The sequence below is a fragment of the Phoenix dactylifera genome, chromosome 4, assembly GCF_009389715.1.
Source record: "Phoenix dactylifera cultivar Barhee BC4 chromosome 4, palm_55x_up_171113_PBpolish2nd_filt_p, whole genome shotgun sequence".
Taxonomy (NCBI): domain Eukaryota; kingdom Viridiplantae; phylum Streptophyta; class Magnoliopsida; order Arecales; family Arecaceae; genus Phoenix; species Phoenix dactylifera.
Window position 1 is genome coordinate 11,247,579 of NC_052395.1, and position 61,267 is coordinate 11,308,845.

Genomic DNA, 61,267 nt, shown 5'->3' on the forward strand with positions numbered 1-61,267 from the left:
CTCTTTCATCGCCCAACATGACGCCCCTCAAGTGAGGCATCCAACATGCTTTGGCCGCCAAGAAGAACTCCATTCCTAAGATCAAATCAAAGTCATCCAAAAGCACAACCATTAGGGAACATGCACCTTTCCAAGACCCTAACTCAAGGGTGGTCTCTGCCACTCCTTTGACTAGCATTGCCCCCGAGTTCACGGCCTTGATTTTGCTTGGACAGTCAGCCACCTTCAACCGTATGAATTCAACTTGCCGCTGCGACATGAAGTTGTTCGTCGCACCGGTATCCAACATTGCCCGTACCTTTACTCCATTGATCCTCACCATAGTGTATATCAGTCCGGAGTATAGTGGGGGTATCTTTTCATATGTGAGGGCACTCACAACTTGCAATGGATTCACCCTTGGCGTGTCATCTTCCCTTCCTTGCTCTGCAGAATCCTGCACGGGCAGCGCATTGATTGACTTCTTCTTTGGACAATTCCTTGCAAGATGGGCTCACCGCATATGAAACAGCACCATGGAGCCTTGCCCTTTTCTTGCTGCGGTTTCTTGCTTGGACCTGCAACAATATCCTTCTTCTTGCCGCCAAAGCCTTTGTTCTTCCTCGGCCACACCTTGGCTGCTTTGGCATCCGGCGCCTTGGATTTTTCCTTTTGTCCATTGCTCGGATGAGGTGCTTGAAAGTCCACCGGCGCCTCTGCAGCCACCATTGCCGAGGGGATGTCGCGCACCCCTTGGCGTCGAAGCTCGGTTTGAGCTCACGGTTGCATGCCACTCAAGAAGTTGAACAACTTGTCTTCCTCGGACATATTGGTGATGTCAAGCATAAGGGAGTTGAAGTCTTTGACGTATTCTCTCGTCGTGCCTATCATCCGAAGTTTCTTGAGGTTCTCCCTTGCAATCCAAGAAGTGTTGCAAGGCAAGAATTGAACCCTCAACTCCTTCTTCAAGGCCTCCCAAGAACCCACGTGCGGACGCCCCGCACCCAAGTCATCGGCCACCCTCGTTCGCCACCAAAGTTTGGCATCCGAATTGAGGTACATTGTGGCCATATCCACTTGATCTCTCTCAGGCACCTTCATAGCCTTGAAGCAGTTTTCAAGATCCCATATGAAGTTAGCTTCTTGGCATTTCTTGAACCGCCAAAGGCCATAGGCTCCGGGACCTTCACTCTCCCTCCTTGGTCCGGGTTGGAGGATGTCGAAGGAGCATTGATCACAGCCCGCTTCAACAGCAAGACCTTCTCCTCCAAAGCACGCATCCGATCCGTCAAAGAAGTCACCAAATCGGTTTGCTCCGCCCATTGGTGCTCAGCCCATGCGCCCACATCTTGGACCAAATCTCCAAGGGAGGTTTCCAATGAAACCAGCCTTTCTTGATGCTCGGTGTAGATGGAGATCAGATCTGGAATCTCCTCTTCACCCGGGTTGCCTACTAGCTCCTCTAGCTGCACCTCTCCGTCAAGGTCATAGCTCTAAGATGCACCAAGAAAGCTCCAAGAACAGCAAGAACGCCGCTCTGATACCACTAGTTACACCCTTGTGAGGTCGGAATAGGGATACCAAACTTTTTTGAGTTTCCTCTCTCACAGTGTGCAGAAACTAAGGTTCCCTCTCCTCTCAAAACCTTAGTTCAGCCTCTTAGCATGCATTCGGTGCACATCAGCCCGCTCGCTAACTCCTTTCAGCCCCTTAGACACTAGGCCAAATCACACACTCACTCTTTTCTATGAAGTGCATGAGGATAAAGGGAAAGAAGGCTTGTATTCCACTCAAACACAAGTGTAGCTCTCACAAGCCGAGAGCCTAGCTTAGTCCTCCACAAGACCCAAGCCCCTCCAAAACCCTTCGGCCAACCCCAATTGGCCCGGCCTAATCCCTTGGCCAATGGAAAGCACTCAGCCCCTCTCGCCCAAGTAGACTTCCCTTGGAAACTCACAAGCCTCACCCGGCTAACTCTAGGCTCCCAACTTAGCTCACTCCCCCATTCACTCCCTTGTGTCCGCCAGCCTCAACCTAAGCCCCCTTTATAGGCTTGGACTTGAATCGGTTACAAGTAGATACAAGGTAGTTGGGTTCAACCGCCTAACCACCATAACAACCTCAACTACTTCGGTTAGTTGGTTGCAACCCCCAAACTAACTTAACAAACTACTTAACCACTTCTTGGTCTTCTTGATTCAACCCATGTGCTGCCCGCCAAGTCACCCAAACAGGTTTCCCACATCAGCCCAGCACATGGAGATCCTATCCGCCACTTGTCCAGACCAGCCAGCAGCACCTTGTCCCGCAGTCTGGCTATGTGTCATGCGGTCTGGCTGCAGTCCAGCCCGCTGTCGCCTAGCCAGCCCGGCTGACGTGCCCAAACGCCACACCGCGCGCGCCCTGCGCGCCCAACCTGCGCGCGCCTGCGCCTGGCCGGCGCGCCCCACGTGCACCTGCTGTAGCCACGGCGAACGGATCGGCCGCGCGCGCGCCTGCACACAGCCTGCTGCTTGTCTCGAGCGAGGTTATGTGCGCCTAACCTCGCCGTGTCTGGCCCGGCCGCGCGCCCGCCTGCACACGGTCTGACTGAGGGCCAATCTCATTGTGTTCCGGGCAGAGCTTGGCTTAACCGCGTGCACACCTACGCGCGGCCTGCGCCCAGGTCGGCCCATCGTACGCGTGCCTACGCGTGGCTCTACCAGCACACGCATTTCCCACGCGCGCCCGAGCAGCGCTCGGCCTGTACGTGGCCGATGTCGCATTTGCCTGCATGCTTGCCGAGCGCGCGTCTGCGCCCGGCTCGCCCTACGCGCGCTTGGCCATACCACCGCGCCGTGTGCGCCCGCGCTCGGTCGCTCCAGTGTGCGCGCACCCCACACGCGCCTGGCCTGGGCTTGGCCAGACCGCTGTGCGCCTGATCATGCACTGATGTCACTAAGTTCGGCCCGGCCGTGCGCCTCCTGCGCATGGGCCAAGTGTCTGGCCTCGGCATGGCCAGACCTCGGCAGGCGCTTGGCCTGTGGCCAAGGCCAGCGCCCGCGCCTGCTGTTGGCGCACTTGCACATAGACTTTCCTGCGCCTGACCCTGCCTCACGCCTCCTGCGCACGGCCAGTGCGTGGCTGAGCGTCGATGCGCGCGCCCCACGCGTGCTAGGCCTAATGGCATGACAACTTGTGTCATGCTTCGAACCCAGCACTTGAGTTCGAAACCCGGCACAACCGCATGCTCCTTACGACAAAACCCTAAAAAATATGCAAGATCTAAAAATTTAATACAACCACAATATACGTTATCAACAATGATATCAATTCATACCAAATAACAAAGTTGGTCTAATTACAAAATTTGATCATTCAACCAGTATTAATGATGCTCTATTTGATCATTCAACCAAATAACACGTTATTACAAGATTAGTCCAAACCATATTTTATCGGTCTGATTTATTCTTGTTAAATCAATTATCATATATACAATAAATTTCTCTCAAATTCAAGGTATCTTTGTTCATATAATTCTGTTCTCAATGTCTGATACGTATAATAACCACATAAATATATATTTATACCGAAAATCATATAAAAGCATATTGTCACATGGCAAAATGATACAAATCTCCTAATGCAATTCCAGTGCTATAAACAAATAAATATATATATATACATATATGGTAATTTAAGTATAGGAATTCTTACCTCTATTGAAGACTGACTAACACAATGATCACTGATGCGCTCCACGGTCTACGAGCTAGGGTGCAGAGTATCATGATCAAAACCTTCTTGTGCAGATTACTCTCCCTCTACAAAACCTTCTCATATTGTCATCGCACCTATTCTACTGGATATACTTAGAGAAATACATGATTGTTAAGCATAGTGTCCATTAACCCTATTCTTTTTTAATGTAAAGATGGGTTGCCCCAACAATCGTTCAAACTTAGTGTTTATTATCTAACACATAGTACCATCACAATTTTATAATATGGTCAGGAGTAGAGGTGGGCATTGGGCCAGACCGCCCATGGCCCGGCACGAAGCGGGCCGTGCCAGGCACGGCCTGCTTGCTACAGTAACGGGCCGTGCTAGACACGGCTCATAAAAGGGGGCCGAGCTGGGTTAAGAATTTCTGGCCCGCGGGCCGAGCCCGGCATGGCCCATAAAGGTCTGGGCTGGCTCGATTCGTGGGCCAAGCACGGCATGGCCCGCGGGCCAGCCCGAAACGACCCATAAGGGTTATATTATTTTTTCCTCAAAATACCCCTCAAATTAGCCGTTTTATGGCTGTTGGAAAGGGCAAAATGGGTAAAAAGCCACAAATAACCGTTATGAGCCAAAAAAAAATAGGCGTTATGGGCCATCCATAACGGTTATTTTTTTTGGACAGACGGGCCGTGTCAGGCACGGCCTGTGCCGGGCCCAGCATGGCCCGTCACCCCACGGGCCTAGGGTCGTGCCGGGCTTAGCCTTTAGGTTAAGTGGACCGTGCCAGGCATGGCTCGTTTAGTAACAAGCTAGGCCAGGTATGGCCTATTTGGTCTGTGGCCCTGTGGGCCTAAGTCGGGCCGGGCCCGACACGGCGCAATGCCCATCTCCAGTCAGGAGAGAATTGTTTTAGAAATGGTTGGCGTTAAATTGTTGATTCTGTGCACTGTGAGAGTGTTTCGTTGGAATCGCAGATATGCCAAATATTTTTTTGGGGAGAGGTCCCCACTTTCGTTAGCCCTGGCAAGTTTGAAAAGAAGGAAATTTTATGGCTAGTGACCTGTTACTTTTCTGGTCTTCATCTTTTTCCTAGTCAAATGGGGATTATGGGATCACAGCGTGCATGGGCCCTCACTTTGTTTATGCCCTGGGGAAAAAAAATTAATGCAAACGGATTTTTCTTTTGGACACTGAACATGCTTTCAGTTAATTGGAGAGGTGGCAATCAAAATATATTTATTTTTTGATCGCATACAAGAAAGGTTTTCTGAATTTTGAAATCTTTGGTATAGGATGAGGCTATAGACGATGGAGATGATCATCTAACAAGGCATACAAGTGTCTATTTAGTAAGTTTTGTTAGAACCTTTTTCTACTTTTCTTAATCACGGGCCTTCTTGAATAAGGAACACTTAAGTAACTATTTTTATAGCCTATTCCATTACTTTCGTAATTTGGAATGTATGCCACAATTATGCGTATCCTGTATCTATCCATTTGTGGTTGAACTAGTCCACCGCTGAGCTGTGAATTTGGTCTAACCAATAATTTTACCTGTGAAAGAGACCTACAAAGTCTTGGCCATGACCTCCTTCCCTGGGCAAAAGTCATAATGCTAATCGGTGGACTCATTTGCATATCCATCACAAAATTATCCAAGCTGTCAATACCCTATCATTTAGGTTTCATGCCTCCGTCAATCGGATGGATTATGATAGTTACTTAACATGGTCATTGCAATATATTATGGAGCGCGTAACTTTTGCGAAGAGCAGTCAAACTCCCGGGTTACAAGAATTTTGCTCAAGAACAACATCATATGGGACGAGCACTATAGAATATCATATGGGACGGAACTCCTACTTTACCATGTATTCTCTTGCACTCATGTTAAAGGAAAAACCTAAAAGTTAAATAGGGATGAGACTCCTAACGAAATCTATCAATTCTGTAACTTAGTAATAATAATTGCACCAAGAGAGATCGTCTACGAAAAGAGACCATCCATATCTTTTTTCTTTTTTATTAAGCCTCTCCATTTATCCTCTTTCTTATCGAGCTATCTATCCCATTCGTGAGGTCTTTTTTTCTTGATTTTCTTTCTTCTCCCCCTAAATCCCTATCTCTTTTCTAAGATCTTTGTACTTCAGAATTTATGAAATCTAAAAAATGACATATATATAATTTCTTACGTTAGACAATGCAAGAAAATAATGTACTGGTATTGATGAACACTAAATTTTGAAAATTATGTATCGATTTACCTAAAGGTGTGTATTGGCTTGTTAGATAACTAATTTGTTGGTGTGTCACCTGGTCATGTAGTGTGTATTAGTAAAAAATAGGTTTGAAACTATATATCGATTTATTTGAAGAGATATATTGGATCTGTTGCTGGAAATTGGACCCGGGGGCCACCGCGAAGCCGGGGAAGGAGGAGCTCCGCTGCTGCAGGGGGCGGACGGCGGTGCGCCGGCTGGCTGCGTCCTCCGCCGGGGGGCGTGGGAGCGTCCGAAGAGGGGTGGTGCGTCCAGTCCTGTCCTGTCCTGCAAAAAAGCCGGTGGCCGGGCTCCCCGGCGCCGGCCCTCCGATGCCTAAGTCAGAGGGGGTAAGTATGTGGAGAGAGCAGGGAAGAGAGTATGTGGAGAAGACAGGGAGAGCTTCGGATTTTTCCTCCCGTTTTTTGGTCCCCCTTTCCTCTTCCCCCCAGGTTCCCTTTTATAGGAGGATTCGGTTACCTGGGAGGTGACAGTAGGTTTGTCCCGTTCTGTAATAATTGGGCACGATTTGGCCCATTAATGGCGTGATGGAGAACGGGACCGGATCAGACCGGAATCAGGAAGTTGTCACGGTCGATCGGACCTGTTGAAGTGGTTGAACCGCCGGCCGTGGTGGGCCTGGGGTCCGTGGATGGTAAGTGCATTTATTACCGAATGAACCGGCGGTCAGGGAGAGCCATACGCTCTGATGGTTCAGTGATCCGGAGATCGTCTTGGGCCGTGTTCATTAAATGACTGAGTGCATCGGAGACTTGAGGGAGCCTCGTGCATTAATGGCAGGTCGTGCTGAATACCTGCGGAGATCTTGTGCCTTGATGGCTTGAAAATAGCGGCAGGTTATAGTGGAGTTGTCAGGTCCCTTAGAGGGTCCAGCGAGAGTTGAATTATTTGGTAAAGGCATCGGCTCGGCAAGGGTGCCGAGCCGAGCTGGTCGCCCAGTGGGGCACCCTGTGGCGGGGTTGCTTGAGTACTCCTGGTCGGCGCCTTCTGGGCGAGCACCTCCTAGCCGAGCGCCTCTACTTGGCGCTGTCTCTGGTCAGCGCTTTCTACTTGAGCGCTTCTTTGGTCGGCGCCCGCTGGTCGGCTCTTTCTAGCCGAGCATCCCTACTTGGTTATTTCGGTTGGGCGCCTCTTGGCGCTTTCTCTGGTCGGCACTCTTTGGCCGAGCGCCTTTCCGGTCGGCGCTCCCTAGCCGAGCACCTCCGTGGTGATGACTTGGGGTTTTTCCCCCAACAGGATCAATGCTGGGTGTATATTAAATAAGCTTGCAGTGTGTATCAGAAAGTCAATTAGTGTGTATCACCGTCTATATAATGTATACTAGTGAATATGATGTTCTGAAAACTGTATATCAATTTGCTTGGAGGAATGTATTGGATTTTAGATGACTAATTTACTGAGTGTATCATCATCTGTCCATATATTGTGTACTGATGAATGCATATTTTAGAAATTGTATATCGATTTACCTATATATGTGTATTGGCTTACTATAAGACTAATTTGCTTGGTATGTATTATTTGACCATATAGTATTTACTGATAAAATGTATATTTTAGAAACTATAAAGAAAGAGAATGTGACACACGATTTTTTTTCCTTTTTTGATTTTTTGAATTACGAGACTCGACACTCCGTTAGTAAAACAAATTTCTGACTTTTTGATTTTCTTTAAGATGAGCACTATCGAAAACATGGCAAAATTGAAAGCTCGCTACGTAATTTTTTTTTTTATTGCCTACCCCATATGATTTTTGTTCTTTGTTCAATATAAATTCATGGTATAGTTAAAATAATATGCATTTCTCAAAAATAGATAAAAAATATTTAATGTTTATATTAATCTATATGCTCTCTCATAATTATTCTAAAAGAATGTATTTCAAACCATATATGAATGAAATATAGTAGGGACCGGAAATGTTTGCTAAACTAAATATGAGTCAACCAAAGGGTTTTACACAAACGTGTCAATTTTTCTAACCATATGCATCATAACATCAAAGATTTATATAGGAATTTAGAAAATGCTAAATTAATGGTGTACGACACTTGGGCAACACATGTGATAAAAATAATGAATGGCTATGATCACATAAAAGAAAATATTGTTGGTTATGAGTCGTGCATGATAAATGTACTTCCACTTATAAGCTAGTGCCCGGTGTTGCCCCTATAGTAAAAAAAAATTCCAAACTACGAGAACACTTCCCTCCCTTTCGCTCTAAATGATTTAAAATAAAAACTACGAGTGCTTTTTTAATAAATAAAAGAGTAGATATATGATATGACAAGAAGATTGAAGACTGATTTGATTGTCAGGATTAACGCATAAATAAAAAAAATAAATCGAAAAACTTTTTATTTAGGGAAGAAAGTCCTCACTAAAATATTTTATTAATATATTAAAAACATGCATATAATATACTAGATGCAAATATGTAGAATATGACCCTAATTCTAATCTGAGTATCAAACTCGATATAAAACTATACTCAAAATATAATCTTTTAAAAAAAATCTAGTGTTATTATTTTATAAATATAGGAACATAACTAAAATTTGATATTGTTTTTAATAAAAAAATTTAAAAAATATTTGCTGACAAAAAATTTTATTTATTTATTTTGGCTAATGAACGGCCAAAAAATTATACTTAACTTGATTGCTAAGCAGAGATCATGGAACTGCAAAAAGAGGCAGCTTTACAAAAAGAACAAACGAGGCATTTTTATTTTGGAACTGTTGATGTGGCATCATTATCAACCACTGATTGGATAATCTTGAGTCACCCATTGAATTTGCTAAAAATGGAAAAATATGCCACACTTATATATGTAATAATACCTGCAATTTCGTCAATAGCAAAGTGTTTCGAGGAAAAAAAATCAATTGAGAAGTGCAAATTCGCAAAGTCAAACAGACGATCTATCGATGTATTGGAGGACAGCTGGGTGATCGAGCAGCCGATGGGTCGGATGCCTACCATGGTGGATTCGGCGAGATTAGCAGGTTGGAGGGTGAGCAATCTACTAGACTCAGAGGGGGGTGGCTGGAGGGAGGAGCTGATTCGTGAGACTTTTGGAGAGCAGTTGGCGGAGTTGGTTTTGATTTTGTCAGTTTCCATTGGGGGGGAGTCTGACAGGCTAGTATGGACGCCGACAGGACGGTCGCGTGTGCGAGCGAGAGATCTTCTCGGCCTATTTAGTTCGGAGCCAGATCGGCAGATTGAGGGTGGTTGGATATGGAGGTTGCGGATTCATCCCTGAGTGGCGCTCTTCATTTGGAAGGTGGCATGGGGCTGTCTCCCGACTAGGAGTTTGTTAGTTCAACGTGGTATGCGGATCTCTCAGTGTTGTGAGGTTTGTGCAGATATTGAGGAGATCATCGAGCATGTTCTTGTGCAGTGCCCTAGAGCCCGAGAGATATGGAGGAGGTCATCGGTCCCACTTCCTGACACGGTGGCTTCGGTGGATGACCTGATCTGCCTGTTGAGAGATTCCACGCGGGGCCCTCGGTCTTTGGAGGCAGGGATTCTGATGGCTTACTTGTCCTACTACATTTGGTTGGACAGGAACGTCGGTCTGTTTGAGGGGAGGAGGATGTCACCGAGGATGGTGGTGGATAGAGCAGTGATATATGCGAGGGAGGTTTTGATGGCTGCCGATGTGTTTTCTTTTGGGATAGCTAGGGATACCTGGGGTACTCGTCATGCTGTTTCAGCATCCCGATTTGCCTTTATTTCTTGGGTACCCCCACCCCTTGGTTATATCAAAGTTAACTTCGACGGCAGTAGGTCAGTGGATGGTATGACTGGAGGGGTTGGTTTTGTGATCAAGGACCATCTTGGTAGGATGATAGCTGCAGGAGGTCGGCATACGCCTGGACTTACGGTAGTGGAGGCTGAGCTGAGGGCAGCCTGGGAGGGTATATCTTATGCGAGGCTGGTACTTGGTGCCGAGCGGGTGTACCTCGAGGGAGACTCCTCCATGGTGATTGATTGGATCCGAGGGGCGGATAGGTTTGGCGATGGTCATCCCCTTATCCGGGGGATTCGCAAGATGGCTCAGATGTTGGGTGGCTTTCGGGCAGCACACGCGTTTAGGGAGGCGAACAGTGCAGCAGACTGGGTCGCCTCCTATGTCGCCCGTCATTCCGGAGATTTTATTTGGACGTCTGCTTCAGATGTTCCCTATCCTTTGTCTTTTTTACTTTTCCGTGATTTGGCAGGATGTACTCACATTCAAGTTATATGATATGAGTAGCCGTTTTCACCAAAAAAAAAAAAGTCAAACGAGATTGTATGATGGATTTTTGACTTATAAAGCAGTAAAAGGTGCTTTTTATGCTATCATGCGCAGAAGCATGCAAGGCTGCAACATTTAAACCGTTAGAAATTAGAAGTCATCCAATGTGGACACCACTTATAGTGAAATTAGAAGTCATCCAATGAAGGCGAAGTACGGTGACCCAACATTTCAGGACGCCATGTGAATTGGATGAAGAGCATCTTTCATATGGCAGGAGATTTGGGTGCGTGCCTCGAGGGTCTTACCAGCGATCAGATAGGAGATCGAAAGTCGGACAGTCATGATTCTGGAGGATAGGTGGTTAGCTGAGGGCACACTGTAGGGTTGGCCCACCATAGCTGACCATAGTTGGCTGGAGAGCTGGAGGGTATGTGAGCTCTTCGTAAGAGGGGAACGGAGGTGGGATGAGGATCTCGTTGGACGCATGTTCGAGGAGCAGCTGGCCGACCGGGTTTTTGTAGTGCCCATCCTAAAGGGGGCGACAGCTGACAGGAGAGCGTGGAATATGACTAGGTCACCGATGGTGAGGGCCCTAGACCTTGAGGCCGGTTTCAGGGCCCGAGACTCGACAGTTGAAGAGTAGATGGATCTGGAGATTGCCCATTCATCCTCGAGTTGCCCTATTCATCTGGAAGGTGGCCTGAGATGCTTGCACACCAAAGTTGTGTTGGGGAGGCGGGGTGTGAGGGTTCCTGCAGCTTGTGTGATGTGCCCGGAGGTAGAGGAGACCATTTTCCACACCCTTATCGACTGTCCGCGGGCCAGACATATATGGTGTTATGCTTCGGGCCAACCGGGTCAGTGGCAGAGGTGGTCGTTTATCAAGGAGTTTCTGTGATTCTTAAAGGTCTTGGCACGGGGATCTATGTTTGAAGAGAGGAAGACTCGTGCTGCGTATCTGGCCTACCAGTGTTGGCTGGATAGGAATGCCCGAGTATTCGAGGGCGTTAGCCCTCACCCGAGGGTGACAGCAGCTAGAGCCCTTATGCAGGCGGCTGAGATAACCGGCGTTATATAGGCATCAGCTGAGTTGGCTAGGGATATCTTGGGCTCCTATTCTGCTCACGCAGCATCCAGGACAATACTCGTTTTCTGGGTGCCCCCATCTCCTAGTTTCCTCAAGGTGAACTTCGATGACAGTGTGGATGATGAGGGAAGATGTAGCGGTGTAGGGTTTTCCATCCGAGATCACGACGCCAGATTAGTTGCAGCAGGGGGCCGGCGGACTTTTAACACGTCAGTGGCATGTGCCAAGCTTAGAGCAGTGTGGGAGGGCATCTACTATGCAAGGCGGACTCTGGGTGTGGCTTGTGTTATTCTTGAGGGCGATTTAGCCATAGTGGTTGAGTGGATCAAAAAACTGGGACGCATAGATGAGGACCGACCGTTGATCCATAAGATTCACAGGTTGATGAAGGAGTGCATCTCCCACCAGGTTTCATATATGTTCAGGGAGGCCAATAGGATGGCTGACTGGGTGGCCTCCTATGCGGCCTACCACTCTGGTGGTTTTGTCTGGGTGGGCAATGGGTCTATGCCAGAGTTATTACGTAGGGTTCTATTTTCTAATTTTATTGCCCGTATTCACATCCGTAGTATGTAAGCCGCCGTTGCACCAAAAAAAATAAATAGTAATAATAATAATAATAATAAATAAAAAGTGCAAAGCGTCCCTCAAAAGTGCTGAGGTTTTCCTGATCCCTTTCTCACACGCACTTGTTGACCATTATTGTCCCATTCCTCCCATACATCAACTTCTACATACTGATGATTTCTTGATTGACATTATTGACCTACCAAGGACCCAAAGGGCATTCTGGATCCCTCTCATGGGGGTGGAAATTTTGATCTCTAGAAAGTGTAAACTTTCTATTTTATATAGTCATAAAAATACTTTTTAGATTATAATCTACTCCACTGAATCTCTCTATCCTCTTTTCACACAACAGACCTTTCATTTTCTCTTTTAATGTTACCCTAACCCGAGGATCATCTAACAATAATTATACCAGTGATTACTTGCCTCTCCCTCAGTAGTAACCTTTCCAAATCAAAGAAATTTTTACATATATTTATTGTTCCGGGTCTCTTCCAAATCAAGAGACATTAGTCAAAAATTAGTTGGCTGATGTCAAAGTCTTGGACGTTGGACCGGTTCCTCCAATTTTTTTTTTTTTTTTTTTTTTTTTTTTGTGTTGGTGTTCTATATGACCGACATAAGATTCGAGTTCCCAGATGCTATAGAGATTGAGTCAGCACTGTGTCTTTTTTTTTTCCCTTGTAAACTTGTAATAATTCTGCTAAAAGAGTATTCTATCCTCTTTTTAAATAAAGTTAGTTATATACTTGACATAAATACCGATAAACTTTTTCACACAGGCGTAAATTGGGACGTGCGAGTGCCGATCCAAACTGTCTGCACAAACAAATCGATAAAGTAAATAAACAAATGAATATATATAAATTAAATAATCTCAGTAGCTCCGCAAGGCGGAGATGCCTGTTTTCGGCTTTCCGCGCTGTGATGGTCGCGGCGGATCAAAAGCGGCATCTACTGCGGTGGAAAATCTCTGGCAGCATCGAGATTTCGGAGGAGGAAAGAGGGCATTTGTAGATCTGCATTACCCCGACTGGAATCATGCGTCTTGTTTCGAGGATGCGAAGCCCCACACGCTTGTCTTTGTCGAGGGGCCCGAAGACCTGCCGTCTCTTCTTCTCCAATTCCCTGCTTTCCCACTACGCAGTCTCTCTCTCTCTCTCTCTCTCTCTCTCTCTCTCTCTCTCTCTCTCCATCCGCATCTTTCTTCCTCTGGGTCGCTTTCTGATCAGTGAAGAGAAGCTATAGAAGCGGCAAAATCGGATTTTTTTTTTCGCCCCCCGTTTCTTCTTCTCAGTGTTCCTCTTTGGAGATTGGAGAGTTCTCGTATGGGTCTCTGATTTTTTCGGCGGAGGCGGCCATGGGCAATTGCTTGGTCTCGCCGTCGTCGCGAGTGGAGAACGCTCACATCACTCAGCACGCTTCCTGTGAGTGTTTCTTCTGAGCTTTTGATAGGTTTTGTTGCTTAAAGGTTTCATCTTGCTGCGGTTCCTGTTTGGGTTTCGGATTGGGTTCGGGTTTTTTTCCTTTTGTTCCTTTCGGGGTTTCTTTAGTTCTGGGTGTTTGGTGGTGGTAGTAAGTTTAAAGCTTTGGTTAAGTGAAAAGCTATGGTTTCTATATGATTGCTTACTAGTTTTGATTGCAGCTAGCCCACTATAGAAACTGAGGCGCAGCTCAAAGTTTGTGCCATTTGGTCTTGGATTCTTTTGGTTCTGGTGCCGCGTTTAATCTATACTAGATCTTGGATGTAATATCATAGTAATAAAACAAAGTTTTGTGTTGAGTATAAATAGAAAGGGACTTGAATTCTCTTTTAAGAGCTGTAAGGGTTGGCCAGTATTAGGGGATGTGTCATTTGTGGTGGGAATTTGGAATCTATTAGCCGCATCTTGTTACACTGCCGTTTCGCTAGGACTATTTGGAGCTCTCTGCAGTCATGCTTGAATTTTAATGGCAGACCTGCTTCTTTGATCTCCTGCTAGACAGTATGGAGGAGAAGAAGGATCCATAAAGGTTTCAGGAAGGTATGGGATCAGGTAGTTTTAGCGGTGTGTTGGTAGCAGCCCTTGAAAGAAAAAAATGAGCGAGCCTTCGTTCAGAAGAAATCCTCCATTAAAGCAATCATGGCAGAAGCCGTTCAGCAGTTCCTAAGCCAGAAAATTGTTTGCTCTGAAAAAAACAAGAGACGGCCACAAGACTTCTTAGCCTACTTTGTAGGCAATTCTCCTTGTATATTCTCTTCTAATTATCAATAAATTTAAGTGGGGATGGCCATTCTTCCCTCTTCCCTCAAAAATAATAATTAAAAAAAGAGCTGAACATGGATCTTTGCCTGTTAGAAACTCTGGTTTTCTTGATTTCTTGTCTTTTTAACTACTGTTGATGTCCTGTCTAGCCCTCCATTTAAGATCATAACTATGATCTTTGTTGGCTTTATGTACTGACAACTACCTTCAATTCTCAACCTTAGCTTTTCTTGCGTAGAAACTTTTCGTAGCTTAAGCTTGCGATAAATGCCAATTGTTTGTTGTTACTTGTGATGAGTCATTTATGCTTTCAAGAGGAATGGGCTCTGTCCATCTGCTTTCTGGAGGTGGTCATGGAATGCTGTCTATAATGATTTGTCCTTGGGTCGAAATATCTTTTTTCCTCCTTATGTCATTTGATTTGGAATTTTAGGTTTTACATGCTCTTTGTTTGAATGGTTTGTTCTAGGGTTCGCCGAACTGCTTCGAGAGTCGTACCAACTAGCAACCGGTTCGTATGGTATCGATACATACTGAACCAAACCATGGTATAACAAAGCTAGGGGGAGGTAGAGGGAGAGAGAAAGGGAGGGGGCGAGAGAGAGGCCGAGGCCTTCGGACTCACCTAGGAGAGAGATCGGATATGGAGAGAGAGAGAGAGAGGTCACCATCATCATCATCATCGGACATGGAAGGGACGCTGCAGGACACATCAGGATCCGAAGGAGGAGGGCTTCGAGGGAGAGAGACTAGAAGAGGCGAGAAGGGAGAGAGAGAGGAGAGGTGAGGGCTTCTCGAGGGCTTCGAGTCATCTGACAGCCCTGGATTTGATGATGGGGACCAAGAGAAAAACAAAGAGAGGACTCACCTGGCTATGGCATCGTTGTCATTGAAGGTGGATGAGATATTGTCTGATGGTGACAAAGGCTGGAGGAGGCAGTAGGGGGAGAGAGGGGAGGCGAGAATTCGAGGGCATCAAGAGAGCTAAGGTTTTAATTGTCTTGATTCGACCAGTTGAACCGGGCTAATAATCGATTGGTCTGGTCCGGTATGCCCCGAACCAGCCAGTTCGGCACAATCTGCCGAGCCCTAGTTTGCTATATTTTTAATGATTGCTATCTGCACGTATTAAGCTTATAACCTCAAATGATTACTATTTACTTTTGACGTATTATATTTCATCATTAAATCGGACTCCTTGTGGGGTTTGATAGTTTTTTGAGTATTAATATACAAGGTCTCTTGTTGTCTTTTTGTAGGCAAGTATCAGTGTAGAAAATTTATTTATTGCATATTTTGGCATATTTAACTTATTATGTCAATTCCACATTGCTCAGATGAATCTCTAATGCTTATCGTGATGTTTATTATGGTGTTTATTTAGGGGTTTTAGTTTGCACAACATGATGGTTAAAATTCAATTTGTATGTTGGCAAAGTAGCAGTTTATTTTTTGATGTGTTTTGGTGTATTTTAGTGCTGCAACAGGTTTCCAATTAAAGATATAATTCTTATATGTAAGAAGAAGATCGAAGAGGACATTTTTTTAAGGTTTTTTTCATTGCTGGAATGTGAGACTGGGATTCTGAACTGTAATTTTGGTTCTTGATAAAGTGACTAGGTTTATATGCCCTAACTATTAGAGCATAAGAGCGAGAAAATATATTTGTTTCTGACAAGTGAGTCCTGGCCCACGATCAAGCGATATAGTTAGAAGATATGAATAGTGCTATAGGAAAAAAAGAAAAGGATTGACAAAGTTTGTCAAATATTAGAAGGACCTTATTTTCTTTTTAAAGAAAGTCATTATGTTGCCCTCTTCAAGCGCATGGTTTCAGACAGAACTACTCCCTTGTGCACACGGCAGAGATCGTAAAATCAGGAACATCAAGGCTAAGAAGCAATAGCTTGTGCAGGCATTCAATTTAAGAACTGGTAAACACAGCAGAAAAAGCCGATGGGCTAGAGAACACTTTGGAAGGTACCAAAAGCTGAGTATTGATCCTTCTCTTTTGTTGAGTACTAAATGGAGAGAGTAAACAATTAGTAGGGGTGGCAATTTTATGTCCCAACCAACAACTGATCTGCTTTAAGCAGGTTCAGGTTTGGCATAAATGGGTTGGGGTGATAAATGGATTGGCCCGACCTAACTCATTTACTAAATTGGTCGGGTTTAGTTTTAGAATTCTGATCCATTTTGACCCATTTAATAGTTGGGTTGAGTCATGGCCCGACTTGTTAAATTTTATTTAACATGTTTAACCCGTTTAATACTTGTTTAACATGTTTTGGACTTGTTTGACACTCATTTAATTTGATTTGACCCATTTATTAAACTAGTTACATGGGATGGGTCAGGTTAATAAAAATGTCAAGTTTGGGTTGATATATTTGACCCATTTAATAAATAGGTTAGGTTTAGGTTGATGGATATTTGACCTAACCCACATCCTATCCAGACCATATTCGACCCAACTTAACACGATTGCCATACCTACCTATTAATCTAGTCATCATGTAGGATTCCAAGAGACTTCTGGTGACTATCACATTTCTTGGGGCTAAGTAAACCTAGACAAGTGCTGCTTAAGTTACCAGACAATATTAAGTTTTCAAGGGTAAAGTGAGTCTAGTCACATGCTGATCAGATCTCTAGATGCAGGATTTTATATAATCTAGGTTCAATTTATTTGGTCAGCCTACATAGAGATCTTCAGAGTTGAACACTCAATGTATAATCTATTTTACTAGCTGTTGTGCTCAAATCCAGCTTTTAGGGAACCTAGATTCGACGAATATAAGCAAGCCTCTTTAAAGCCAAACAACACATATATCTTTGTCCGTATGATGTTCAATATAGTCTCTGGTATTGCTTACATGTATGAGCTTGAGATTAAATTTGGTCATAATGCCTAACCTTTCTATAGCATGTGAATCAGCCTCTTGTAATGTTTATATGAAGAAAACAAGTTGATCATGTGTTTTCTTCATGATGTGAATTAGATTAAAATTCTCATGAATTGTCTGTTTTTGAATTTCATTTTGATTTTGATTAGGGTTAGGCTATGAAATTTTCATGAATTCTGGATGTATTTTGTTTAGAATCTGGTCATGTAGCACAGAACTTTGTCAGGATATGACATAAAATTTGGCATATTTCTCCTGTGAAATTTATTTTGGAAGAAGTGTTATTAGCGGCATATAGATTTTCACATGCTGTGGATCTAAATTCCTGCTAAAATTAGTAACTATCTGTTGGATTTATTTTTAAAAATAGTTTCTAATTGGGTATTGATAAGATCTTTCGGACCATTTCATCATGATGCTGATGGTAATCTGGTGGCCACTTTATCAATTACTTACTGGCAAGCAGTTGATGTTTCTAAGGTCTTAATATATGAGTCACCATAAAAAGAAACCTCCACCGATTTTTTTATACCTGCCAACACTTCTCCTGAAATTGTTGCATGAACACCAGTCATGCAAACTCAAAGAATATTCTGGAGATTTGACCATTTAATTTCTATGATGAAACTCTGGACCAGACAAAAGTAGTGTTCGTTCTTTTAGCATATATTTCTGAAGTAAAATGCTGTTTAATCAAAGGTTGAATCAATTATGTAGCTAGGATTTGATTATCATACTGAAGTGAGCATACATGTTCTGTCTTTTATCTGCATCAAGTTCTGTTATTTGCTACAAGTTCTTCTTGAAATCTTTTAACTTAGGATCTTCTAGAAAGGGGTAACTAAAGGCCAGTTCCATATCCTGTTGGAAGTCAAGCACTGAAGTTTATATGCGGGAAGCTAAGTGCTGACAGCACAAAGTTCCCTTCAGGAGTTAAACATATAAGGTTTTTGCACAACTCTCTGAAGCAAAATACTTTAGACACAAATTTGTGCACTCCACCCTTAGCTGCTAACAAATAATTTAAAATTTTAGCACATTATTACTTTCATGATAAGCTAATGCTTCAAATGAATTGGATAATTACAGTGTTAACATGTTTTGTGGGTGTCCACGAAAGTAGTTTGTTGACTTTATTTTGCTTTAAGGAGAATTTGTTCCCAGTTAGCATACATTAACTATAAGGATCCAACATTAACTATAAGGATCCAGGAACTCACCCAAAAAGGGCTACTAGAAGGTATTATTTGGGTTCTTTGGCCCTGCCTCCTTATTGCATAACCAATGTGGGACTAAATACATGCCTGTATGGGTCATCACACACTCTCCCTATTTATGCCCTAGCATCCTCGTGATACTAAGCATCCTAATCCAATCAAATCCAATAACAGACACTATACTTGGTTTGTGGTCAGATCCAGCAGTGCCTATGCTATAGTGTCTTTTACATGAATCATGGGTCGGGTCTGTTCTGATACTATTTGCAACGACTCAAAACCTCACCTAAGAAATGTTAGTTAAAAGGTATTATTTTGGTTTTCTTAGTCATTTATAAGTATCCAAGATCTCTCCAGTGCACAACTAATATGAGTCTAAGTAACGCTCACACATGTTGTCACATTAACCATGTTGTGATGATTCTCGTTCTTGTTATGAGATGGCAGGATATGTTTTTCTTGTGAATATACCTAAAATGATTGCTTGAATACTTACTCGGATTAGAGAATGGTTCATGATATTTTCTTACACATTCCTTTTTTCTGTTTTTTTTTTCGAAAACACAGATCCCTCAAAAGGCACCAGCAAAACAAATTTATCTTCTGTTCCTTCAACTCTGCGAACATATTCAACTCCTTCAACTCTGACCATGCCTTCTTATACTGAGAGGACTTCTAATGAGAGTCTTCCTACACCACGAACTGAAGGTGAGATTTTGTCCTCCTCAAATTTGAAGGCCTTCACATTCAATGATCTGAAAAATGCGACTAGAAACTTCCGTCTGGATAGTCTTCTTGGGGAAGGAGGATTTGGTTATGTCTATAAAGGTTGGATTGACGAACAAAGTTTAACTGCTTCGAGGCCTGGTGCTGGCATGGTTGTTGCTGTCAAGAAGCTTAAACAGGAGGGTTTCCAGGGCCACAAGGAGTGGCTGGTGGGTATTTCCAAAAATTTTGTTTCTCGGTTCCCTTTTCCTTTATCTCCTTAATTAGTTACTTTTCCTGATGCTTAACTTTTGTTTGCTAATGGATGCAGACAGAGGTCAACTATCTTGGTCAGCTTCACCATCCAAATTTAGTTAAACTCATTGGTTACTGTTCAGAGGGTGACAACCGCCTTCTGGCTTATGAATTCATGTCAAAAGGCAGTTTGGAGAATCATCTTTTTAGGAGTAAGTAAAGAAATGTGTTAAGAAATACTATTTTATTACATATTAATTTTTTTGGGTCAGCGCAGGGAACTGTAGTCTCTGTGTTAGAAAATCCCAATTGTCAGGTTCACAAAAGAAGCTATCATAGTTACCTACATGGCTCCATCTTACCTATCCCCACCACTCTCCCCTCTGATTCTAAATTCTTGAACAGTAACTTGAAAAACATGATAGAGATAAGAAGTATCTGTGGCTGGTGGTGCCATCATTTACATTTCCAGTATCAGAAGCGCATATCTCAGGTCCTTTCATTGGTTTACACCCCAACCTCTACTTTTCACCTTTCTTCTAGTAATTATCCTTGAAGGCACTAATGGGCTAACAGTATGCATGTACTGGATCTTCCATCCATTTCCATGTCATGCCATTTGCTGTTATTCATTCAAAAAAATTTGACAACCAAGGGTGTAGCTTTTGGACATGGTTTGGACACTCTTTGATAGAACTTCCTGCATTTATTCTGTTTGCATGTATCTTGTTTGATATAAGTTTTCTTTGTTGCTCTTTTTAGGAGGTGCACAACCACTGCCTTGGGCAACAAGGATCAAAGTTGCGATTGGAGCTGCTAGGGGACTCTCTTTTTTGCATGATGCTGAATCCCAAGTCATATATCGAGATGTTAAGGCATCAAACATCCTCCTTGACTCGGTATGCTGTGGGGAGGGATGGGGCAGAGGGAGGGAGGGAGGGAGGGAGGGATGCCGGGTGGGGGATGGGGGGTTGGTCTGTGGGGAGAAGCTGCTGGCAAGATAAATTATATAAATCATGTTAAAAAATCTTACAGCCTGTTTTGTTCAAATGCAGGAATTCAATGCCAAGCTTTCAGACTTTGGCTTGGCAAAAGCTGGACCAACTGGGGACAGAACTCATGTATCTACGCAAGTCATGGGCACTCATGGATATGCAGCTCCTGAATACATTGCAACAGGTTTGTAATATGCCAATTTTCTAATACTGATTTTTGGTTGTTCATTTCCATGATCATTATTTTTTCTGTTTGTGACTGCTGTAGATTTTTCAATGATAACTAGAATCGTATAGCATTCATTGACGCAATTCATATTAGGACCTTTTATGTTTCTCACCTGCAAGACCATGTGCAGCAGGAAGAAACAAAGAAAAGGAAATGAAGAAAATGTAAAGCCAATGAAGATCCAAACTTTCTGATGGTTGCCTGGTTAAATACATTTCTATTTGTCATACTCTTTCCACTCACCTCTTCAACTGAAAAGTTCTGATTCCAGAGATGGCAGGCATTTCTAGCAAATTACATGAGAATGTGTCAATTTCCATGCCTAAGACAAAGTTTCATCGAAAGAGGTTTGGCAGAAGGATGGTTAACTAACAATTGCTTCATCGACCCAAAAAATTACTGCTTGTCACTCTAATCTTACAGTTTTGTAGTCTCATGACATGTAAGGACGTCAAGGAGCCTTCTCTTTAATATAAGCAATTAATTCTTCTATAACAAATTCAAAAAGGTAACAAGAAAGCTAACTCATGTATGGCATGGTATGGGCTAGTGATTGAGAAATCTGTAGTTCCTCCATAAATGGTTCTACACTTTTGGCTTCATCTGTGTTTCACATTTGGTACTTTTCCACAAAACCAGCCAAGTTATCACTAGTACTATTACCTATTGCTTTGTCTGAATTATAGAAGGCATGTTCTTTAAAAAAAAAAAACTTCCCCTCTTTGGGTTTTCCCATCAAATGGCTTCATAGCAGAAAATAAAATATGAACTCATCTTATTGTGACCGCTGCCTCTTCAGCAAATAGATCTAACATTTCAATAATTTACAGGTCGGCTCTCTGCAAAGGCTGATGTATACAGTTTCGGGGTTGTGTTGTTGGAGTTGTTGTCTGGACGCCGGGCTCTTGACAAAACAAGAGTAGGCATAGAGCAGAGCTTAGCAGACTGGGCGAAGCCCTATTTGGGTGATAAGCGCAAAATTTACCGGATCATGGACTCAAGACTAGAGGGCCGATATCCAAAGAAAGGAGCTCAGGGAGTTGCCACCCTTGCTTTGCAATGCATTTGTAGGGAGGCCAAACTCCGGCCCCGTATGTCTGCGGTATTGGCTATGCTGGAGCAACTGCATGACCCTAAAAATACAGCAGTGGTGCAACCCCAAACAGATCGATGGAAGGCCTCTAGTACCATTCCAAGGTCACCTATAAAGCATCACAATTCACCACGACGCCTGACCACTGGTAGGTCCTCATTGCCATCTTATCAGCGATCACCATGGGTACATTGAACAGGAGAGACACATCCAAGTGGTATTTTCAATGTGTATCGGATACTTTATTTTTTTGTTTGCTTCATGTCTGGTGATTCACATTTTGCAGCTTATATTTTTAAGAGAGACAAGTTCCTACAGAGAAGGCATTACACGTTTAAAACACCTTGTTAATTGCATTCATGGAGGAACCTGTATTTTTCAGTGCACTGACATATTTATGGAGCTCTCTTTGACAATAGTAATATATTTTCCGACCTACAATGGTTGTGTTTCTAGATTCACATATCAGAGATAGCTCAAGTTTCATATTTCTCATTCGTTTCTCTGCTACGCAAGTTTACCTTATCTTCTTCAAGGATAGTTCTTGTTCATGCATTGCTTGATCTGGAGATGAGCTTTTAGACCTTGTAGAAGTTTGAATCTATTATTTTATACAGTGATATCCCAAGGTATTTTCATGACACATGCTCGTGGAAGAATTTGTGACCTACCACTGGTGGGAGGCCATGCATTTGCTCTCATTAGTGAGGTTCAGCTGGTTCATGTTGTTAGGTCTTTAAGCAAAGTGTTTGGACGGACTTGTTTTCAGATGTTGTAACAATCTGTACATGTCCTCAGCATGCTTCAAGATATACAGGATGAATTAACTTGATTGACAAAGAGGAAACAGTATCAAATTACAATGTGACAGCTGACAGTGTATCATTCTATCAACTAGTTGAGCTGAAAATTAGGGCCTGAGAATCTCTGGTTATAGTTATATTTCAAAAGTCTTCTTCAAGGGATAGTTATTGAGGTAACAAATTTAAATATCCTTTCTTTTTCTTTCATGAGAATGAATGGGATGCTTTTCTATGAAGCAAGAAAAATGAATGCATCTTTTGGCTCTTCTTCTTCCACTTCTCTTCGCGTCTTTCTTGGCCTGGCTGCTCTTGGGTAGCCTCTTCACTTTTGTACTTGGGTTTTAGTTCACATTTGAGATAATTATAGGAGGTTTGTTAATTAATTCATTTTTTCCCCTATTATACTGTTCCAATGAAAACAAAACCTAAGAGATTAATATAGTAAATTCAGAAAGAAAAGTTGAAAAATAATACGGTTAGCTTTTGTTATTTGTAATTTCGACTTTTTTTCAAAGCGTAGCTGCTTTTCTTATCATGGGATCCTTTCCCATGCTTGCACATTTCTTGAAGAGATACCATTTAAAACAGCTGCTTTTGATTCATAAGCTTTCATTGATGATGGTGAGAAGAGAGCAACGAGCAGAACACGGTTCTGTTTAGATACTTGAAGGAAATTAAGCATTATCCACAAAAGAAATGGAATGAAGGTGGTAATAATCAATAATGATTTCTGACAATCTAGGTTATCCACAAAAGAAATGGAATGAAGGAAATAAAGCATTATCCACAAAAGAAATGGAATGGAATGGGATCCTACATTCGGCAATAATAAAGAGAAGAACGAGGGGGGAGAATAATAATAGACTTGGTTTTTTGGGTTCACCTGAGTTAAGCATAGGTATTACAAAAGATAATGTGATGACTACAAGGGTGAAAGGTGTACCAGCAGGTAAAATTTTCAGTTGAGGTGGTCCTATGCCTAGGATCAGTTTAATTCCCTGTATTGCCGGACAAACCTTACATGATTCAATCATTTGCAATTGAAATGGATTTTGCCAAGAATAAAGGTGAATGCCAATTTGTCTGATGATGACCTTTTATATTGTGGGATAACTAGAAACACAGTGAGCAAACTGAAGCCTGTCATTCTCTGAGGAAATTTATAACCACATTACCAGCCTTCTTGTCATCTAGTTACTTGTGAAGAAGAAACATCATGTAGTGTGGCAATTGTTCTACTTTGCTCATCAAAAAGCCCTGAGCCTTTAACAAAGAGAGGATGTATCAGCGCAATAGCTGCACAAACCACCAAAACCTAAGCATTACAATCAAGTGAAATTGTATGCTCAACTTGGCAAGACAAGTCTCCAAAACAGTGTACCAAGTCCAATCAGATCCATGAGATCTGGTTAAGCTAAAATTAATTTTACTACGTTGCTATACCTTATTTAACTCTACGTAGCATCGGGACTAAGGACTGTATTTTTAAGCACGGAGCTACCACATACTCTTCAAGCAATCGTTAGTAAGATCACACTAAAGAAGGATGATTTTGGATCGTCAAGCTGTCAAACTGAATAGTTATCAGACATCATGTTCACTCACTTCACAGTCAAGTAGAATTATTGGGTGTCATCTACAGTGCAAGAACACATAACTATTGCTTCATCACAGCTAAACTGACACAGCAAAATTTAGAAACTATATCTACAACGAAATTTAGAAACTAAAACTGAAAGGAATAAAATAAAATATAAAGACTCTGGTTTCTTTTGAGTTTACATGACCATTCATTTCTAAATAGATCAAGGAACCAAATTAGAAAAATGAAAGCACTGCAACTATGCTTAAACTGAAAATTTATACAACGCCACTATTTACCCATCGAGCCATCAACAAACGAATCATGAACCCAGAAAATTAAAGTTGAACAGGTGAAAAATTAAAGCAGAGACAAAAACCAAGTCTTTCCTAACTTCCTTAGTAGCTTACATGACCACTCATTTGCGAGTTCTTCGAATCGGGTCCGATCTGAAGATGAAAGTTCTCATCAGGAAAGTAGACCTCCAAATGAATATAATTATATAAATATGTTATAGATCTGGAGAAAAAAAAAGAAGAGTAAAAGCCTATTTTGAGAAAAAATAATGAATTTTCAGACAGTGCAAAGCTAGATGTTAATGTTTTCTTTTTAAATTATTTATATGCTGTTGTTTACTTGTTTGTGTTTTTGGCATTTTATATGGCTTGCTTGAGTTCAGTGCATGATTGTCATGTTTCCTAAGTGCCTGCTGATATCACAGAAGCTATCTACTTGTAGTTTTGCAAGTTTATTTTCAGAGCAAGTATAAGCTACATACATTCACTATCGGTTTCAGTCATTTGCTTACCTTCTTGGTAAAGTGTCGATGGATGTACCAAGGACTTGGGTTCAAATCCTGCATTCACCAGGGTTTGGGAGGTTCTGGGAAAGACCACTAGATGACGAGCCTTCCACTCCCAAGACCTTTTCTACTTCTATCCTTCTTTCTATAAGTCCAGATGCCTCTTTAGGCCTCTTTGGCAGCTTGGTCCTTTTTCTTTCCCAGAGCCGTTTGTTAAGCGAGAAAATAAATCTTTTGGCAGTTGAAGGAAGCCTGGTTTGGGGGCCCGAGTGGCCGAGGAGGGGACCATCCCCTGCTGCGTGGTATTTGGTTGATGGGCGGAGACGAAATAACTTTTGAGACTAAGCACGTATTTAAGGAGGCTAATGGTGTTGCGGACTGGATGGTCACTTATACGGCCAACCAGATGGTACGTTGTGGATTCAGGATGTGGATTTGCCTAGAACATTTCATGATGTTTTATTTTCTGATTTTATTGGATGTGTTCGATTGATATGTCCGTTTTAGAGAAAAAAAAAAAAAAAAAAAAAAAAAAAAAAAAAAAAAAAAAAAAAAAAAAAGAAGAAGAAGAAGAAGGGAAAAGGAAGCATGGTTTGAAATGAATCTTTTGGCGCTTTTTAAGCAGCGGAATGCGGCGGTTTCTAGTGAGAGCAGCGTGGAATGACCTCACCGCCCTCTACGGCTTCACCCTATTGCCGAATAAAAATAAAAATACAAATAGATGGGAAATAAGAAACGATGTCATGCTTGCGAACAGCCTAATTCTACACAGGCCAAGGTTGGCACTGGAAGCTAATGCCCTGCTTTGACACCTGAAGTCTCTTGTTGCACTGAGAAATGGGTCTGATTAACTCTTGGGACCAAAATTGGACCCAACCAATCTTTAAACATATTACAATTGCATCTAGAATGATCTCAAAAATGATAGCTTGTCTAACATGATATTAAACTCATAATTTGGTTTTAGTGATAACCAGAATGGTAACAGCCAATGCGTTTCTACACTTAAATAAAAGCTTCGATAGAAATATCTAATAATATATCTAGTGAACATCAAAAATTTAATTATGGTTAGATCCATTATTGAGCACATATCTAATTCTATAAAAATTGGAGCTGAACTAGTATCATAATCCTAAACATGTAATTAAAATTTAAGTACAAAAAAATGAGTTGGATGGAGCAACATCCAGTGGTCTCTATTTGATCCATGCCACCACAACATGTCTTATTCTTATGATTGTGAACAATTTAATAACAGACCTAAAATATATATTTATCGACGAAGAACAATATTAGTACAGAAAGTATGCTTGACCATTGTATATGGTAGCAAAGCAATAGGTGGCTAGCAAAATTTATAACCAATAAAATAAAATAGTTTGAATATGGAAGGCACAAATTAGGCTGTTATAAAGGAGAGAAAAAGAGGCCATGCAATGTGGATAAAGTTAGCTAAAATTTCTGAATTTTTATTCTTAAATTACTTAAATCTATCCACCAGCAAATTGTTGAAGACAGATTAAAATTTATTTTTTTTATTTTATAGATTAGGCAAACATGCACCATCCATACCATCCATGTCTCTGCTCTGCATCATCATCCGAAGGATATAGCCATGCATCCCTTTTTTTTTTCTTTTTCTTTTGCTTAATTAATATAATAGAATGGTGCTTTGATCAATTTATTTACACTCCAAGGCCATTTTCCATGAATGAAACAAAATAAAGGGGGAGAGAGAGGGAGGGCAGGGGAAGAGAAAGGAGCGCTTAGAGGGGCGTCTCACGCGAGGGAAACTCGGGTCAAACAACGGCCCACCCTTTCCTCATCGCGCGGTCCCCAAAAGAGGAGGAGAAGAGAACACAACCAACCCCTCCTCTCTTCCCCAAATCCTCCACCAGGGAGAGAAAAGGAGAGCCAAAGAGAGATCGAGATGGAGGCGGCGATGGATCTGATGCGGAGGATCTCGCCGAACCAGAGCGAGACGGCGTTGTCGGCCCTGCTGTCCCTCCTCCCCCACCACTCCGCCGACCTCCTCTCCCAAGTCGACCAGCCCCTCCAGGTCCTATTCTCTTCTCTTGCTGCTCTCCTTCATTCCTATTCCAATTTCTTTTGCCTTTTTTTGGGTCTGAGTCGTGTTAATTATCCGTGTTTCGTAGCTGATCTCGTGCTCTACCTTTTGATCTCTACAAAGTTTGATCTTGTTTCTTTATTGTTTTGCGAAAGTTCTCGTAAGCTATCGACAGAGTTCGATTTTGTCGCCCTCTCTTCGTTTCAAGTAGAAAGGTGGTTCTTTTTTTCTTTTTCTTTTCCGAATAATTTTCGTAAGTTCTGTATAGAAGTATGTTTTCTATTATGGGTTCATTAGAGGGCCCTGTCGGTAGTTTGGAGATCTCTCGTGTCTTTCGAGGAAGTTTCTGGGGCTCTTTTCCTCTCTCTTATGTGTTCTGAATGCAATACATGGAGGAGAATTTATCTATCTTTTCTGGCATAGGATTGTGCACATGGAGGAAAAATTATCTAGCTTCTGCCCTTTTCTGGCATAGGATTGTGCATTGTTTTGCTATTTTTTGAAAACTGGGTCTTAAAAATTTTAGATTTTTTTTTTGATCGTGCCGTGCTTCCCAGATATTCTGTCAGCTCTAAATTTCTGATGCATTCATTTAATTTTAAACGCCAACACCATTGCAAGCATAGCTCAGACAACAGGAAGATGCCTGCGAGCTATTCTTATGTGTTTTTCTTGATCCCACCAGCTCAATCATGGAAATTTGATGCTTGTTTCCATTGCACTTGAGCTATATATAAAATGCTGCAATCAAGCCAGCACTGCAGTTGTTTGATGGTATTAAAGGCAAGAATTATCTAAATTTTGTTTTTGATCAAGAGAGCAGGTTTGTATGGATACTGAGTCGATGAAGGAGTTCATACTGTGTGAATACAACAGGGACGCTGATTCGTATAGGTAAATAGTTGAAGAATCATTTCATAACTTCTGATTGTGGTTTATGATTCACTGAATTCTTTTAGGGAAATCTTGAAAATTTGATCTTGGTTGTACTTTCAGCCCTTTTGTTCTTGTTGTGTGTAAGAAGCTGTGTTTTCTATGGTGGATTTTCCATGTTCCCGTTTTGTTGATTATTATTTTCTCATGCAGATCGCCTTGGTCAAACAAATATCACCCACCTTTGGAAGATGGGCCACTACCATCAGATGAACTGAGGAAACTTGAAATTGAAGCAAATGAGATTTTTGCTGTTTATCGTGACCAGTGAGGTCCTTTACTTTCCTCATCTTTTATTGTCATTATGATTTAACGTAATGTTTATGAGCTGATTTCTATCCTTTAGGGATAAGAGGAGATATTTGTTGATCATCTGTTTAACTTATATCTCTATTTAACCTGAAAAATTATTAGTGATGCTCTGTTTCTGAGGAAATAATAGCCATTCTTTTGATCAAACTGCATCATTAGGTATTATGAAGGGGGTGTCTCATCGGTGTACATGTGGGAAGATGACAATCAGGGACTTGTGGCATGTTTCTTAATAAAGAAAGGCAAAGCTTCTATTGTGAACGGCTTTTTTATTTTTTTCCCTGTTTGTACAATATTAGCATTGGCTCTAACAACATGTAACGGTTTTTGGAAATGAAGATGGATCAAAAAAAGGGCATGGGAGAAGGGGACATTTGCAGGAGGGTTCATGGGATGCTATTCATGTTATTGAGGTGAAGCGTGATTTTGTTGGACCCAACTTCTGTGGATTGATTTAAGCTGCTTAGTGTATTTCATATGGTTTGAGTACTTATAATGATTAATTCTTCATTTCCCTGTATAGGTTGGGCCAGTGGAAGAGGGGAATGCTCACTACTGCTTAACCAGTACCGTCATGCTATCATTGACCACAGAACACAAGCCATTGGGAACTTTCAATCTGTCAGGATCAATCAGAAGACAGGTAATTGGTTTGATAATATCTTAACGATAATCCTGCTGTTTTTGGTTTCTAACTTCTAATATTTTGGCTGTCGAATAATGCTTTGGAGGTAGGGGACCGCCTCAACGCATATATTTTTTGCCCAAATAGAACTATATATTTGTTGTTTTTGGTATATTAAACATTTTAGGGCATTGTTCATGCTATTAATTACCTAGAATTTGATAAGTTGGGCCTAAGGCTGAATTGCTTTAAGTTTTTTATTTGACAAGTTGGTATCCCTTGGTTTGTCATCATGGTGGTTTCCTACATCCCAATACTCGTAATATATGTACATGATGAGCTGCTCATCCATCAGGTGGCATGTTTATTGATTAAAGCCACATGGTGCTACAGTGTTTAGAAAAAGGCAGTTGCTACAAGTGCAAACATAGAGGGTTAGAACTTGTCCGCACCATCTTACATCAATGTTTAAGATCTAGACCAGGCCAAATGAACTTTCTTGTTGGACACGTCATGTAGATTGTGTCATGCCCCCGCCTGTGCGGGGCACGTGAGGCACCCAGTTCCCACATGGGGGCCACATGAGAGAGAAATATGGGGCTTCTCTGCTAGATATTGTCCGGTTCTGGGACCCACATGTGCGCGCACGCGTACGGACCTCGTGTTCCCCCCTCATGTGGCCCCCACGTGGGTCCCGTGTTCCCCCCTCATGTGGCCCCCACGTGGGCATTGGGTGCCGCACGTGCCCCACGGAGGCGGGGGCGTGACATTAATCAAGATTTTTTGAACCCCTTCACTTTAGTTAGGTCAGATCCAACTTTGCTATACCTAAATTAAGCCTGTTAATACTTGAGTCGTAAAAGCTTAGAGGTAAGATATTGGGTCCTGCTGACCTACTTTGTAGCCAAAAGATACCAAGTTTGTTGGGAATTAGATAGGTTTATGAGCTCTAGAAGTAGGTAAAGTTACAGTCAGCTAGGTCGTAAAAATTTTATTCTTTCAGATTTACTTAGTTTTAGTTTGGAAAATACTGTTTGGCTTATACAGTTTTGAATCATATCTTCACTCGAACCTTTCCTTTATCAGCATTAACATGGTTTTGATTTTACAGATGAGTTTAGACCTTTCAGTGGCAGAGGGCCACTTGTGTAACATGGGAAAGATGATAGAAGAAATGGAGGGGAAGCTCAGGAACTCACTGGATCAGGTAATTTGTCTCATCCAACCGTTTAATGGTTTTCCATGAGCATATGAGCCACTTGCTGCTATTTGATGGACTGTATTCTGCCTACTTGACATAAGTCTGTGAAGTAGTATGCCCTGCAACAATGATATTAAATCAGTCTGTAGGATTACTATTTTACCTTGGACCTTTGTTTGAATCCTTTTCCTAGTTCATAACCTTGTGCTTTTCAGGTCTATTTTGGGAAGACAAGGGAGATGGTCTGCACACTGAGGCCACCACCTGAGGGCATCCAACTGAGATTGCCTGAAAGTTGACCCATAAAGTGAAAGGTGCAACAATCATTTGCATCCAACTAATCAGTATTTTGGTGCTGAAGAAAATTTGGATACTTGGAGGGACAGTCATTGCCTTGGGAAATTTTATGTTGCAGCCTTGATGATTTTAAAACTACACTTCTAGCTTGTCTTGCGAAAATATCAGTACTTCAGTATAGTGAGTTTATATTAGACAGTTAAAAGGTGAGTTTTTGGAAATTTTGGTGCTGGAAGTCTATAGAACACTACAATGTACTTGATTAGAAGTAACAACATTTACCATTGCAAACTTTTTCTGAATTTACTTCTTGGACGTGGTATACTATTTCTCATCAAGTCCAGTGAGGGATTTTCATCACCTCAGAGATGCAAGTTTTGCAGGTGTAACAAAGCAACCCTATTAAAAAAAACCATATTTAATATTATTAAAATAGATTATATCTAATATTCACAAATATTAAATTTACATTCTATATTTTGATGTGGTTTTTACAGCTAGCTATTAACACCATGTTCACCTTCCTCATTTTCATCCTGACTTGAGATGGATCATCGCAGTTATATGTGAAGGACTTTCGACTTAATAAGGGACAAAAAATCGGGATTCCTACCTCAGACCTAACCTTGTGAGGGGTTCCTGAAGTCACCCCTTTCCTTTCCGCAAAGAAAAAAAGAAGGATAGGCCAGGCCCTCAACTGGTACTTTAACAGTTACATCGGCACGTGAGATTTTTGTAGGCCAAGGCTTTTTCATTGTCTGGCTTAAGGAGAGAAATACTTTTCGATCTTTATTGATAAATCTTTTGATTACCAAATATTTGAACGATTCCTTGAAGAGCAGTTAATCTCCTTTTTCGCTATTTTTATTGATATTTCAATGGCTGAGACAGTAGCATATAGAATCCATATCTATATTTCCATTTGTCTTTATCTTCATATATACCGTATAATATATCTCAGCTAAACTAGTGATCCATTCAATTATTATTTATTTTCCTCCTTGTTTATGGATGTCCGCCAATTTTGCTGTTTCTCCCATTAGCCCGTTAGCCTATTTTAGACTAATTAATCCATTTATTCAATTACAAAAGCCTGAGGCAGACAATATCAAAACGACAGCTGAATTAGAGAAATTGAATTCAATTACTATTTATATTTCTCCTTGTTTATGGATGTCCACCAATTTTGCTGTTTCTCCCATTATCCCGTTAGCCTAGTTTAGACCAATTAATCCATTTACTCAATCACAAAAGCCTGAGGCAGACAAGATCAAAACGACACCCGAATCAGAGAAATTGACTTGCTCCTAAAATATGCTCCCAACGAGGTATGGTCTTCTTGAAGTTTGAAGAGAATGGGAGATTTCTGCAAGCCAAGGAGACGATGATTCTTTCAGCCCAAAAAAAAAAAGAAAAAGTAGACGATGATTCCATGCCTTGGTATCCATGCATGCAGGGATATATCCAAGAAGCTTTGAAAATTCGACACAAGCTTGGACGTGCTTCCGTTAACCACACAAATCGGAAAACTAAGTGATAAAAAAAAAATTATACCCCATAAAAACATATAAGAAGAGTGTATCCGTATACTAAAACTTTGTTAAGTCTGATATCGCTCCAAACAGAACCATTGCTAATATCTCGAAAGAAAGCTAAAAAAAGAAACAGGAAATCTGGTATCTCCATAGGGAGGGTTCGGCCTCCCACATACACCCGAATCAACAAAAACACAATGTTAGCATATATGTCAAAGTTTCCCACAGGACTTTAAACGGAATCTCAAGCTGCTGGAAAGCCTCATGCTTTTGCCTCAGATTCGCTAGTAGCTGCAGCCAAGGCTTCCTCCGCCTTGCTTCCTTCTGCCTTGGACTCTTCCATTTCATCATCTGCTTCAGCGACAACAGAGTTCGCCCATCAATAACAGTTATCTATTGATGACCAAATAGCCAACTACTAATAACCACATGAAATAGACAATGAACAATATTGATCTCTAAAGAAAGTAGAATATAAAAACAAGAATAAATTACAAAAACCGCACCTAAGATTAAAGGGGTAAATTATGTTTACACCCACCCCCTAAGGTTTATTTTATCTAAGACTTTTAACCCATAACTTAACAAAACATTAAGCAAACCATTAACCTTAAATAGAACCCAAATGCCATTTCCGAAAAAAATTCAAAAATAACCATAAATAACCTTAGGTAACATAATAGCTACCCAAGGATATAAAAAGATATGTATCCTCCTCCCGACTTAAAGAACAATTTTAATTTTTTATATGAAGCCAACGGTTTCACCAACCCATTAATTTAATGGAGTAAATTTAGGTTTACAAACTATTGAATGTAAATATAATAAATGTAAATCTTAGGAGGTTTTTTTGTAATGTACTCTGGAAACAATTTTAAGCGTATCTTTAACTTAAAAGACATCCCTCACGGAAGTCTAAAATCACAACTTAGAGGCTCAAAAGAGAATATCAATGTCTTGGAAGTATTTGCAAAACAAAAATGGTATAATATTTATCTGCATGAACAAAGGCCTCAACTTCCTAGAAATAAATATAATCAGTCTATTTTCTACTTGCCAACATAGGACTAACTGTACTAGATTACACAAGCTACTACTCAAGCAAACTCGTGTATCTTTTTTCTTCCCCCGCAAACAAATGTGCTTATCAAGCTATTATTCTTGACATGAACAAATAAATTGGTATTTGTAAAGGATTTTGGTTCAAGAAAACAAGACTAACCTCCCTCCTTGTCAATGGCATCAGCAGCAGCATCATCAAGCTCATCGTCAGCACCACCCATGTCCAAATTCTGCACAATTAAAAAGGGGATGAGAAACTGTAAAAGAAAAGATAGACAATTTTCGGATTTGGCTAAAAATACATACCGAGAAGTCCATATCACCAAAGTCCATATCTCCGACTGCATAAACAGCATAATAAAATTAAAAACAAGTTATAGTGAGCAAAAAGAAAATAAAAGAAAGAAGATACAATCAACAATTTGGACACGCGCATCAAGATGCTTGAGGCATCAGACTCACATCTATTTTCCGTATCATCATCTTCATCAATCCATTTGTCCCAATCAACCTTCAAAAACACTGGAGGCTTCCCCTCCTTCTTCAGTAGCCTACTCCACCATTTCTTCTCGGCTTTCTTCACAAGGTAGCATATGGTCCTCAATCCAACAGAAGCTTTGCTCTCCTGCAACATTCTCATCAACACCAGTTAAACATATTCATCATTAGTAAGGGACCATTAGAAGAATTCCCCCATCCTATATGAACACCTACCTCCACATTAACCTTGTCAAATAATTCAAAGTCAATCTCATATGGTACATTATCTGCTCCGCTAGCTGCAGAGAAATAAAAGTGTCCATCTGGTTGCAAATTCAGTTTCACATCCTTTGCATCTGGTAGTTCAATGGTGATATACACCTTGTCGGATCTTTGGGCCCACTTTGTAGTTGGATGTCGGCTGCAAACCAAAGAGAACAAGCATGTGTTAACTCTGAAACTATAGGCTATTAGAAATATAAAATGCTTTCCCGCCAGAAAAATTTCTGTTCTTATGAGGAGAAAAGAATCACAGCATCTGCTTACAGACATCAAGAAACAACAAAAACATGCATGTGGAATGATGGCAACCTTCCACAAAAAAAGTTGACAGTTTTGGAGTCAAAAAAATTGAACACAAAGGAGCAAAGTATCTTTCTTTTTTGAAGCTCTAGAGTTCATAGCAGACAATTAGCAGAACATACAAAAAAAATAATAATTGGATGATATATATATATATATATGCTCACAGCATTGCAACAGTTTATAATACCCAAAGTGCATATAATGCCGAGTTCCTTACCAATAAAAATTTTTGATCGTTAGCAGTGATTTCTTTTCAAGTTCCATCTCTTATAACCAGCCAAAAAATAAGTTAAAAAATAATTTAAAAACAACAAATCAACACATGAACAAACTCTACAGAATCAATGGATCCCAAATGAGTTAATAGTTACATTTCTTAAAAACCACCATTTCCTATGCGCGCTTGCACAACATATGACCCAAAACTAATTAAAGAAACAAAGAGAAGAAAGCCAATTATATCCTCTATCAGCGCAGTTTCCACAGGCCAAAATGGAGATCCTTCCCAAACTTAATTCCACCACTATTAAACAGGAAGGGATACCAACCGGAAGACTAAATCTCAAAACTTTTCTCCACAAGATTTGGATTAAATGAAGAAATCACTTAAAAGTGGCCGTTGTCTTCAACCTCAACAACTTCAAAGCACCCATAAGTCTCTAATTCCTATCTATCAATTACATAGTCTTCTTGGATGTCCCACCTAATTCCTTCCGGTGCATTTAGCTCAATACCGGAATCCGAACGGATTGGAATGGGAATCGAAATGGCGATATGCCCGAACACGTTTGGTTCGTGATTTGAATCAGATTCGGAATGGGAAAGGGATTTAAATACTAAGGGAGAGTCGGGATTGGATTTTGGGGGATTGAGGCATTCCCATTCCCCCTGGAATTGGAATGGGAATGAGACTCCCCCCCCCCCCCCCCAACCAAACAGCTGGAATGGGAGTCGCTCATTCCAGAGCCCAACCACCCCCATAGAAGAATTATTAAACTCGTTGTCATCAAACAACCGATCTGCTTATGCTTATTATCAGCTACCACGTAAGCAGCAGAAAAGGCGGAAGAAAAATTAAACCAACAAACCCTAAAAACCAAAACCATTTCGATCAAGAGAAGAGCATTAAAAAAAATGCTAACAGAAATATATAAATTTGAATAAATGCATTCAAGAAACAAAATTGAATCAAAATATATTATGACTGCTTCCATAAAACCAAACATAGTACAAGTAGCAGAATAAAACCAAAAAAAAAAGTTTGAAAAAAAAGAAGGAAAACTAGGGTTTTGATGATCCGGAACTAGAGGGAACAAGAAACAAGAAGATTACCTCATTTTTGCAATGGTTTTGGATTACAAGAGAGCAGAGAGGGAAGGAGAAGGGCAGTTATGGGGCTTTTGGGATTAAACTCTGCTATGGAGTGGAGAGCACGGTGAGAGACCTCGCGAATATACGAGAGGAGGAGGGGAGGGAGTGGAAAAGCCCTCCGTACGAGTCTGGAGGATTCCATTCCTCCAGCGCCGCTCTTGGACAATCATCGTACTATCGGATGATCAGGACCGTCCAGACGATGAGCCCATCATCAAACCATCATTGCATCCCGGAATTTGGCCCATCCGTCTGGCCCACCTGGTTTCCAAACAGGGAACCCAAATTGCTAGGTCGGAGCCGTGGATGGGCCTCATTGAACTGTTTCATTTGCTAAGCCCAGGCTCGCTCCATTAGCGTCATATCTGATTCTTGGGATATGGGGGATACAGCTTCCTCCCATCATGTAATTATTATTTTTTACTAAATTTAGATTATGTATTACTTCGTAGGTAAAGCCTTACATATTTTTGTAGTAAATGAAGCCCATCAAATCAACATAATCACAAACATTGGACTTGTATAATAAAAATAAACAATATTACATGATATTATGTATAAAAAATTGAATTGACCAAGTTATGACAGTCTAATATGGATGGGTAAGAGGCAAATTTAGCTAATTTTGATTTGAGTTGAGATTCAAAAAAAATGATTTCTTTATATTAATAATATGTAACAACGGATAACAATTAGATTTTTCTAATATATAATCATGTAAATACTCTTTTTACCAAAATTGAGTTTTTGTAATGCCTTCCATTTTTTTAAAAAAAAATGAAACCCATTAATCTTAACATAATCACCAACATTTCACTTGCACAATAAAAATAAAAAAAAATATTATATGATTTTATATATAAAAAATATTGAATAGTCTATGTTATGACAGTATAATATGGATGTGTAAAATGTCATTTCTATTATTACAATACAAGTTTCTTTGACTCTGGAGCCTATTTTGAAGAAATTTGCATGAGTTCTCTTGAGCCAATTATCTATAAATCTCACCATAATTTTTTCTTTTTTATTAAGTGAATAAGAGGCTCTCCCTCCACTGCTGATAACCACAGTTGATTGCACCTTTTTTCTCCTCTTATTTCTCCATACTCGACGAAAGAATACATAATACTTCTACTCGCATTGGTGCTGCATCTTTCTCCCCGCAGAAAGAACTTTTTTTTTGACACTAGCAAACTCTTTCCTGCTTCAAAGTCAGTCACGATATCAACATGGTTGAAGCTCATTAAAACGAAAGTAAACTTGCTAAAGTTCACCTCCAAGTTTTCAGCAACTCCTTGGTCCTGGGTATCCTTTCATTTCTGCAAGTTAATATGGCAGATCAGTTGAACTGGCCAGAAGGCGCATTGATGTTCAGACACTACATTTGAGATAATGGGATTGTACATTCAGACATTCCAATGATGGTTATGGTTTGTTCAACAACAACAAAAAAAAAACATTAGCGTATCTGTTCCTTAATCTATCAAACATATCAGGGGCAACATCCTTGTTCAACACATGATCTGCCAGAAATTAACAAAACTCAAACTCTCCATAGCCATTTTTTTTAAAAAAAAGAAAACATGAAGAATGATTTGATAAATTGCTCCAATAAGAGACGCACTTTCTCCAAAGAGCAGCTGTAAAGAAGTAAAGCTGACGTAGCCAGAGAAACAAGCAATACACTGCGTTGGAAACATCTCCATCTTCTCCTAGATATTCATTAGCTTTGGTTCTAATGATAATTGTCCTGCTTCTTTGATCTTGAGAGTAGTGTCGCAACTAACTTTAGGGATAAAAACCTACATATTGATGAGAGCCTAAAACTTGGTCTTTCAATGGTCTTGCCTCCAACCCCCGCTTCTTGACGGGCGACTAAGCTGTATGGCATGTAGGTCCTTAACATCTTGCCCCATATAGGAAAGAATGACTGAGAGCAATTATACTTTGAGCCTGATGGTGAATGCCGCGGTAGGCAATGCGTTCTTAAAGAAAATATGAAATTGCTGCAACCCGACAATTAAGGGCAATAGGAGTACTGTTCATGCTATGATGAGTGATGGTGTGATCTTTCAGGCCAAGCATATTTTTAGAGAGGCAAACGAGGTCATAGATTGAGTGGCTTCATTTGTGGCCGGTCACTCTGAGGACACCCTATGGATTGGAGAGAGTTGCCTAGAGCACTTTGGAATTTGTTAGTTTCAGATCTTATTAGATGTATATCCATACTAGAACTGTATGAACTACCTATTTTAGAAGAAGAAAAAAAAAAGAGGAGAAGAAGAAGACAATCAAGGGCAATAGCTGGATGGTTCAGTATAGACCAAGAGCAATATCAGTTCTTTAATGTTGAGGCCAAGAAGAATATGGTGGACTCTTCTCTACCAAGGACTCATAGGACCTCCATCACTCTCATGAATGGTCTGGCCCTTGCTCTTCCTCTTCTCTCCACCATCACCGCCACTCCATGGAACCGGCCGGCAACCACCACCTTCTCTCCTTCTTCTTTGATCTCGAGTGCCCACCCAAATCAAAACTCGTGCCGTGGCATCAAAACACTTGACCTCACTACTGAACCCTTAGGCCTGCCCCATAATTAATCCTTTCCTCTGCACCTGCCTCATCATTCCAGCCGGCCCCTATCTGGTTCCTTGGCAATGGGCGGTGACAGTCATGACAGTCACGAAGTGCGACGCTGATGGTGGCGCCCGCGGCGAGGAGCTGGAGCTTCCCTCGGTAGACCACCTACGTGATACAAAGAACTTGGTCTCTTGACTCCTGGACTCGTTGGGCTCGCAAGAAGAGAAAAGGACAACATGCGGTGAAGAAAAAATAGGAAAATATCTTATATTTAATTAAAGTTTTCAAAAAAAAATTATTTATAATAATATATTTTTCATATTTAAAAAAAATATGTGGAATAAAAAAAAGACTAATTTCCATTGGCTAATAATTATTTTTTTTAAATATATCCTTAAAATATTTTGCACAACTTTTTTTTTAAAAGATAGGTGCTTAATTAAATAGAAGCTATTTTATAGTGTACCATTTTTTTCATGTTCAATCAAATATATAAATAATACTTTTTTAGGCATTATAAGCATCATCTTTTTAAAAAATATTTTAGCTAAGAAAAAAAAAAACTTTTCATGAACCAAATGAATTTGTAATCTTTTCTCACTTAGTGGTTTGCTAACTCGGTAGGCTTGATAGCAGACCAGAGAAGCTATGACAGCGAATGAATTAAAGAAAATGAAAGAGGTTGCAGCCTAACCCATTTGACATCATTGAGGATTAAAAAAAAGAAAAAAGTCATAAATTTAAGATATCCAGAGCGAGCGGTTTGCTGTTTTTGAATTACACTGTGGGCATAACCATTGGAAAGCTACAGTGAGACAAAAGAGTTCGTAACAAGCCCCACCTTCATCCGATGTGCGACATTCCAAAATCCATGTTACTCTACAAGCCGTTATCCGGTTTTTTTTTTTGTAACGCCGGAACTAAGCTTATTTAATGACGCCAACCACCAGAACAGAATATCTGTAGTTGATGAGACATGGAGAGAAGGCAAAGAGGAAATATTCTTCAGCTCTCATTTAGTGTACGATTCAATGCAACCCACCACCCAAAAAAAATATGTAAACAGGGAAGCATATTTGGTACCATATTAAAATGCTATATACTTTTGGAACATCTGGACTGAAGAATTTTGGTTGAATTATTTAAATATAAGTATATGAACCTTTATGAGGCTGGTGAATACCAGGTAGGCAATGCAATAGGATAAGGAAGACATTTTCTTTTATACTTGGTCTTCGGTAATACAGATCTTAAGGCGAACCATTCAGTTACTTGTAGAGTTTTTTCTTGAGAAAATTCATCACAAAAGCAGAACTAACGGGAAACGAATAGGAAAGTGAAAAATACTAGTCAGCACTCAGCAGCTAAATTTTCTACGAAACTGAGGGAGATTGCTAGGGCCTTTAGATAACACTTTTGTTTTAGATGTTAAAGTCTAAGATAAGGTGGAATGAGGAAAAGAATTGGTCAGCACAAAAGGTTATTCCCATGAGATATTCTAAAGCCAAAAAAATAAGAACTCTTTCATAACACTGCTTCCTTGTAAAAATATCGATCATACCATAGCTAATGGTCAAAACTCTCTCACTCTCGTCATTTATGCATGAAATCAAAAACTATTAAAGTAATACTAATGGATACAATTATTTAATGTCAATACAACATACCCTATACAATTAATATTTTACGCTCCTTAACTTGTTTTTTAATTATATAAATTTTGGAAAAAATATACATTTTTGTTGAATTTGCATTCCTAGCCACTCACTAAAAATGTTTACAAATAATTCATCATATTGAACTAGAATTTAACAGATGCGATGAACATTAACAAATATTAAGACTGCAAATAAGTCAGGTTGAACCCGTGACCCGATCTGATCCGACCCGACCTGTTTAGATCCAACTTGTTAGGAGGACCCGTTGGTTCGGGTCAAGTCCTAAAATTGGACTCGTTCCATTTTTTCGGATTGCATCTGGGTTTATTGAATTCAGACCCGATCCGATCCATTTGAAATTTGGATAATTTTGGGTTTTCAATCCTACAACCCGATCCGACCCGACCTGACCCAAATCTATAAAATTATTTGGGCCCGTGGGAGTGCAAACATAAATTCTGAAGCAAATAATGGGTTGATCCGAACCAGATCCAAATCGGATCCAAATTTTTTGGTTGGATATGGGTTATACATGGACCCAATCCGATCCGAATGACCCGTTAGGTCAAAAATTAAAGCGGTAGACCCGATCCAATCCAATCCGACCCAATTTCTACCGGGTTGGATTTGGATGTAAAATTAGGATCCGAACAAAAAATCAGATTGGGTCGAAGTCACTCATGACCTGGCCCATTTGTACCCCTAACAACTATAAGCGTTAAAAATTCCACGAAATTAACATAGATCTTTCCAAGCACAGAATCTAAATTATATAGTAGAATAAATAGCCATTACATTGCCGAGATCCCATATTAATTTGAAATTCTATAAGGTCGGGATTCAAGCTTTTGTGGCCAGCTGAAGACTCAAAAAGGCATGACATTAATCATTTGATAACGAGCCTTACACCATTGTGGCATTCACTAATTTTGGTTAAAAATAGAGGCCCCCTCGACATTCTTCTCAACACCTTTAACTCCCAGATGACCCCTTGCTTGTACTGCCGGACCAACCCACCGTCCACCCAATAAAAGCAGCGTGGCTCAGTTTGCTCTGCAACTAAAAGCCAGGGTACTGAGGACGGTGGAAGGCCCCAATAGAGTCTCCAAACCGCTGTTTGGGGGTCCCCTGCTGCTCCGATTCACTCTCACGTACAGCTGTGCACTCGCATGGTCACGAAGTTACGAGGCTTATCCCATGGGTAGTTCTATATACACCCCCCCTATTGCTCAGGACACCCCCCAAAAACCAAAAAAAAAAATACCCAAACTAACCTTTAGTGTAATTACCATATTGCCCTTGAGATTTTCTCATACACCCCCCTTCCTCCTCCTCCGTTTCGTTTTGAAAAGAATAAAAAAAACCCCCCTCAAACCCCCCTTAAACCCCTCGATCCATTTACATCGTTTAGGCGATCTTTGAAGGAGATTTAAGCCCCATTCGAAGCATGGACAAGCAACTAGTGATTTGGGACGAAGAATCGGCCGCAAAGGTACGTGTTCCACCTTATTTCGAAATTTTTTTTTTTTCACGGTTCGTGCTCCGTTCGGCACTGGATCGCCGAACAAAAGGCTTCTGTTCGGCTGAACAGTGCCGAACAGAAGCCTTCTATTCGGCAACCCTCAACCGAACAGAAGCCTTCTGTTCGGCTGCACGGTGCCGAACAGAAGCCTTCTGTTCGGCTGCACAGTGCCGAACAAAAGGGTTCTGTCCGGCTCTGTGCAGCCGAACAGAAGGCTTCTGTTCGGCAACCCTCAACCGAACAGAAGGCTTCTGTTCGGCTGCACGGTGCCGAACAGAAGCCTTCTGTTCGGCTGCACCTTCTGTTCGGCACTGTGCAGCCGAACAGAAGGCTTCTGGTGCCAAATCGCGTGCCGTGCTGAATTTTGTGCCGAACAGATCCTCTGATTCATTAATTCTTGGTGATAAATTATTTTATATGTAGGGCTATGCTACAACCGAATCGAGTATAATTGGATCAGAATTTGTACTGGATTACACAAGCGAATTTACAACTTACGAGGTATTATAATGTATTGTGCAATTTTGTATTAGTTTAGCGAGCTATTTTTACAACTGTGTACTTACATAAATTGTTTAATGTATAGATCTTCAAGAGTAGAGAGGACTTGTGTAATTGGTGTCGTGAAGCTGGGAGGCGAAATGGTTTTGTTGTTGTAATCAAATCATCTGATGCAGGTACCATTTCTAAGAAACCCAGAATTACGTTAGGTTGTGAGAGGGGTGGGACGTACCGAACCAAAAAAGAAAAGCGAATAAAGACTGCCTGTGGGACAAAGAAGTGTGGATGCCCTTTTGCATTAAGAGGAAAGAAATTGGATACTGCGGATGATTGGATATTACTGGTCGTATGTGGAGTGCACAATCATCCCGCTGCAGAGAATCTGGAGGGGCACTCATATGCAGGGAGATTATCTGAGCAGGAGACGGAATTGTTAGTGGATATGTCGAAGAGTTTGGTTCGTCCAAAGGACATATTATCCACATTGAAGGAAAGAGATGCCCTCAATGTTACGACTATCAAGACTATCTACAATGTACGTCAACGGTTTAAGGTTGCAGAGAAAGCCGGGAGGTCTGAAATGCAACATCTATTAGGTAAATTATCAGAGGCTAAATATATTGAGTGGCATAGGAATTGTACTAATACGGATGTTGTGCATGACTTATTTTGGGCACACCCTGGCAGCATTGATTTGTTCCGTGCATTTCCCCGTGTGTTGATAATGGATTGCACGTACAAGACGAATAGGTATCGTCTTCCGCTCTTAGAGATTGTGGGGGTGACATCTACTGACATGACATTTTCAGTTGCTTTTGTATACTTAAATTCTGAGGGGGAAGAAAGCTATACTTGGGCATTAGAGAGATTGCGCAGTGTCATAGCTGATGATGTTTTGCCCGAGTTGATTGTTACAGATAGAGACTTGGCTTTGATGAATGCAATTCATAGAGTATTTCCTACTGCTAGACATTTATTATGTAGATGGCATATTAGTAGGAATGTTTTGGCCAAGTGCAAAAAAATTTTCGAATTGAAGGAGAAATGGGATAAATTTATTATGAGTTGGAATGTACTAGTGCTGTCCTCCACGGAAGACGAGTATAATGATCGCTGGAGTGCACTGCAGAGAGAGTTCGGTACCTATCCAGATGCACTACAGTATGTGTCAGATACTTGGCTGAGCAAATACAAGGAAAGATTTGTTGCGGCGTGGACGGATACATGCAGGCACTACGGAAATGTGACGACAAATAGGTATCACAAATAAAGACTCATTTAATTTTAATTTGCCTCAATTGTTATATCTAACTTTCATTTGTTTACTAGGGTCGAGAGTGCACATGCAAAGCTCAAAAAGCAGCTTGGATCAAGCCAAGGAAGTTTCGAGTCATCTTGGACTAGAATACATGGATTGATTGAGTTGCAGCACAGCTCCGTTAAAGCCTCATTGGAGAAGAGTTTATTGGTAATGCAGCACAACTTCAAGCCAGCTGAATTCAAAGAGTTGCGAGGTTTCATATCTATAAGTGCGTTAAATCATGTCCTCGCCCAATCGAAACGAGCCAATTCAGTTGGGTTTGATGATTCAAATTGTGGGTGCGCTATTCGACGCACACATGGTATACCATGTGCTCACCAGATTGCGCGGTACAGGGTGGAAGGTCGGCCCATTCCTCTCGACTGCATAGATCCTCATTGGAGGAAACTTGATATTCTGCCTACCCCCCCCCCCCCCCCCCCGTGCAGTCAATTCAGTTGAGTTGTGATGCAGAGTTAGATTTGATTGCGCTACGATTCAAGAAGTTAGATGGGGCTTCTCAATTGCAGATGATCAAGAAGTTACGAGAGATTGCAAGTCCAGATAGTACACCTCTTTTAGAGCCTGCAAAACGGAAGACCGGTTCACGTGGGCGCGCTTCAATGAAGGTTGATACGTCTACTCGACGTGACCCGTCTGCGTTTGAGTTGGTTCTATCTGGACAGGATAGTTATTCACCTGGTGTTGAGAAAGTTACCATCCGCAATCCATCTACTCAGATTCAAAAGAGGCGGCCCAAGCAAAAGGTAAGTACCAAATATTTATTTCCTTACAATAGGTATCACAACGTCTACGGGACGGTCCGTGCCGTGCCGGTATGTCATGTGCCGATACGGGACATGTCGGGACGTGCCGTGCCGAGATGTGCCGATACGGGACATGTCGGGACGTGCCGTGCCGAGATGTGCCGATACGGGACATGTCGGGACGTGCCGTGCCGAGATGTGCCGATACGGGACATGTCGGGACGTGCCGTGCCGAGATGTGCCGGTACGGGATGTGCTGAGACGGATAACTATTTGGATATTTCTGCCATTGTTACATATTTTCTATCATTTGATATTATTTGCAGGTTTTTCGTACTAGAGCCCAGTCACATACGCCCATTATCTATATTGATGCTATTCCTTCTGCCTTGAGACCATACATCCAGCATATCAAGGATGTAAAAGCTGATGGGAATTGCGGATTTAGGGCAATAGCTGACTTACTGGGATTTGGAGAAGATGACTGGGTGCGTGTTAGGAAGGATTTATTGCAAGAGTTGCAATGTCATTCGGACCACTATCGCACATTATATGGTGTGGAAGGGACGATTGCTGAGATCACTCATGCATTATCATATTATGATGATTGTCCACCATATGACAGATGGATGACTATGCCGGACATGGGTCATCTTATAGCATCCTGCTATAATGTTGTCCTATACCATCTCTCGTTGCAACAATGTCTGACCTTCCTACTTCTCCATTCTGTGCCAGTACCTCTTCTATCCCGCAAAGATATCGCTATCGGATTCGTAAATGGAAATTATTTTGTTGAGGTACTACGTTCACAACACTTGCGAATATTTAATTTTGCTTATTTAATTTTGCTTATTTATAATTTTGTAGCTATTAATATTTTCTTATTTCTAATTTTGAAGGTGTTCTTGTTGCCGGGACATCCCGTTCCGCCAGTAGCGACCAACTGGCGAAAATATCATCTTCCTTGTGCTACCGGATGGGAAAATTCATATGAAGCACGGATTCAACAGTTCAAAGAGAGCATCTCACCTAATGTTATAATTAGCGAGACAGTAGAGTTAGATTGATTATTTATATATGTACAATTTTTGAAAGTTGTAAATTTTTTTGGGCTCTTAGAGTCATGTACTGTGAAACTCCATCATCAGCTGGGAATACATATGACGACTGTTGTTTCCGTTGAGATTTCAGATGTAAACAGAAACATACTTAAGAGCTGGTGGGAGCAAACAAATCAAACAGGGGAACTAATAGACCTTTCTGATGTACAAGAACTTAACGGTGACAAGCTTGAGCAGATGATTAACACATTTGTTGGAAAAGAGGGCTCTGTGATGTTCTTGGTTAAGAGGTTAATTGGCTGCCCTCTCCTTGCAAGGCCAGGTCTTGCCACTGGCACCCTCTTAGGCTCATCCTCTGATCAGGACGGACTCATCCTCTGGACCTCCTGGACATGGTCCAACGGACTCATCGTCTTCGCCCCTAGCGGGCATATCATCATGCTCTGACTCAGGAGAGTCCGATGGCATATGAGCAGGCTCGGGAGAAGCAATCCTAGCACGACGTCTCCTAGCTGACGCCGTAGGTCTAACTCTGGCGGGACGGGGATCCATGTCTGAAAATATAGAAATTCAATGTTAGGCTATATCAAAGAAAATAATTCAATTGCATACATAAATGTTCGGCACAAAATTCAGCACGGCACGCGATTTGGCACCAGAAGCCTTCTGTTCGGCTGCACAGTGCCGAACAGAAGGCTTCTGTTCGGCTGCACAGAGCCGAACAGAAGGCTTCTGTTCGGCTGCACGGTGCCGGACAGAACCCTTCTGTTCGGCACTGTGCAGCCGAACAGAAGGCTTCTGTTCGGCACCGTGCAGCCGAACAGAAGCCTTCTGTTCGGTTGAGGGTTGCCGAACAGAGGGCTTCTGTTCGGCACTGTTCAGCCGAACAGAAGGGTTCTGTTCGGCGATCCAGGGCCGAACGGAGCACTGGAGGCGGGGGGGGGGGGGGGGGGGGGAGCTACCTCGAGGTGGTCGTGGAGGCGCCGGCGAGGTGCTCGTTGCTCGGGAGATGGCCGGGGAGGTGGTTCCGGGAGAAGCCGGCGAGGTGGTCGGAGATCGGGAGAATGCCGGCGACGAGAGGGAGAAGGGGAACGGGGGGGTTTTGGGCGTTGGCGAGGTGCACTGCACCGACCGGCGACGAGAGGGAGAAGGGGGAGACGGAGGGGGTTTGGCCGCCGGCGAGGTGCTTGAGGCTGGTTTTTTGGGCGGAAGGGTTACGGGTGTTTTGGAGGGGAAGAGCGGGGTGGGGGGGGTTTGGGGGGTGTAGAGAGCAATTTAGGTGAGGGGGTGGGGAGGGTGGGGGGTAATTTAGGTATTTTTAATTTTTTAGGGGTGTCCTTAGCAAATGGGGGGGTGTTGAGAGTATTTAATTTTTTTTTAATTTTTGGGGGGTGTCCTGAGCAATAGGGGGGGTGTATATAGAACCACCCTTATCCCATGCGCCCACGGCCCACCCAATCATCGCAATTACTTGTCTTTCCATAGCTGGTTTCCAGGAAGAGAGAGAGGGAGTGGCAATACCATAATATACATCAAATAAGGTGGCTTTTTGGTAGTCAGTGCCTCCATATAAAGATTGGATTACTCGGCTCCTTGTGGCTCCAGTTCTTTTCTCTTCGAATAAGAGGGGAAGAACATAAACTACCAAGATTTTTTGAAGGGGAAGATGGAGGACAAGAAGGAGGTGAGAGCAAAGTTCGTTTTTCTCTGTAAATTTCTTTCTCTCTTTTTTGGTTTTGATGGTGTGAATAACCTCTATTGTTCTGTTATTCGTTGCGAGTAAGGTTTTTTTTTACTTGTTTGGAGTAAGGATCAATCAAAATTTGGTAGATCTTTGATGAGTTTTAGCTTCTTTTCTTCCTATCTTTTAGCTTGAGGAATTTTCCTTTTTATAGGCTCGTTCTGGTAACTAATTCCGAGATTTCTGCTGGTTGATTTATTCCATCTTCAATTTTTTGATTTCTCTGGGCATGCTAACACGCTCTCTCTGCATCGTTCTCTTGAATTTAAACCTTAAACGTTTTAATTTAGTGATACTCCAAGATAATTTAATACATGTACTCCCCCCCTTTCATGATAGATGCGTTTTTTTTTCTTGTTATTTCTTTGCTGTGTTTATTTTTTGAGACATTTCATAACTTCCTGTATCAATAAAATTGATATCTCCTCCTCATGCTTATTTAATCTAATAATAATTTTTCTTGGAGGAAATAAATAGCTCCAGTTGTTCGAATTTTTTTGTTGTTGTTGTTTGATTTTGTTGTGGGGATTGGTTGCAGCAGAGCAACGCGTGGATGTCCGTGCCGGCGTTCGGGGACTGGGACCTGAAGAACGGGATGCCGGACTACTCCTTGGACTTCTCCAAGATCCGCGAGACGCGCAAGCAAAACAAGAGGGACATCTCCCGCACCAGCCTCGGCAACGAGGACGACCTCAACCCGCAGGACCACCGCCACCAATCCCAGTCGCGGGACCATCACCACCGTCCCCGTACTCCCCCCGTCGATCTCCACCGTCCGCACCACCTCCATCGCCGCGACAACTCCCCCACCGTAAGCGCACCATCTCATTCCTTCTTTCCTCCCTCTTCTAATTAATATTATTAAAAAAAAAATCAAGCACTGCCTACCAAAATCGTCCACTTCTGGCCGTTGATGGCCCCGCCGGCAAACGGAATCGGGTTGGGAGGGGGGGGTGGGGAAACGGGAATCGTCTTACGGGCGTGGGATGACGTGTCAGATAGGGCGGCGGGCCACGGAAGCAAAAGAAGGGCGCATCCCCAGGCCGAGACGAATGCGAGTGGAAGAAGCAGCTGGGATCTTAGCGGTACCCAGACGAATTAGATGCAGCCAGCTGTTGCAAGCTGTCATTTCAGAAATAGACGCGTGTTGTAGTCAATAAAAGTTACACGTGGAAGATTAGTTTAAAGCCATACGAATGACTGACGCGATACTGTAGACTAGTGCGCATCATTTTGCTATGTAATAAACGGCTGTAATTTGACTTGGTTTTTATCGAGAAATGTACGGAAAAATAGGATCTTGTATACTTGTTAGTGTAGGCTTTAACTACTTATTGGTCATGTGCTTGCAGGGGAGGAAGAAGTTCATGAGCTACTTCCAATGCTGTATACGAGCATGAGATGCTGGCTTCCGCGATGGCTGCATGCCTGTGGGAACTCGGGATCATGACACCCACAACCTCCAAGTTCTTTTTTTTTTTTTTTGGTGTGGCGATGTATGTTTGTGGGCGAGTACTTGTTCGCTATACATGCTTGAATTGTCTTTCCGGAAAAGAACGAAGTATTTACCTTTCCAGTTCATGCTTAAGTATTTAATTTCATGCTTGGAATGTTCGTATACGCAACAACCTTTGACGAGCAAGTAGTTGTTTATGTTTGGGAGGTTTGACCGCCCGCAATCAAAGCAGCTTTCTCTCGGTTCGCCTGCATGAGATGCTCTTCTTCATTGAGATCGCTGAATGCCAGCAGAAAAAGTTTTGCCCTGAGATGCATGAAACTGGAGAAGCTTGCATGGGGTCATGTTATCTTAGCTTAGCGGGTGACAAAATCTTTGGGTTTTGGGAATATCCTGATATATATCTGGAGATAGGAAAGGTTAGGATTGCCATCTAATGAGATCTAGACTTCCATCCCCTAATGAAGACCTTAGATCATGTCATGGCCCTTAGATCATTTCATATTGATAAAGCAAAAATATTCCTAGGTGTTTTCAGCAATTGTTCTTATCATCATGCCAATACCAGAATTATTAAGTCTTGATGGAATCCAAAAGGAAATACAAAGAAATGAATACCTGATAGGACAGTAGTGGGGAAGCTTGTCTAGTATTTTCAGCTCTCCGAGCTTCATTTGGTCCATCTTGTTCGCAACGTAGATGCACGAGGCGACGAGTAGGTTGAAGGTATCTCAGCCTTATATCATGATCTTGATCTTAGTGTTTTGAGAATATAGAGTTGAGCTTTAGGAGGAGACCTCCAAAGTATTTACTTTGAGAGATGGTATGCAATTCATCATGCTGGCGGGATTAATGTGATCAAACTAAAAAATTGCTTAGCCTGCATGGAACTTTTACTATAGTTAAAAGCTGCTTATATGGTTTTCATCAAAGGAGGGGGGGGGGGGGGGGGGGGGGGGGGACTTGCTGCTAATATGGTGCTGGGTGTCCGTTGAGGTTGTAACCCCTTCAGGGGTAGTTTCTCCACTAGAAAGTCTATATTTCTCTTAGTGAAAAATGGAGTCTATCCGGTGGTGTTTAGCAAACAAGAAGGGTTGCAAAGTCATGCTCTAGAGAGCTGCATATTATAGAGGGTTAAGACCAACTCAACTACTGTTGTACACTGTTTGACAGAATTAACCTGAACTGATGTGACCAGCCAATTAATTCTTCTTAAACTATTGCTTTCACATTTCAGTAACATGTTGCTCTATATGAAAATTCCCATGGATGTAATACATGGACGGGGAGGTTAAATTGATTGGCATTGGGCTGTTATCGTCTCAAAAATGGAATCTTAAACCATTGCTTCATTAAATTGATTGAGTTTGGTTCTATGCGACCTTGCTCTCTCTCTCTCTCTCTCTCTCTCCCCCCCCCCTCCCTATTTTCTAATCCTAGGTTGATTTAATCATGCGTAGGTGGAAATATCATACTTTACTATGCTCTCTCGTGTAATTTAATTATGAATTTAATAGTTATTGAGATACCAAAACTTAATATTGATGAATTTTATGAAGGATATTGTTATGGGGGAATTGAGCCGCCATGCCCCACGTGATCGGCACGCATATCCAGGAAAGCTACAGCTGCCCTATGATCCAGCACTCCGACCCCGAGTCGGACCTCCTCGGCTCCGCAGCCCGACCCCGGGTCGGCTGCCCTATGATCCAGCACTCCGACCCCGAGTCGGACCTCCTCGGCTCCGCAGCCCGACCCCGGGTCGGCTGCCCTATGATCCAGCATTCCGACTCCGAATCGGAGATCTTTTGATAACGACAGGCTATTCTCCAGAGGCACGCCGCGGCCTCCTGCTCCACTACTCCCTGCAACGGCTGTACCCGATGCTGCCCACGATCTCCTGTATCGACCGTACAAAGCGGAGCTCCACTACGCCCTGCCATGACCGTACCCGGCGCTGCTCCACGACGCCCCGTAACGGCCATGTCAGTGGCCATTCTATCGTGCCCCACGACGACAAACCCCCCTGAGAGACCTCCCAGCCAGGTATATATGCGGCTGGGGGGAGAAGGGGGGGTAAGCAATACCTCCCAGAGCACTCTCTCCCACTTGTGATTATCATCTCTCCTCCTCCAATCTCCTCTGACTTGACCGTCGGAGGGCCATCACCACCCTGGTGGTGGTGCAAGGCTTGTTTGCAGGTTCCTTGGCGGAAGGTGGAGCGCAACCAGCACCAACCAAGACAACTCAGGCGGAACCCCGTTCACACCGTCGTGTCAATCGTTCTCGGTTTGGACCACCAGCAACAGTTGGCGCTAGAAGGAGGGCCGAATCTCAGAACGGTCGTAATGGCACGGCGAGGTGGTCGCGGAGCTTCCAATGCTTCCGGTCGCGGAGCCTCTCGCGCCTCTGGCCGGGAGGCTGCTGCGTCCCCAACACACTCTCAGCAGCATTCCACCGCTTCTCCTCCCATTCAGACGGTCGAACCTGCTCAGTTCGACCAGCTAGCCCAGCAGGTTCGCACCCTCGCGGAGGCAGTGCAGAATCTGCAGGGTGTGATCTCTCGGGTGCCGCAGCGGGCTCAGGAGCCGCTGCTCCCCGAGCACTCGCCTCTTCCTCACAACCCGCGCTCCTTCCTCTCCCATGGAGAGGAGCGCCGGCGCGGGGAGGATTCTCGAGTGCGGTCCATTCTGCCAGGACCTTCTCATCGGAGCTGCGCGGGGTACGAGAGGCGGACCCGGGCGCGTTCTCAGACACCCCAGTCCTCGAGGGGCCCGCACTCCAGTCGGTCCCCCTCGCGCCGCTCCTTGTCTCCCACCCACCGGTCGCGCTCCCTGGACCGGCGGGTGGACGATCTCCACAGACAGCTCCAGGTCCTGAAGGGCCACTCCAAAGATCCCTTCGCCGACTTGGAAATCTCCTCCTAGCCGGCGCTTGCCTCAAGGATCCTGCGAACCCTAAACCCGCCGGGGTTCAAAATGCCGGCGATCGAACCCTACGACGGGGCGGCGGACCCACGGGACCACATGGAGAGTTTCAGGACTCTTATGCTCCTCCATGGAGCATCGGATCCTCTCCTCTGCAAGGCCTTCCCGGCGACCCTCCGCGGCCCGGCAAGGGCGTGGTTCGCCGGCCTGGAGGCTAATTCCATCCAGTCCTTCCACCAGTTCACCCGTCTCTTCATCAGCCATTTCGCCGTCAGTAGCCGGCGAAGACTGGTCTCCGACTCCCTCTTCGATGTCCGGCAGAACGAGGGAGAGAGCCTGCGGGATTATCTCACCCGCTTCAACAAGGCAACACTGGAGGTCCGGAATTTGAGCCAGGAGGTGGCTCTCTCAGCCCTGAAGCGAGGCTTCCGGAAGGGCAGACTCACCTTCTCCCTGGACAAACGTCTGCCGCGGAGCTTCCCGGAGCTGTTGTCTCGGGCAAACCAGTATGCAGACGCCGAGGAGGCAGCCTCCCACCGGAACAAGGAGGCCGCCGAAGCCCCTCTAAAGCCCGGGAAGAAAAGGCGAAAAGAGGCACCCCAGAGGAGGAGCCCGACGCCTCAACGCCGGCGCAGAAGCCCGTCACCAGCAAGGAACCACGGCGCCACACGCCCTCGTTCTCCGCACCGACGCTTCAACCGGTACACCCCACTCCTGGCCCCCCGGGCCCAGATCCTCATGGAGGTCAAGGGGCGGGAGGACCTCCCGGTCCCGAGGCAGATGAAGAAGATCCCTGGGAGGAAGCCTTCTCGGGCGTACTGTGAGTACCACCGAGACCACGGCCACGATACCGAAGACTGCTTCCAGCTTCGGGACGAGATCGAGGCTCTCATTCGCCGAGGACGTCTCGGTCGATATGTAAACGACCGACGTCCCCCCGCAGACCCGCGTCCAGCCGACCCGGCCCCTCAGGAGCCTCGGGAGCAGAATCGACCCGTTGCGGGAGTGATCCACACCATCACTGGGGGCTGCTCTCGGCCCGTGAGGAACGCAGGGGGCTCGGCGGAAGTATCAGGAGTGGCCGTCGCGAAGAGGCAGCGGGTCGGAAATGTAATCACTTTTTGTGATGAAGATGTAAAGGGGGTTCAGACTCCCCACGATGACGCCATGGTGATCTCTCTCACTATGGCGGACTATGATGTAAGGCGTGTTCTTGTGGATAGTGGAAGCTCAGCTGATATTTTGTATTACGAGGCCTTCCAAAAGATGGGCTTTCCCCGACAATTGTTGCACAAAACATCCACCCCCCTCATAGGATTCACTGGAGACGCTATCTCGGCCGAAGGTGTCATCGAGCTGCCTGTGACTGCGGGCATTGCACCCGCAGAAGCCACGGTGCGGCTCGGGTTCTTGGTCGTCCGTGTCCCCTCGGCCTACAACGCTATCCTCGGACGACCCGGACTGAACGCCCTTCGCGCGGTGGTTTCTACCTACCATTTGCTCATGCGGTTCCCCACAGCGGCCGGGATTGGAGAGGTCCGAGGTGACCAGCCGACCGCACGGCAGTGTTTCCTAGCAACTCTCAAAGGGAAGAAGCCCATGGAGGCCCTAAGCGTCGAGTCACTTGACGCCAGAGACGAAGTGGCCTTGCGGCACGGGGAGCCGGCCGAGGGCGTAATCGAAGTTCCCCTCGAAGAAGGCCGCCCGGACCGCACGGTCCGGGTCGGTGCCAATCTCGACTTGGAAGCTCGGCTCCGGTTAGTGGAATTCCTCCGAGCCAATGCAGATGTGTTTGCCTGGTCGGCGGCCGATGTACCTGGGATCGACCCGGAGGTCGTTTCTCACGCCCTCAACGTCGACCCGACCCACCGACCGGTAAAGCAAAAGAAGAGACACTGTGCCCCGGATCGGATCCGGGTGGTCGACCAGGAGGTAGACAAACTCTTGGAGGCAGGTTTCATAAGAGAGGTGAGCTACCCCGAGTGGCTGGCAAACGTCGTACTTGTCCGGAAGGCGAGCGGGAAGTGGAGGATGTGCGTCGACTACACCGACCTGAACAAGGCGTGCCCCAAGGATAGCTTTCCGCTTCCACGGATAGACCAACTGGTCGACGCGACTTCCGGATATCAGCTACTGTCTTTTATGGACGCCTTCTCCGGCTACAACCAAATAATGATGGCTCCACAGGACGAGGAGAAAACTGCCTTCATAACAGACCGGGGGCTGTACTGTTACAAGGTAATGCCCTTCGGTCTGAAGAACGCTGGCGCCACTTACCAGCGCCTCGTCAATAAAATCTTCAAGGAGCAGATCGGCCGGAATATGGAGGTGTACGTGGACGATATGCTGGTAAAAAGCCGCCATGCAGACCAGCACATTGCAGATCTGGAGGAGACTTTCACCACCTTGCGAAAGTTTCGCATGAAGCTAAACCCAGCGAAGTGCGCTTTTGGTGCTTCGGCCGGGAGGTTCCTCGGTTTCATTGTCAACCAGCGCGGGATCGAGGCCAACCCGGACAAGATCAAAGCCATCCAGGATATGTCCCCTCCGACCAAAGTGAAGGAGGTTCAGGAGCTCGCTGGAAGGGTCGCCGCGCTCGGACGATTTGTGGCAAAGTCGGCCGAACGCTGCCAACCATTCTTCAAGGTGTTGAAGCGCCCAAAAGACTTCCTCTGGACGGCCGAATGCCATGCGGCGTTCGACCAGCTCAAGGAGTACATGGCGTCTCCTCCCCTGCTGTCCAAGCCGCAAGAGGGGGAGATGCTCTACCTTTACCTGGCGGTCTCCCCAACCGCAGTCAGCGCAGTACTGGTTCGGGAAGAGGCAAGACTTCAGAAGCCTGTATACTACATCAGCCGAGTCCTCCGGGATGCCGAGACGCGGTACACGAAGGCTGAGAAGATCGCCTTCGCGCTGCTGACTGCGACCAGGAGGCTTCGCCCCTATTTCCAGGCTCATTCTGTCACCCTTTTGACCGATCAACCACTGCGGCAGATTCTCAGCAATCCAGAGAATGCGGGACGGCTGGTGAAGTGGGCAGTAGAACTTGGTGAGTTCGACATCCGCTACCAGCCCCGACCAGCCATCAAGGCCCAGGTACTCGCGGACTTTCTCGCTGAGTGCACTGTGCAGGAGGCGGAACCTAAGCCGCCGGAGACACCCAGCCTCGATCTCCCGATCTGGACGCTCCACATTGACGGGTCGTCGAACCCTGAAGGTGGAGGGGCTGGGCTGGTCCTCACCAATCCCGATGGAGTGATAGCCGAGTATGCCTTGAGGTTCGGATTTCCAGTGACCAACAATGAGGCGGAGTACGAGGCCCTAGTCGCGGGACTCAAACTCGCCAAGGAGCTCGGCATCCGGCGTCTGAAAGTCTTCACCGACTCCCAGCTGGTGGTCGGGCAGGTTCGAGGGGAGTTCGAGGCGCGGAGCCCGACCATGCAGAGCTACGTCCGGAAGGTGCAAACACTCATTCCCGACCTCGGCAGTGTTGACATTCAGCAGGTCCCGAGGAGCGAAAATGCCAGGGCCGACAGGTTGTCCCGCCTAGTGGACGCAGACGCGCACAACTTGTCGAGGGCAATCTACCTGGAGACCCTGGATGCCCCGAGCATTGACGGGGCTGGAGCGGTGATGGCAATTGATCCGGAGCCGTCTTGGATGGACCCGCTCGTCGCCTACCTCGCCGAAGGAATCCTCCCTGAAGACGAAGATCAGGCCCGGCGGCTTGTAAAGAAGTCCGCCCACTACGTACTTTATGAAGGGAGGCTGTATCGGACCTCGTTTACCGCCCCCCTCTTAAGGTGCCTCCGCCCCGCGGAAGCGGCCTACGCCCTCGGCGAAGTCCACGAAGGCATCTGCGGATCGCACTTGGGGGCTAGGTCCTTGGCGCATAAGATCATGAGGCAAGGCTACTATTGGCCGACCTTGATGGAGGACTCGAAGGACCACGTGCGGAAATGCGACGCCTGCCAGCGCCACGCCAACGTCCAGAGAGTCCCCCCTGTCCCCTTGGCGCCAATCACCGCGCCCTGGCCCTTCGCACAATGGGGAATGGATATCCTCGGACCATTCCCCGTCGCTTCGGCCCAGCGAAAATTTTTGATTGTCGCCATCGACTACTTCACCAAGTGGGTGGAGGCAGAGCCACTGGCCACCATCACGGAGGCACAAGTCCGGAAGTTCGTGAAGAAGAACATCATTGTCCGATTTGGAGTACCTCGGGTCCTCATCTCGGATAACGGTCGACAGTTTGATAACAAGCACTTCCGGGACTTCTGCGAGGAATTTGGGATCGAGCATCGGTTCACATCCGTGTCGCATCCCCAAACCAACGGCGAGGCCGAGGTCACAAATCGGACAATCCTCCAAGGTATCAAAGCGCGGATCGGCCGGACGGGGCAAGCTTGGGTCGAGGAACTCGAGAATGTCCTTTGGGCGTATCGGACCACACAACGGACTCCTACTGGAGAGACGCCTTTCAGCCTAACCTATGGCACGGAAGCCGTTGCCCCCGTGGAGCTCGGACTCCCCTCGCCTCGGGTGGCCGCGCACCGATCCGAGGCCAATTCAGAGCAACTCCGAGGGAACTTGGATCTCTTGGAAGAGGCAAGGGAAATGGCTCAGGTACGGATGGCAATGTATCAGCAGAGGGTGGCCCGATATTACAACTCCAAAGTCCGACCGAAGCTTTTCAGAATTGGAGATCTGGTGCTGAGGCGAGCTAAGGCATCTCAACCTACGGAAGGTGGGAAGCTAGCGCCAAATTGGGAAGGCCCGTATAAAGTTCGTTGGGTAAACCGACCTGGCTCCTACCAGTTGGAAGCCCTAGATGGCCGAGAAATTCCAAGGGGCTGGAATTCCGCTAACCTGCGGATGTATTACCAGTAGAACAACAAGGCCAGAAAGACAATTTAAAAAGGTGCAATACTTTTCATTTCAATAATTTCTGGTTACAGTGGCGTGCTCGTGTGATTACAAGGAATTCCCAGAGGGGAATTAGGGAGTAAAGAAAGTAAAGAAGAGGTGGGGGACCCAAACCCTCAACCCAGGGCGGCTGCAGTCCCACCAGAAGTGGGTGCTTCTAACCGGAGGCGCCATCCAGCACCTCACCAAAAAGAGGAGGAGCCGCCGCAGAAGAAGCTCCCGCTGCCCCCAGGGGAACGCCGCCTCCAAAGGATATTCCCATCTTCCCCAGTGGTAGGAAAGAGAAGGGATTCGAGGGGGAAGAGTATATGGAGGCGCGGTCCCGGATTGAGCGTCCGGCGCAGAGCTCAACCGGGAGGCTGAACTTCAAGGAGGGGAGATGTGATCCCGGATGAAACGCCTAGAGCGGAGTTCCGCCGGGGAGACCCTCCTTGTTGATCCCAGATGAAACGGCTAGTTGGCTGAAGTTGTAAGGGGAGCGCCTCCCCTTTCCTTCGACAGGAGTCTCTCAGTCATATGCCAAGGAGGAGGTCTGCGATCCATGGCAACCTGCAGCTCTGGCTTAGCAAATTCCATCGTACCTGCACCTGTATTTATAGCCAAGCTGCGGCCCCCTGGTAGTTCCGATACGGGTGGCTCCAATAAATGCAGGCGCACTGAATCCGGAGCCGTTCCGGCTCCCGAGGCGTATCTCCCCGCGATTTCCTAAGCGTCATTCTCCTTAAATCGCATTCTTTGTGCAGGACGATCCGGGTGACGTATACCCCTAGGTCCACGTGTCTCTGCTCGCGCCCAGGCCGCATCCTCCTCGAAGAACCCGCGTATCGCGGCCGCTCAACTAACACTCCTCACCAGCAGCAACTGGCGATCCGATTTCCCAGGTAACGCATTAATTAGCGTTTAATACCCTTCTCGTGTTCCCCCCAGGCAACGCTTGGAGGAGAGGAGAAACACGGTCGCGGCTGGGCACAGAGAAACCCCGATGGGCGGCGAGCGACAAGTGGCCGACCAACGAGCGGAATTTCCCTGAGGCTTGACAACCCTCAGATGCCTGGCTAACCCGATGATCATCCCGGGAGCAGACTAGCCGGAAGCCCCGACCGGTCGCCTCGGCTTGCGCCAGCCTAGGCCGACCAACGAGTGGAATCTCCCGAGGCTCGGCCCTCGGATGCCTGGCTAACCCGATGATCATCCCGGGAGCAGACTAGCCGGAAGCCCCGACCGGTCGCCTCGGCTTGCGCCAGCCTAGGCCGACCAACGAGTGGAATCTCCCGAGGCTCGGCCCTCGGATGCCTGGCTAACCCGATGATCATCCCGGGAGCAGACTAGCCGGAAGCCCCGACCGGTCGCCTCGGCTTGCGCCAGCCTTGGCCGACCAACGAGCGGAATTTCCCTGAGGCTTGACAACCCTCAGATGCCTGGCTAACCCGATGATCATCCCGGGAGCAGACTAGCCGGAAGCCCCGACCGGTCGCCTCGGCTTGCGCCAGCCTAGGCCGACCAACGAGTGGAATTTCCCTGAGGCTTGACAACCCTCAGATGCCTGGCTAACCCGATGATCATCCCGGGAGCAGACTAGCCGGAAGCCCCGACCGGTCGCCTCGGCTTGCGCCAGCCTTGGCCGACCAACGAGCGGAATTTCCCTGAGGCTTGACAACCCTCAGATGCCTGGCTAACCCGATGATCATCCCGGGAGCAGACTAGCCGGAAGCCCCGACCGGTCGCCTCGGCTTGCGCCAGCCTTGGCCGACCAACGAGCGGAATTTCCCTGAGGCTTGACAACCCTCAGATGCCTGGCTAACCCGATGATCATCCCGGGAGCAGACTAGCCGGAAGCCCCGACCGGTCGCCTCGGCTTGCGCCAGCCTAGGCCGACCAACGAGTGGAATCTCCCGAGGCTCGGCCCTCGGATGCCTGGCTAACCCGATGATCATCCCGGGAGCAGACTAGCCGGAAGCCCCGACCGGTCGCCTCGGCTTGCGCCAGCCTTGGCCGACCAACGAGCGGAATTTCCCTGAGGCTTGACAACCCTCAGATGCCTGGCTAACCCGATGATCATCCCGGGAGCAGACTAGCCGGAAGCCCCGACCGGTCGCCTCGGCTTGCGCCAGCCTAGGCCGACCAACGAGTGGAATTTCCCTGAGGCTTGACAACCCTCAGATGCCTGGCTAACCCGATGATCATCCCGGGAGCAGACTAGCCGGAAGCCCCGACCGGTCGCCTCGGCTTGCGCCAGCCTTGGCCGACCAACGAGCGGAATTTCCCTGAGGCTTGACAACCCTCAGATGCCTGGCTAACCCGATGATCATCCCGGGAGCAGACTAGCCGGAAGCCCCGACCGGTCGCCTCGGCTTGCGCCAGCCTAGGCCGACCAACGAGTGGAATCTCCCGAGGCTCGGGCCTCGGATGCCTGGCTAACCCGATGATCATCCCGGGAGCAGACTAGCCGGAAGCCCCGACCGGTCGCCTCGGCTTGCGCCAGCCTTGGCCGACCAACGAGCGGAATTTCCCTGAGGCTTGACAACCCTCAGATGCCTGGCTAACCCGATGATCATCCCGGGAGCAGACTAGCCGGAAGCCCCGACCGGTCGCCTCGGCTTGCGCCAGCCTTGGCCGACCAACGAGCGGAATTTCCCTGAGGCTTGACAACCCTCAGATGCCTGGCTAACCCGATGATCATCCCGGGAGCAGACTAGCCGGAAGCCCCGACCGGTCGCCTCGGCTTGCGCCAGCCTTGGCCGACCAACGAGCGGAATTTCCCTGAGGCTTGACAACCCTCAGATGCCTGGCTAACCCGATGATCATCCCGGGAGCAGACTAGCCGGAAGCCCCGACCGGTCGCCTCGGCTTGCGCCAGCCTAGGCCGACCAACGAGTGGAATCTCCCGAGGCTCGGGCCTCGGATGCCTGGCTAACCCGATGATCATCCCGGGAGCAGACTAGCCGGAAGCCCCGACCGGTCGCTTCGGCTTGCGCCAGCCTTGGTCGACCAGCGAGCGGAAGAATTTCCTGAGGCCTAACCCTCGGATGCCTGGCTTAGCGCCGGAAGAATTCCCTGAGGACTAACCCTCGGATGCCTGGCCTAGCGCCGGAAGAATTCCCTGAGGACTAACCCTCGGATGCCTGGCCTAGCGCCGGAAGAGTTGCCTGAGGCCTAACCCTCGGATGCCTGGCTCAGCGCCGGAAGAATTTCCTGAGGCCTAACCCTCGGATGCCTGGCTTAGCGCCGGAAGAATTCCCTGAGGACTAACCCTCGGATGCCTGGCCTAGCGCCGGAAGAATTCCCTGAGGACTAACCCTCGGATGCCTGGCCTAGCGCCGGAAGAGTTGCCTGAGGCCTAACCCTCGGATGCCTGGCTCAGCGCCGGAAGAGTTTCCTGAGGCCTAACCCTCGGATGCCTGGCTTAGCGCCGGAAGAATTTCCTGAGGCCTAACCCTCGGATGCCTGGCTTAGCGCCGGAAGAGTTTCCTGAGGCCTAACCCTCGGATGCCTGGCCTAGCGCCGGAAGAGTTTCCTGAGGCCTAACCCTCGGATGCCTGGCTCAGCGCCGGAAGAGTTTCCTGAGGCCTAACCCTCGGATGCCTGGCTTAGCGCCGGAAGAATTTCCTGAGGCCTAACCCTCGGATGCCTGGCTTAGCGCCGGAAGAATTTCCTGAGGCCTAACCCTCGGATGCCTGGCTTAGCGCCGGAAGAATTTCCTGAGGCCTAACCCTCGGATGCCTGGCTTAGCGCCGGAAGAGTTTCCTGAGGTTTAACCCTCGGATGCCTGGCCTAGCGCCGGAAGAACTTCAGGAATCAAAAGTCAGCAAGAAGCAACCAAGAGCTAAAAAAAAAAAAAAAGAGGACGAGGGCGAGATGAAGAAATATTCAACGTGCATTAATTTTCAGGGCCGAGGCCCATACAATTGGGCAAAACGCCGACATACAAAAATAAAAAAGACAATGGAAGGTACAAGAGGTCAGCTTGGAGGAACTCCCGAGTCGGGAACGCCGGGCTCGTCAGCGGGAGGTAGGGAAGCAGCAGGAGAACCAGCAGGCGATGGCGCCGGAGAGGAGTCCAGGAGGGAGATCTCGCTCAGGTCAACTTCGGGATACTTAGCCGACACCCTTGCCAGGCCCTCCTCGAAGCCCAAGGTGAAGGCTTCGGCCCCCGCGTCCGACGCGTCATGGACAAACTCGTCAGACTGGCGATAGGTCCGCACTGCCTCCGACATATCATGGGCGAACTCGGCGGACTGGCGATAAGCCTCTACCGCCTGACGCCCGATTTCCGCCCTCTTCTCGGCCAGCTCCGCCTCAGCTCGCTCCATAATCTGAGCCTTGGCCTCCAAGACCTTCGCCACAATCCGGCCTTCGGCCTCAGAGGAGACCCTCAGCAGATCAGCCTGAGCCTCTTTATGCTTCGCCTCGGTAGCAACCCGAGCGGCCTCGGCTTCCTTCAGGCGCGAACGGAGCTCTTGGACGTCCGTGCATGACTTCTCCAGGGCCGACTCCAGTTCGCCTAGTTTGGCTTCAAAAGAGCGGATTCGGTCGCAGGCGTTGTCGGCAGACCGCTGGGCCTTCTCCCACCGCTCTCGATAGTCCGCGATCTTCCGGGACTGCTTTTCAGCCCGTTCCTCCGCCTTCTTGACCCTGCTTTCGAGGCCCGAGGCGGCTTTGAGTTGCTCCCGAGCCTCTGACAGTTGCTCCTCCAGGGCGGCGAAGCCGAGTGCCCGCTCTTCGGCCTCCCGGAGCCTCGCCTCGAGGTCCCCGGTCGTCCTGCCTGCCGCAGCCCGGCCTCCCTCTTCCATTGCTTTCAGCCGGTCCTCGGCCTTCGCCAAAAGCCCCGCCTGTTCCTTGTAGCACTCCTCCAGACGGATCATGTACTGGGCGAGCTAAGAAATAGGAAAAATAAGGGAGTCAGGCGGAGAACAACAGAGCCAATAAATGGTGAAAGACGGCCAGAAGAACACTCACCGACATGAGACAGACGCAGCTGGCGGCCCCAACGTCAGAGACATCCAACTCCCGGACCCGCCGACGGTCCTTCTCCAGCAACACTGTTTCGATGAGATTTCGGGCGCCATCGGTAGTGAAGGCAGACCCCGATTTCTCCCCGGAGCCGGATGGTGGTTCTGCAGCCTTACCCTTATCCATCGCCTGGGGAAGAGTCCGACTGATCGCGCTCGGGGCGGGGGTCGCCCCAGGAATTGATAGGGTCCCGCTCGGCCGGGGCCTCGGCGCGTCCCTCCTCGAGTCATCAGGAGCCGACCGAGTCGAAGGCCGGGTCGGGGACCGATCACGTCCGACCCGTCCGTCTTGAGCAGGCTCAGGTGGCACCTCCGGAGTAGCGGCAACCTTACCACCGGAGGGCTGGTACAGCGTCAGCTGCCGGTCGGTGCCCACGACATCCCCCTGACCGGTGGGCCCGGACTCGTCGGTCGGCATCGGAGGTATCTCCTTACGGGACTTCTTCGCCGGTGGGGCCCCGCTCGGAAGAGCTCGTTTCCTCCTCCGGACTGCTTCCAGCAGGGACGCCCTACCAACAGCCTTCGACTTCACCGACCGCATGACGTCGTCGACCTCTGCAAGAAGGACGGGATGGTCAGGGACTGAGAAACCGAAAGGAAGAAGGAACGAAAGAGAAGAAAAGAGCTAAAGAAA

The 61,267-nt window shown here is 45.4% G+C and overlaps 4 protein-coding genes across 7 annotated transcripts; 3 read left to right on the forward strand and 1 right to left on the reverse strand.

Moving 5' to 3' along the window:
• The first annotated feature begins 12,980 nt into the window (after positions 1 to 12,980).
• LOC103700624 (probable serine/threonine-protein kinase PBL3) lies at positions 12,981 to 21,981 on the forward strand. Its single transcript, XM_008782537.3, has 6 exons — positions 12,981 to 13,301; positions 18,811 to 19,178; positions 19,280 to 19,415; positions 19,966 to 20,102; positions 20,259 to 20,382; positions 21,258 to 21,981. Exons 1-6 carry the CDS (start codon positions 13,235 to 13,237, stop codon positions 21,713 to 21,715), a joined length of 1,290 nt encoding a protein of 429 aa, XP_008780759.2. The 5' UTR covers positions 12,981 to 13,234; the 3' UTR covers positions 21,716 to 21,981.
• A 4,451-nt stretch (positions 21,982 to 26,432) lies between these two features.
• Positions 26,433 to 30,448, forward strand: LOC103700636 (probable F-actin-capping protein subunit beta). The gene is made up of 8 exons (XM_008782545.3): positions 26,433 to 26,769; positions 27,602 to 27,672; positions 27,865 to 27,978; positions 28,183 to 28,265; positions 28,363 to 28,436; positions 28,547 to 28,666; positions 29,760 to 29,855; positions 30,065 to 30,448. The coding sequence occupies exons 1-8, from the start codon at positions 26,641 to 26,643 to the stop codon at positions 30,146 to 30,148; spliced, it is 771 nt and encodes a 256-aa protein (XP_008780767.2). The 5' UTR covers positions 26,433 to 26,640; the 3' UTR covers positions 30,149 to 30,448.
• A 1,264-nt stretch (positions 30,449 to 31,712) lies between these two features.
• Positions 31,713 to 35,309, reverse strand: LOC120110474 (co-chaperone protein p23-1-like). The gene is made up of 6 exons (XM_039125537.1): positions 35,141 to 35,309; positions 33,458 to 33,644; positions 33,206 to 33,368; positions 33,050 to 33,084; positions 32,904 to 32,973; positions 31,713 to 32,032 (listed from the first exon to the last, which is right to left on the reverse strand). Exons 1-6 carry the CDS (start codon positions 35,143 to 35,145, stop codon positions 31,944 to 31,946), a joined length of 549 nt encoding a protein of 182 aa, XP_038981465.1. The 5' UTR covers positions 35,146 to 35,309; the 3' UTR covers positions 31,713 to 31,943.
• A 10,843-nt stretch (positions 35,310 to 46,152) lies between these two features.
• Positions 46,153 to 47,935, forward strand: LOC103700658. Of its 4 annotated transcripts, none has more exons than XM_008782565.4 (3): positions 46,153 to 46,258; positions 46,857 to 47,126; positions 47,668 to 47,935. In XM_008782565.4, the coding sequence occupies exons 1-3, from the start codon at positions 46,241 to 46,243 to the stop codon at positions 47,713 to 47,715; spliced, it is 336 nt and encodes a 111-aa protein (XP_008780787.2). In that variant the 5' UTR covers positions 46,153 to 46,240; the 3' UTR covers positions 47,716 to 47,935. The 4 variants fall into 4 exon arrangements, with proteins under 4 accessions (XP_008780787.2, XP_008780781.2, XP_026657897.2 ...); XM_008782559.4 differs by having other exon boundaries at positions 46,154 to 46,258; positions 46,854 to 47,126; XM_026802096.2 differs by lacking the exon at positions 46,153 to 46,258 and adding an exon at positions 46,261 to 46,283.
• The last annotated feature ends 13,332 nt before the right edge of the window (positions 47,936 to 61,267 follow it).

Excerpts from the sequence above, each read along its gene's own strand:
- LOC103700624 (XM_008782537.3), top strand. The coding sequence starts at position 13,235 with ATGGGCAATTGCTTGGTCTCGCCGTCGTCGCGAGTGGAGAACGCTCAC. Across the intron at positions 19,179-19,279 it reads AGGGCCACAAGGAGTGGCTG|ACAGAGGTCAACTATCTTGG; the intron begins GTGGGTATTTCC and ends TAATGGATGCAG. Across the intron at positions 20,103-20,258 it reads CAAACATCCTCCTTGACTCG|GAATTCAATGCCAAGCTTTC; the intron begins GTATGCTGTGGG and ends GTTCAAATGCAG.
- LOC103700636 (XM_008782545.3), top strand. The coding sequence starts at position 26,641 with ATGGAGGCGGCGATGGATCTGATGCGGAGGATCTCGCCGAACCAGAGC. Across the intron at positions 27,979-28,182 it reads TTTGCTGTTTATCGTGACCA|GTATTATGAAGGGGGTGTCT; the intron begins GTGAGGTCCTTT and ends CTGCATCATTAG. Across the intron at positions 28,266-28,362 it reads ATGTTTCTTAATAAAGAAAG|ATGGATCAAAAAAAGGGCAT; the intron begins GCAAAGCTTCTA and ends TTGGAAATGAAG.
- LOC120110474 (XM_039125537.1), bottom strand. Across the intron at positions 33,085-33,205 it reads TGATGATACGGAAAATAGAT|TCGGAGATATGGACTTTGGT; the intron begins GTGAGTCTGATG and ends CTGTTTATGCAG. Across the intron at positions 32,974-33,049 it reads TTGGTGATATGGACTTCTCG|AATTTGGACATGGGTGGTGC; the intron begins GTATGTATTTTT and ends TTAATTGTGCAG.
- LOC103700658 (XM_008782559.4), top strand. Across the intron at positions 47,127-47,667 it reads GCCGCGACAACTCCCCCACC|GGGAGGAAGAAGTTCATGAG; the intron begins GTAAGCGCACCA and ends ATGTGCTTGCAG.